Genomic DNA, 72,089 nt, shown 5'->3' on the forward strand with positions numbered 1-72,089 from the left:
AAAAAAAAGAAAAAGAAAAGAATTTGGTAGGCCATAGCGACCAAGTAGGGACTGGATTTAAAGTTTTCCTTTTGACTTGTATCTCCTACAAATAAGCGTTACTACAGGCATGAGAGAACAAGATTTCGTATCATTTTATGAGCAGAACTGTGGTTTTCCAGGTAGTACAAATATGTTTAAACTACTCTTTTCAAACTTTTTGATGATCTCATTATTAAAAAGTGAATACACATCTTTATCATATGCATATTTATTTATGAGTCTTACAGGTATGATTTTATTGTAATATATTATTGACATTATAAAGCATGTGCAAAATGTGAGTCCAATATCTAAAGTTTTAAAAATCAGTTATATTGTCTAATGACATAAAACCCTTCAATAATTTTAGTGAGAGAAGTTTGATTAAATTTCTTTGGTAATTTGCAAATATTGATTGGAAGCTTTGTGGTACAATGGCTCCAGTGTCTGGTTCTAAGTTAACTTAATCTCTCTGCATGGTTTTATCTGTCATAACTGAAAACGATCGTCCACAAAGGGACACAGATCTAAGTGAGAATAATGCTTCCGCGTTGCTGCTTAATAAATTAGGTTATTTATTTTTTATCCCTACCTGTTATGCAAAGTTTTATGTAAAAATCTGTTTGGAAAACTTTTGTAATGATGTCAAGAAGCCTTCCTTACAAAGTAAGTGAAACATATTGCATTTTTGGGTTTTTAAGAAGTAAGTTTTCCACGGCAAATCCTCACTAGAAGGACCTTCACTGGATGATTTTGGATAGATTAGAATCTTTTGTTTCTTAAGTGTGCAGATGTGACTTTTTATAGATGATACAGTTGCTTAGATTTTGGCAATAAAATAATTCAAGATGGAAAGATTATCAAGCATTTGTAAATTCTCCATAGAATGAGTTTCCTTTAAAAAACCGGTACTATCTCATTTGTGGTAAAATGTTACTTTTAACTTAAAACAGCAGATTAGATGAGTGTTTTTATTTGCAAATATAGCTTCCAGGAATTAAAGAAATGCCAGAAAAGAATGATAGTATGTCAAAAGGACACAAAAGCCAACCTGAGTGAGTTGAATGAGCTGAACGTTTGAAAGCTGGAACAATTGGAGTGACAAAATAAGTACTGATAGTATCGCATTATAGCTCTTAGAATAAATAAATTCCTATGAGTGCATGCTAATATAAATAAATAATTGAATAAATAAATAAATAATTGAGAGAGAAGAGACAGATGTTCATTACAGAAGAATTCCAATTAATAATATGAACGGGATGAGGGAAATCTGAAATCATCATTATGGGTACAAGACAGTCATAATTGTTGCAAACAAGATCTACTAATCAATCCACCAAAATCAGCAGGCAAAAATGGGGGGAAAAGTGGCCAGCCTGGTGGCATAGAGGTTAAATTCACATGTCTACTTCAGTGGCTCGGGGTTCATAGGTTGGGATCCTGGGCATGGACCTGACACCGCTCATCAAACCACCCCATAGAGGCATCCCACACACAAAATAGAAGAAGATTGGCACAGATGCCAGCTCAGGGCCAATCTTCCTCACAGAAAAAAAGAATCGGAGGGAAAAAGGATATCTGCACAGTCTCAAAGTAAATAAATAAAGTAATATTTATCCATTACAAAGAGAAAAAATTTTTTAAAATAGTGGAAAAAGTTGGCAGATACCAGCTTAACCAGGTGGTCAAACCAAACCTCACCAGTAGTAAGACACATTGACATTAGGTACCCCTGATATACTGTGCGGAGAAGGACACAACCTCACTTCTGTTGTACTCTTGATAAAAATTCATAATATCATTGTAATCACACATAAAAAATCAGTCTAACCCAAATTGACTAACATTTATCAAAAACATCAAAGTCACAAAAAGCAAGGAAAGACTGAGGAACGGTCACAGATTGAAGGAGACTAAAGAGATATGAAAACTAAATGCAACGTGGGATCCTGGAGTGGAAGCTGGAACAGGGGAAGCATATTAGGGGAAAAATGGTGAAATTCAAATGACGTCTGTAGTTTACTTAATATTATTGTATTAATGTTTATTCAATTGTTTTGATAATTATACTATGGTTATGTAAAATGTTAACATCAGGGGAAGCTGAGTGAAGTGTATACGTGAACTTTACTGTGTTGTCAACTTTTATGTGAGTTTAAAATTATTTCCAAATAAATATTTTAAAAAATCCTCTAGGTAGAATGTAAGTAGATTCTTATCAACACAGAAAGGACATCGAATTTGGAGCATGGGTCTTTGTTAAAGAAAAAAGAAAACAACTCATCTTAAGTTTAACAATGCTTTATGAACTTTACCATGAGACACCAGTAAACTTTGTGCTGTACGAAAGATTTTTGCGGTCATCCTTACCTCATTTCCTAGTACTATAAAGATTGCCATATTTTAAAAGTTTCATTTTTATAAACTATCATTTTCCATCATAATCTCTAACACTTTGTACCCTTCTGGCTTCGTCTTTATTCCTGTAATGGCTTTCTAATGTAATTTCCTGTAATGATGCCTACTAATGCATTTCACATGTGTTACAATCTTTGCATTGTTAGCCCAAAACAGTTTTGCACTTCGATGCACTCTATTTATAGTTACAAGCACTCAGTTTCCATTGTAAAAGGTTTTTTATCATTAATGATATAATTTACTGTTGAGAACATATTTCCACTGTTAATCTTCCCATTAGTGATTACAAAATATAGTTCTTTGTGAAGTTTTTATTGAAATTTAATCAACTGAATACCTTAAGCAGAACCATATTGTAAACATGTGTACTTTTATTCAACTATAGAGCAAACCTCCTACAATTCACCGTTGTTGCTAACTCTTGTTTCTTCTAGTCTTTAGTTGTGTTTTCTGTGAATCTTCTGACAATATTTGCCAAAAATAATACATCATCATTTGTCACCATATTGTTTTCTGTGTATTATTTCAGCTACTATCACAGTGGCAGAAAGATCAAAAGTTTGCCCCCATACATAAGCTTTTTTGCCTTTTGCTATTATGTAAGAAATTGCAAGAGAAGCTTCATCCTTTTTTATCAAGTTGAGTATCATATGAGTTAGGAATTGGTGATTGAATTGCAGAGCTCGGTCTTGGTGAGCTGAATGGATCGTCAGTAGATCCCAACCACTCCAACTGCTTCACAAGCTGTGAGCATTGATCTCTGGCCATGTTACTTGCTCAGGGCAAGAGTCAACCCTACTAATAGTATTAATAACCTCAGAGATTTGGTCATCTTCTTTTCAGAATAATTATATTGTCATTATTGTTTCCTAATAATGAAGCTGTGGTAGAACTCACATGGGGAATAGATGTGTCAGCTCGATCATTTCCCCCTTATTCTCTCCTGCTTGTATTGTTAATATCATCTTCACTCACTTTTTTTGATACTTACCTGGCAGGGGAGATATGATGATCATCAAAATTCCATTCAGAACATTTGTCTTTGTAACTCATACCTGATTGGGGTCCTCCTGATGCTCAGAGAAAGTGTGAGCAGCAATGACATATCCCGCATTAAATATTAATAAATGCTAATTTCTTTCTTACTTTTTAAACATAAAGTATATATAAATGCTAACATTGTCTTTAGAAACTCCAGTGGATTATCTTGAATACCTCTTCTTTTGAGTATGCAGAAATATTCAAAAATGGGTTAGAGTATGAGTAATTCAGGAAGGGAGGTAGTCTATGATTTTACCTATATGGCAGTAGAAAAAGGACATTTAAATATGTCTAGAAGTAACTGAGAATTGGATGGAGATCCTGACTCATTGAATGGAACTTCAGCAATGTTTGTGAGCATTGCTAAACATAGCTAGTTCCTAGAGTGACTTACTCTGTGCCAGGCACTCTTCCAAGTGCATTATACATATTGATTCAGTTAATCCTCATATTTAATTCATTTAACTCTCTACACAACTAGGCCCGGTGGGGAGAGATGCCATAAATGAAGAAACCACAGGATAGGGTTTTGAGAAAAGGGCCCAAATCTGTGGCCTCGATCCAGAGCCCCTGCTGGAAACATTAGACTAGGCTTCCTCTGAAACATTCATGGAGAGAGAGAAAGAAATCAGAGTAAACTAAACTAAATTTGGACAGATTTTTCCTTATTTGAGGAAGTAAAAAAAACGACAACTGATGACAGTATCATGAAGACAAAAAAATGGTCAATGGTGACTACTTATGAAGAGAGGTCTATGATCGGAGAAAGGGAGAACTGAGAATTTAATTCATTTATTATCTTCTGTACATTTTGATATTTGTAACTGAGTGCCCGCATTCCCTTAAGTTTGAGAAAATAAACTTGAGAGAAACAAATAAAATTAGGCTGTAACAAAATATTTGCTATAAATCCCTTCTTATTTAACATAGTTTTGGAAGTGCTAGATAGTGAAATAAGCTGTTCAAAGCAACAAAAGCAGCAACATTTAGGCAAATATTCCTCATTTGCTGGTTGTATCATTGCTTATCTTGAACCAAAAGAAACAAGAGTTGAAAAATTCGAATTTATAATTCACTAGCATAACTAATTAAAGATACTTTTCTCTAAATAATTATCTTTTCTATTTGGCAATGATAATCAGTTACAGATTAGGAAGGAAAATTCTCATTCACAATAGCCAAAAAAATTGAGGGGGGCAATTATGGATACACTTAACAAGAAATAGTGGAAATTTTGGAAAAACAGAAGAAAACTTGACTCAGCCGGGGCCATAAAAGAAAGTTGAAAACGTGGAGAACCAGCCATGCAAAGGTGTTGACACTACTGAAATTAGTCTACACATTTAGCACAATTTACTTTGTATTTATCTTCTTGCTCCTTTTGTTTTCTGTTTTTCTATTGTTTCCTATTGTGTAGTTTTCAGGTTTATTAACAGAATTAGTATATATTCAATTGTGTTTTTTTAGTAAAGTTTTATCATTTTTATAGCAAGAACAATTGAAAGATGATTCAGACGGCTATTAGTTTCATTGAATTATATTTTTCAAGACACCTAAGATACACGGTTATACTCGATTGTATCATACATATTGATGCATGATGTCATGACCAAATTGTTGGAGAGATTTTTCTTTTGGAAAAAACAGTGATTTGACAGACTGGCTAAAACGTCCTTGATGTTTGATAAATCAGACAAATTAGAAAAGGACACCCACATGAATAAAACACAAAAAGCACACCTATTGCTCAGAAAATGCTGCCTATTTTATAAATATATGTTAGAAATACACTCACAATTACTCTTATAATTTGGAAATGCATCTAGTTGAATTGTTTGAGTAGAGCCCAAAATTAGGGGTTGGGGGGATAGAACACCTGAATGGGTACAAAAATGTATCTGAAAGGGATAAGAATTTCAGGCAAACTGGTAACCGTATAGCATGGTAACTGAGTACAAGCGGTGTTTAGACATGTATCAAAGGAGAACATGACCACAGAGCTCTCATATTATACTCGGGTTGATCCCAGGCACCATTTGTCTATTTGACCTGCCAGTGAATTCTCTGCCATGTAGACATCCTTTCAGGTTAAAGGGCTTAACAATCACTCCCGGTTGTTAAAGGGGTTAAATTCTACTGCCCTGGGGACCAGAGGCTAATCCTAAATTCCTTCACTCCTCTTTTCTTAAAGATCGCTGTTCTTCGAGGAGCAGAGGCTTTCTCAGGTGAGGCCAATATTTTAGGTGTGAGCAGGACGATTACGCTCCGAAACACATTCCTGCTCCTATAGTTCTCCTTCAACTGCTATGTAAAACCTTCAGGACGGCGGTGGGAAGAAACCTCAAGAATATCTTGATTTTGCAAAATGGTAGAATCTTCACATTGCAGAGGGAGCTTGAGGATATAATTTAGATCTCCTATTTTAAATTAAAAGTCTCTGGAGTGTTTATGTGACACACCTAAGGTGATTACTAACAGATTTCCCCTAATGACTGAGACACCACATTTTGCTTGACTCTACTAGCCTTTTCCCCTCTAAACAGCAAATACGTCCTTTTGGACTCCCTTGCCATGTTTATTATTCTCCTCCTTTCTTTTCTCCTTCATCACAGTGCCTCAGACTGTTTTCCTTAGGACAGCAATTCTTCCAGTGCGGTGCTCATTTCAGGGGCCTGTGAGGTCAAAACTACTTTCCCAAGAATACTAACCTATCTTTTTCCCTCCTTTCATGAGCGCACAGGGAGTTATCCAGAGGCTGCACAGTGTGAGATATCGAAATACAGTGATTGCAGAAGCAGATACGAGAATCAAGAAACCAGACATCAAAGAAATTTACAAAATGTAAAACAATGTCACTCTTTTCACGATTACAGTCATGTGTCACTTAACAACAAGGATGCGTTCTGAGAAACGCATCGATAGGCAATTTCATCCTCGTGTGAACATTGTAGAGTGTACCTACACAAACCTAGATAGCATCGTCTACTACACACCCAGGCTATGTGGTACAGCATATTGCTCCTAGGCTACAAACCTGTACAGCACGTTACTCTACTGAGTACTGTAGGCAATTATATCACAATGGTAAGTATTTGTGTATCAAAATATATCTAAACACAGAAAAGGTATAGTAAAAATATGGCATAAAAGACAAAAAATGATACACCTCTATAGGGCACTTACCATGAATGGAGCTGGCAGGACTGGAAGTTGCCCTGGGTGAGTCAGTGAGTGAGCAGTGAGAGAAAATGAAGGCCTAGGACATTACCGTACACTACTGTAGACTCTGTAAACACTGTACGCTTAGGCTACACTAAATTTATAAAAAAATGTTTTTGTTTTTTCAATAATAAATTAAACTTAGCTTACTATAACTTTTCTACCTTATAAGATTTTAATGTTTAAACTTTTTTTTTCTGGAGGAAGATTAGCCCTGAGCTAACATCTGCCACCAATCCTCTGCTGGCCCCAATCTTTTAAACTTTTTGAATCTTGTAATGACACAGCTTAAAGCATGAACACATTGTACAGCTGTATAAAAATATTTTATTTATTTATATCCTTATTCCATAAGCTTTTTTCTATTAAAAAAGTTTTCTCTTTTTACTTTTTAAAATTTTTTGTTAAAAACTAAAAGACAAACACACATTAGCCTAAGCCTACACAGGGTCAGGATCATCTATGTTACTGTCGTCCACTTCTACAGCTTGACCCACGGGAAGGTTTTTAGGGGAAATAACGCACATGGAACTGTCATCTCCTGTGATAACAATTCCTTCTTCTGGAATGCCTCCTGAGAGATCTGCCTGAGGCTCTTCTTGAGGAAGTGTCACTCTTTTCAGAAATATGTCTGTGGTGGTTTACTTGGTTTGTTTCTTTTGTTCATCATAGATTTGCTTGTAAGCATATAACACACCATGAACATTCCTCTCTATTAATGAGAGCATTTTGGTGCTGGAACGCATGTTTTCAAATGTTTTAAGGAGCCTGCTGAGGTCTGCTAAAACTTTCACTGTGAAGTTTCTTGGGGGTTCTTCCTTTTCTTTTCCCACAATTTCTGTTTCTCTCGCCTCATCTTCAGTTATGCATTCCTGTTCCAGTTCCAGCAACTCTTCATTAGTCGTTTCCTCTGGAACCACCTCTAGGAGCTCCTCAATGTCATCCTCAACCACACCCAGGGTAAATTGTTTCCCAGCTCAACCACAGCCTTGTTGATTTTTGCAACCTTCTCATCTTTGGCAAATCCTTTGAAGTCATGGATAACCTCTTGAAAGTCTTCTTCCAGATGACATTCATACACATCTTAGTGACATCACTCTAAGCCCGAGAAAGGTTCTTGATGCAGTCATAGATATTGTAGCTCTTCCAGAATTACATCAATGTGTTCTCAGTGTCTTCCTCAGTTGCAGCAATAGACTAGGCAAAGGTTCTTCTGAGGTAGTAGGTCTTAAAAGCTTCTATAACGCCTTTATCCATTGGTTGGATAAAAGAGGTGGCATTTGGAGGAAGAAATAATGCTTTGATATTGGGATGTGGGTCACCAGTAAAAGGTGGGAATATTATCTGGTAATCAGTATTATCAATATTATCAGTAAAATATCTGGGAATATTATCAACAATAAGCAAAATCTTGAAAGGTATGTTATTCTCCAAATAATACTTCTCCATTTCACTGACATAGCTGGTCAGAAGGCCATCTTGGAAGGGGAACTGGGTCATCCGTGACTTCTTATTGCTCCTGTAGAAACTGGCTGTGTGTCCTTAGTGATATGCTTGATGGCCCCAGGGTTCTCACTGTGCCAGATCACAAAGGGTTTCAATTTGTCACCTGAAGCATTGCCTCCAAGCAAGACTGTTATCCTGTCTTTAAAAGCTCTGAAACTTGGCATTGACTTGGCCTCCTTATGGATGAAAGTCCTTTCAGACATCCTTTCCAGAATAGTGAGGTTTCATTCATGTTGAATATTCGCTCTGGCAAATAATTCTCCTCCTCAATCAGTTTATCTAGTTTCCTAAAATTCTTAAGCTGTCTTCACCTCAGCACTCACAGACTCCCTGCTCACTTCCACACTGTATAATAAATAATGATTCTTGAATCATTTAAACCACTCAGAATGAGTAGTAAATTCAACATTGTAGTCAGGTCTAAGCTTTTCTTTCAACATCGCAAACTTTTTGCTTTGGCCATGACCATCACTGTGCTGAAAAGGATACACTTCTGTATCTGGTCTTCAATCCAGGTCATTAGAAGTTTCTTCATGCCCGATATAGGCCCTTCTCAAATTTTTGTTAGTCTCATTGCCTTCAGTGAAGCAGATCCTTTAAGAACTTCTGTCACTCTGTTCTTGTCCTTCAAAATCATAGCTATGATGGGATAGGACATGCCTGACTGGTGAGCAATAACTGTCACTAATTTTCCACCTCTGTAGTCCTTAATCACTTTCTTTTTTTGAGGATGTTAGTTCTGAGCTAACATCTGCCACCAATCCTCCTCTTTTTGTCGAGGAAGATTGGCCCTGAGCTAACATCTGTGCCCATTTTCCTCTACTTTATATGTGGGATGCCTGCCACAGCATGGCTTGATAAGCAGTGTATAGGTCTGTGCCTGGAATCCGAACTGGAGAACCCTGGACCGTCAAAGTAGAGTGCACAAACTTCACTGCTACGCCACTGGGCCAGCCCCCTTAATCACTTTTAATTTTGTTTTCAAGTCAATCACTTGATGCGGCCTCTTACTGGCAATGTTACCAGTATATTTTGCATGTTTAGGGGCCATGATGAATAAAACAACATGAGATTACATCAAGCATAAGATAAAATGGTGCAATCAAGAGATGTGGGAAACATGAGATGTATGAGCATGCTACCAGCATGACACAGCACACCACTTTACAGTAAACTATTTTTTTTCAAGTAGAAAGAGTACACTCTAAAATAATGATGAAAAGTATAGTATAGTAAATACCTAAACCATGATCTAGTCCTTTATTATTATCATCAAATATGATGTACTATACACAATTGTATATGATACACTTTCATTCAACTGGCAGCCCAGTAAGTTTGTTTACATGAGCATCCCCAAACGTGAGTTGTCATATCTTGATTCAACAGTTAGTTGCACATTAAAAGTTGGCTTATTTCCTGCCTAGCTTTTGTAAAATTTAAATTCTTGTTCTTATTTTTTATATAATCCTTTAATTTTTTTCTCTCCTCACTTAAAACTATCTAATGTATGATGTAATTGACTTATCTGTCTTGCTCATTGTGTGTCTTGCCTGGTAGAATGCAAATTGGATGAGGACAGAGTGATTTATTCATGCTTTTATGCTCAGTACCTAGAAGATGATGTGACATAGTAATTGCCCATTAGAAATTTGTTAATTAAGAGTTGAAAGAATGGTAGGTTTTAAAAATATGGATAATGCAAATGAAAATTATGCCTACATTACAAGTATTAAAATATGAACACTATTGAAGAATACAGGAAAGAAAAACAAGATGTTTGGCAGTTTTCTTTCTTTTTATATTCTTATTCTGTCTGAATTTTCTAATGTTATTTATTCAGTAAATTGAAATCAGAGGAAAGCAATAATAGAAACATAAGAGGGAAGACACGCAACATGGTTTGTCCTAGTTGCTGTATGACCTTTGAATGACCAATGACAAAAAGCCAATGTGATAATTAATCCATAATGATTTCTCAGGTTCTAGCCATATAGTAATATCTTAATCTTCTCCAACTTCAAATGCCGATATATTTCAACTGACATTTCGGATTTTTTTTTTCATTCACAAGTAAATATCTAATGACAAGAACTTCCCCACTTATGCCCAGGACAGATGGAATTGTTGCTGAATTCCCTTATGGGCTATGTGAAAGGACAAAATGTGCTATGTCAGGAATTTCAGTAAATGAATTCAGAGGACACATAGACAAATTAGCAAAATAGAACTCCCCTAAGATGATGAATGATGACTCACATGGACTTTGATATACAATAGAAATCTATTCAACAATAGGGAAAGGATAAATTGTGATGAACAAAAACACATGTGACATCTCAAAGGGTAAATACTATCATACAACTCCATCTACTCCTTTCCATGTGAGGATACAGACTCACAGTCTTCTTATCTTATAGGTGTTTTTTTCCCCAGAGAAGACAGAATCCTATTATTTAATGTGAAATTTTCAAATTTCTAAATTTTAACACAATTTAAACGTAAAGTCATGTGTGGGTCAACAATTTGTGGAGGGAAGAAAACATATCCTTAGACTGGAATGTGACCATGGGTGTCACTTTTGCCATCTGTTCCCATTTATCTGTGTTTACTCACAAGCCCATGAGCACATTCAATGTCCGTTTGGATGAACACAGGTTCAAAACACAGAACACACCATTCTACACGGTCATGTTAAGTTATTGAGTAATATGTTCATAGGTTTAAATGAAAATTTCAAAGGAGATTTTTTATTCTTTGCTTTTAATTGCTTTTCACTTGGAAGAAGCTCCTAAAATGTTAATTTTCACTGCCTCCAATATCTTTGTCAAGCAGTTAAAGATACATATGCTGTTGAAAGAAATCCTTTCTTTTTAAATGAAGGAAAGTACTTTTCTAGTTTGTTTTTTCTAATGTCTAACTTTTATGTCAGATTTTTAAAATGAGTATATACTCACAATTTTGAATCAATTTAATCCCATCTTTCTTTGTCTTCATGGGATATTAAGAAAAAAGTAACTATATACCTTATGCATGCATTTAAGTTTTACTTAAAAACACATACTGCCATCACTCAGTCTATCTGATTTTTTCTCTTAATAACAGAGCCAACTCCCCAGCATCTTAATCATTTTCACTGCTTCTTCCTGGATAGTCTCCAAATTATCTGCATCCTTGAACTTGTAGAGCTTGTGAAGGAGCATAATCTATAGAGATAATTAAAGCAAGAATTAAGTATTGCTAAGTTCTCTTTTGACAGTGATTGTGAAAGTCCATATTTCATAAAAATGATGTAAAAAGCAGTAATTTTTCACTATCCCACACTTGCCCTCCACCTCTAGAGTTATGATCTATATAAAATAATTTGATAATTTGGAATAGCAAGAGGTCAGGATGTAGAGTGCATGAGATGGAAATGGTGAGGAAAGAGAAATGATTAAAGGGTAGGTGGGGGGAAATCTTTGTCTCTAAGCATCAGAGAATCTCCATGAGACAGAGGGAATCACTTCCAGCCACGTGTTGATGCTTTTATTCTTGCTTCAACAGCTTTTATGTGTGATTATTCAGACATTCATTACGCACCTTTGGTGATGGAAAACTTATTGCTTCCCAAAGCACTCCATTCTCTTTTTAATTAATTGGAACTATCAGAAAGTTGTTCCTTAATTCATGCCCCAATCTTTCTTCTTGCAACCTGCACCCAGGGAGTAAGGAGCCGAGATAGGATTTGAACCCAGGCCTTTCTTTACTTTAGAAACTAGTTTTTACTGTTCCTTTTTTTTTTTTTTTTAACCACTGAAGATTGCTGTATGGTATGAAAACAGCACAAGTTCTTAGACATCATTTTTACATTCCACAATAGACATGCCGGAAATTAAATAGTTCATATAATTTCAGGTAGAGTTTGTATACTTTATATAAATATTAAGAAATTTCAGGATTTCTGGCCTAATCTTGCAGCCATGTAGTATCAGTCTTTCCACAAAAGGTCAGAGAACTACTTGGGAGGTCATAGGATAGTAATCTGGAGACAACTGACATATTGAATATATCTAATTAAAAAGAGGAGCTTTTTTTTTTTTTTACTGTCCTTATCTTAATCAATTGGATGCTTAATGAAAACAAAATAAATCAAAATTTTGTTAGTTTTTTGAGGGGTTAAATTGTTTATTAATTTTGTGACTTCCTGTCAAAATCATTCAGTAAGTCAGAAGGCATAAAATATGTGTATGTTTGAAAGCATAATATTTAGTTTGCTTAAATTTGTTTCTACATTATATACTATAAGAACAAAGTATTTTATCAATATAGATATTTTGTGGATTACTAATATTTCTCTTGATCAATGAAAACCTGTCCAAAATGCATGTATATTGACCCTTCCCTAATTTAGAATCTAATTGTTTAATTAAACTGCAGCTTACTACATGCAATAATTAACAAAATTAATTAATTACACTGTATGTAACATTTTGTATAAAAACTTGAACTACATGACTGTATAAAATATGTTTTTTGTATTTAAATATTGATTAAAAATTTAATTTCAGATACTATTCAAATGAGTGTGTTCAGTTATTTTAAAAAATATTTATCAATTAATTTATTTCTAAATGAGTCAGTGTAAATAATCTGGCTTAAATGTAACTCACTTTTCTACTTTATCAGTGTATGAACTGGGTTTATGCTAAAGGATTTCAGGGGAAGAGAAGAAAGAAACCATCTATATAATTTTTAGGAAAGAAAAATACATTTTAAAGAATTAACTCAAATAGTCCAAAAAGTGGTATTGGTCTTTGAGTCTTTTATTGTACTATGGGTTTCACGCTTGGGGACTAGGGTACAGGCAACTGTGAAAATATGGTAGGGATATTTCCACCTTATTTGTCATACGCAGCACTTCAAATAACATGAGAATTAGCTGTTTAAATAATAATTAGACTACATTTCTTCAGGTAATTGTTGTAGATCCATACCTTTTCATGGAGCTATCTTTATTGTCGTCTTTACCATTTTTAGCACTATATATTTTTCTAGTATTTTTAAGTAAATGGACATATTATTGTTTGTTATTCATACAATGAAAAGCAGATAATAATTTTAAGTCAATCACTAGAGTAACAAAATGTGACCCATAGCTTCCTAATATTGGAAAGAAAAATGAAAAATGACCCTGTATGGAATGTTTGACTTGCCTCTCTTTGTTTATGTACGACATAAAAGTTATCCCTCTATTGCTTGAACTTGATAGGTTTACAGTTACAGGAATAAATTACTAGAAGTGCCTGGAAGCCAGGAAGCAGCCCTGGAAGCTAATTTGGTTGTTTCTTTCATAGCCCAGAGCTCTATGGCAGTCAATGATACAATCACAGACATTAGACCAACAAGCAAGGCAGCTCCTGTTTGGAGGCAGAGAAAAATAAGCTGCCACAAATGCCTCACAACTTTATTATTGCAATTGATCACATTTATGAAGACCTCATAAAGTTGCAACCAGTTATAACACAAAAAGGCAGTTATCACAATGCAAAGTGGTCTATCATCACCTCTTGATGACAACTTTATTACTGCTGTGGACCAATATTGTACAGGGGAATCTAGTAGCCATAAGTTATTCTGAAGAGAAGCAGCACAGCAGGCTGGAGTGTTACTGTATAAAATTTATTTTTTATGAGACACAATAATTATATCAAACAGTTACCAAAATGTCTGGGAATCACAGGATCTATTAAGATACCACAACAGAGACATCTCCTTTATGTTCACGGGGAACGGCAATAAGCATTATTATCTGGGTAGAGAGATGGGCTCTCACAACTCATCCGTGGATTGCCTACAAGTTACTGTTGCAGGTGACTGGCAAAGATGAAGTTTAATAATGTGCAGTCTCAAGGAGCTCAACGGAGCATGAAACTTAAGGGCCTCAGGCATGGAAGGGATTTGGCATTCACCGGGATCTAATTATGAGAGTCAGGAGGAACGGGGTTTACTATTACCTGTGGACTACTAACTCTTTATTCTGTAACATTTATAGCTCTTTATTAAAGAGGATAAGGAGCAAAAGAAACAACAATATAGTTAATTTCCTTAGGAACTTTCTTATTAAAAAATCTGATAAATCAGTCTTCAGATTAATTGGATAATCAGAATGTCACAATGAGAGTTTCAAATATGTTGTTTCCTCTTCAGATCTATGGCCAGGACTCATTTTAGGAATAACCAAATTCTTGAGATTGTACTGTATTTAATTCAAGTCACTTCAGTACTCTTCTCCTAACCTGGGGGCCATTTGTATATTTTATGACTAATTCAAAAATATTTATTAAATGCTTGCTTATGTGTCAAGCACTGTTCTGGGCAGAATGAGCATCAAATTAGAATTCGTTTCAGAAAAATGTGGTCACAGATTGATTTGGATTATGTGTTTCTTATAAAACATTGCCTCACTCTTACCCATTTGAATCTTCTGAATAGATAACAGTCAAAATGTAAAGAAAGCAATGTAGTGGCCTTTGTATAACTAACATGGAAGCTGTCCATGTAATCCTGAAAATTTTAATCATGAACTGCTTGTCCATAAAGATGAGTAGCTTATAATAAGTGAGAAACTATCTGGTGTCAAGATGACAGTGTAAGAGGACTCTGAATTCACCTTCTTCCACAGACACAACAAACTTACAACTACACTTGGAAAAATTACTCCTCAGAGAGATGTGAAATCTGGGTAAAAAGAACCCCCACAACAAGGGACAGTTCTGACTCGGGTGGAGAAGGCTGAAATTGCTTTCTGGAGAGGAAAAAGCCACATTCTAGCTGCAGGGCTTCATGGCTTGGAATAACCTTAAGGTGTGAAGCATTCCCTGGAGGAGCAGGGGATCTGAGTAGGAGAGCTTTGGCACAACAAGCAGCTTTTGTACTCAGTGAAACTGAGACAAGGGTCAAAATATCTGTCTTTGCTGGCTATTAAGGACAGAAGGGACTATCCCTAGAAAAGCTATCAAACATAAGAGGAAGAAAAGCCTGCTCTTAAGTGGCCACATACAAATTCATCACCAGAAAGAAAGGTGCATAGTCCTTTGGTGAAAAGATACTCACTTGATATGCTCTGGGTACGTTTTGGTGAGAGGTGAGACCTCCCCAGGCTGGGGCCACCTCCCCAGGGACTGAGACATTGGTGGAAGCCATTACTGTGACCTATTACAGGCATGCTAACACAGACACTGGGAGATGCCATTGGAGTACATTCCCTGACCTGTTAGCACCAGGGTCTGCCCAACCCACTAGAACACTCATTTAATCCAGCTCAGCCAGGGTAGGCAGCCCACCCTAGGGAATGGCCCCACCCAGCAGCAAGCACTCAGGCAACTTGTAGGCCTGGATAGGCTGCATGTGTGGGACCTCTGCAGCAGAGTGAGTAGATCCACTTCGTGGGTTGGAACATGGGTATGGGGCAGGACTGTGTTGATGGGACTACACCAAACTAAAAAGCTTCTACACAGCAAATGAAACCATCAACAAAATGAAAAGACAACTTAACAATTAGGAGAAGATATTTGCAAACCACATATCTGATAAGGGCTTAATATCCAAAATATATAAAGAACTCATACATCTCAACAAAAAAACCCTAAGAACCCAATTAAAAAATGGGCAAATCTCAGACAAGACATTTTTCTAAAGAAGATATACAGATGGCCAATAAGCACATGAAAAGATATTAAGCATCACTAATTAAGGAAATGAAAATCAGAACTACAATGAGATATCATCTCACACCCCTCAGAATGCCTATGATTAACAAGACAAGAAATAACATGTGTTGGAGAGGATGTGGGGAAAAGGGAGCTCTCATATACCACTGGTGGGAGTGCAAACTGGTGCAGCCACTATGGAAAACAGTATGGAGATTCCTCAAAAAATTAACAATAGAACCACCATATGATCCAGCTATTCTACTGCTGGGTATTTATCCAAAGAAGATGAAAATAATAATATTAGCATAAAGATACATGCACCCCTATGTTCATTGAAGCATTATTCACAATAGCCAAGACTTGGAGGCAACCTAGGTACCCATCAAAGGATGAATGGATAAAGATGTGCTATATATACATGATGGAATATTATTCAGTCATAAAAAAGAATGAAACCTTGTCAGTTGAGACAATATGGTCAGACCTTTAGAGTATTACGCCAAGAAAAATAAGTCAGAGGGGGAAAGTCAAATACTGTATGATTCCACTCATAAATAGAAGATAAAAACGACAAACAAACACATGGAGACTGAGACTGGATTGGTGGCTACCAGAGGGAGGAGGGGCAGGGAGGAGGGTGAAAGGGGTAATTAGGCACATGTTCATGGTGATGGATGATAATCAGTCTTTGAGTGGTGAACATAATGTAACCTACACAGAAATCGAATTATAATGACATACACCTGAAATTTCTTTAATATTATAAACCAATGTTACCTTAATTAAAAAAAAAACGTAAGTAGCTTATACTAAGCTTAAACCAAGGCAATTACTTAGGGACCTCCTCCCTCCATTTTATTTGGAATTTCTCTCATTCTTTATTGTTATCCTACTAATAATTTGCCATGTCCATATCTTGATTGGTACTCCTACATATTTGGTTCCTACTGCATTTACTTCCTACTGTGCTTGGTAGTCTGTCATTCTGATTCACTCTTGATCTTTGGCTTCCTGCAGTGTATCTGGTATGCTCATCCTGCTGCCCAGAGTGTTACAATATCCTAAGTGAGGGCTCTGGTCTGAGGAACTGAACTCTGCCCTGTAATTGTGAGAGCAACATGCATTAATGAAGCTTTGTGGTTGTTAGCTTTAGTTTTAAATGGAAAGGTAAAATATAAACACACACTCATAGTATAATATTGAAAAATACAAATACATAGATTAATGATTACAAGTCCCTATTTACGCATACTCAAATTCTATGTCCTTTCCCAGAGTTTTCTCCTGTAGTTTCCATGCTTTACTTCACTTTTTAAGAGCATTTGCTCTTAATCTTTATTTTGATTTGCTGAATCTTCTCATCTCTCTGGAGATTTTTTTCTTGTTTTATGTTATACAAAAAGTTGTTGAGATGGATAGTTTCCATTTTCCTCTCTGTATTCATTCTACACCCTTCTCCACTCTTTTCTATGCTCCATGAGGCTAATCTTTATGATCTGAATCAAAATATTTGTTTACTTTTTGTTTTCCTCTGAGATTTGTGCAAAGAAAGCCATCAGCAACAATACAGAGAGTGGAAGGAGAGTAAGGACGGGGTAATTTTTCTGCTGGCTCCCTCCCTTACAGGTGTCCAAGAGGTGACTGTATACATTTTCCAATGGAATCACTCCTGTAGGACACTTCTGCAGCTGCTTTCTCAGGGGACTGGTAAATGCTTTCTTCTCCCACTCTCTTAGGCTGATGAGTGAAAAGACCTTTTGTGGTGCTAGCTGCCAAGGTGCTTCATTATCCTGGGTTGGTTGCTTTCTATCTGCTCATATTATTGTAATTAAAAAAAAAAGATTTCATCAATTGCTCTGCAATTACCCTATGGCTGGAACACTAACTGATAAATTTGTTTATGTCTCCCCGTTACAACTTGATATTTTATCTGTCAGATTGTGTGGATTTAGCTTCACATATCACTCATCCTCAGTTTCTTCATCTGTGAATCGAAGAAAATAAATGTACTAACTTCAGGTTCTGAAAATTAAATGAGATAAGCCACATAGGGTACTTACCACACTGCCTAAAGCATGGCAAGGAATCATAACATGACTGGTTTTAGAGGAAAATTTCCTGTTGCTGCTTATTCCTTGACGTAGTTCCGAACATCGAGAGTTTTTTGCTGTTTTGCTTTTTCTTACTGCTTTGATGATCTATTCCCCTTAAACTCTAAATTTAAGGCTAACCTGCCATTTTACAGTAGGCAATCAATCTCGCAACATCTGAGTGAAATTATCAATGTAATGGCATAAGAATTGTATCTAACCTTAAATCTTAGCACTGATTTTATATGTACATATATATGTATCTAATATGTGCATTCTCCGTTATTTTAGAGTCTTTGTGCTGTAAAAAATAAAAGGAGTGTATTGAAACATTAATTTTTAGAGCTTTAAAATTTTATTAATGCTGTAACAAAGATACTTTCCTCCTTGCTTTAAACCATTTCTCAATTAGAAAGCTATTGAATTTGCATATGTATTTTGCAATTTTCCAACTTATCTCAATTATTTAACATTGCATATAATTTTTGAGTGAATCCCTTAGAGCTGCTCTTTCTCTTTCAGAGAAACCAAACATTTCTGCATTCTTTAGAGTATGACAAACTCTTTCCTAACATTTTCTTTTGGATTCTACAGTGTGTTGTTTTGCGAGAAATACATTGAATACTCAAAATAATGATATTTCCTTCCATTTTTTTAGTCTTTATTTTCCCACAGACATAACCATTTATAAAAAAGGCCAGGGATGGACAACTTCTTTGATCCAGTTTCTGATCAGATTAATGACTTGAGGTTACAATGGTTTGCTGTGCCCCTGCATCTAGTCCATTCCTGGTTGCCCCTGGCAAGTATTCATCCCATTCTGCTTTGTTGAGGTGCCATCTTGTTTACCTTTCTCTGCTCCACTCTGTCAGAGTCTAGACAAGCAAGGCACGTGGAATTGGCTGTTTCTCAGGCTGTATTATGGACAAGGAAATTTTCCTGATCTTTAAATTTTGTTTGCAATCCAAAATCATAAAAACATATCAATCTCTTTCCTCATGGACTCTCACCACCAATCTCATGCATGAAGAACCTCGGTCTTCGAGAAATTAAACACTGGGACCCAAATTAAACAGCTAGTTAGCGATAAAGCTGAGAATAAAACCCATTATAATGCACGGGAAAGAGCATTGCTTTGGAAATATGAAACTTGTGCTTACATTCTTGCTTGACTATTTTTTGATCTGGAGCATGAATGATCTGGTAGTCCTCTCCATAGCTCAGCTTTAGGAATTCAAAATAAGAAGAATAAAAAATATACGGACTACAAAAGATTGTGGTGTGGATCAGTTGAAACAATGCACATGGAAATCTACACAAATGTCAACCTGGTGATTCCCAGCACTTCTTTCCTACCTCATCATACTGCTTTCTCTTTTTATATACAAACTTCAGGTACTACTGCCAGTCTTAAGAGAATGAGTACTTAGTATTAATACTATTTCAATCAGTACTATTCAATATCTTCCTCATATTAATATCTCTCCTATGGAATAATCAGACATAGTGATTGATTGTTTGAGACATTTATATATTGTTATTTTGGAAAAAAAATCTGTTTCAGTAAAATAACTTCCAGATTATTGAAAACATCTCCTTTCCTTCACTTTCTCATTAAAGATTTTCTGTTTACAGATTTAATTCAATGACTTAATCTTATTGTAGTCTGAATATTTAATCTCAAAACTCATATTTGAAAGAACACACATTTTTTTTTTTTTAGATTTTATTTTTTCGTTTTTCTCCCCAAAGCCCCCCGGTATATAGTTGTATATGCTTTGTTGTGGGTCCTTCTAGTTGTGGCATGTGGGATGCTGACTCAGCATGGTCTGATGAGCAGTGCCATGTCCGCGCCCAGGATTCGAACCAAGAAACACTGGGCCGCCTGCAGTGGAGAGCGCGAACTGAACCACTCGGCCACGGGGCCAGCCCCAAAGAATACACATTTTTATTATTGATTTTACAAACAAGAAGTGATTATTTATGGGAAAAGTGTAAATTGCTAGTGTTTGGAAAGAATATGGCACAGGCATCCAAACTTTGTTGTATTTTTATTTGAGCTTGATATAAAATGAAGTGAGTGTTGTCAACTGCATCTTTCTTTAAACTGCCTCAGGGAAATGTGTTAATTGATAAATACGCGTTAAAATATAAGATAAAAGTTACTAAGCAGAATTATATTCTTTAGAGTATCACAAGTCTTACTAGTGGAAATAATTAGATGGAAATTTAACTTTACAGTGTTTTTTGAGAGACTGCCATTTTTAATCAATGTGACATATCTGGAGCCCATAGTTTCTTATTTTTGTTTATTCATTTGACACATTGATTACCTCTGAAAAACAAGCACACAGCTGGGCTCTTTTTCCCATTCTTCATCTTTTCTGTAGGAATGAAGGTGACAACTTATTAGGAAAAAAAGAAGGTCTGAATAATAAGGCAAATTTATAGCTCTATTCGAGGTGAGAAGGAGGAATATAGAGTGAGGTCTCTTGTTGAAATAATTCCTGTCTTTTGCCTACTTTTAGCACTGAGGGAGAGTATTTTTATTTTATTTATTTAGCTTCTGAGGTCAGGAATCACTCCAGGTTTTGAGTAAACAATATATAATTGAAATGTGCAAGCCTTTCCCCGACACAAAAGCCTCGGGGTGTGTACAGTCAGGATGCAAGACACTGGTTAATTCCAGCGCTCCAGAGCTCGGGTCCACTCACTCTCTGGAGCCCAGGTATCAGTTGAAGGTCTTCTGCGTGTCCAAGTTGGAAGGCGACAGGTATGGTCCCTGCGTTTTTTTCAAAACTTTCATGACTCAAGCTTCTTGATATTTTAAAGTAGGAAGAGATTTACATGGAAATAAATGTTTACAAATTCCCAGACATGAGTAGAGGGGTAAGATCTAGACTGCGCTGCCAAAACCCTATCAACAAACTGGCTTACTAAGGGATCTAGAAGGGGGACAGCAGAGAGCGACTAGGACTACTGACTTCTAAAACACACTGTCATAGCCATTGTTGTTGTTGCTCTCACTGCCACCGCCAATGCTGCTAAAAATCATCCTTCTATGCCCACAAAGTTAGTAACCAGAACGCTGCTGAAGAAACACCCAGTCTTGCAGAACCCGGCTTTCAACAGCAGTAGCCAAAGCAGCCACAGGATGGTTTCTCTTCCATTTCTGATTTCATGTGAGTTCATCTCATTTGTAGAAACAAATTCCCATTCAGAGCTGCAGGTCTAAGGGAGTCTGGGAAACATTCATTTTAGCTTTCAAGACTGCAATACAGGAAGATACTGCTCTAAAAGGATGTTGAGAGTGACTCTGAGCACCAATTCTTCTTATTCAGCAAGTCCTGTACGTGCAACCTGGTGTCTTAGTTTCAAGGATTCCTCAATAACTTCAAAGTACTCCCAGTGAATTCAAGTATGACATCAACACCACTGCCAAAAAGTCAGTATCATTTATAAATTTTCTGGTCACAATTTTTTAATTGAGGTATAATTGACATATATTATATTAGTTTCAGATATACAACACAATAATTTGATTTTTCCATATATTATGGAACGAGCACCACAATATGACTAGTTAACATTGTCACCATAGAGAGTTACAGAATTTTTTTTCTTGTGATGAGAACTTTTAAGATCTACTCTCTTAGCAACTTTCAAATATACAATACAGTATTTTTAACTATAGTCACCACGCTGTACATTACATCCTATGACTTATTTATTTTATAACTGGAAGTTTGTACATTTTGTCTCCCTTCACCTATTTCACCACTTTGTTTTTTTTCTTTCTTCCTCTTCTTCTTCTTCTTCTTCTTTTTTTTTTTTTGGTGAGGAAGATTGGCCCTGAGCTAACATCTGTTGCCAATCTTCCTCTTTATGCTTGAGGAAGATTGTCACTGAGCTGATATCCCTATCAGTCTTCTTCTATTTTGTAGAAGGTGATTTTGTGGGATGCCACCAGAGCATGGTTTGATGAGTGGTGTGTAGACCAATGCCCTGGATCCAGGCCCACAACCCCCAGGCCACCAAAGCAAAACACTCAAACTTAACCACTACACCACTGGGCCAGCCCTTCACCATTTTATTTTGATGGCCATCTCATAGTCCCTTGTGGAAGATCCCTCTGCTGAAGACACTGAGATTGAAGCTTTTATATTGTGTTATTGGAACCCACCTAGAGAAAGTTAACTTTTGTATAACTTCTGTGAAATAATTTCCCCTATGTGCTGCTTCATGAAGAGTCTTTCTATGTTTTTTCAAGGGATAATGGAGCAATTATGGTTATTCTTTCAGGACTTCAAAGTAAAGGTGATTTCTTTGTTAAGGATCGATAGTGGCAATAGCAAGAGGTGAGTCTACCACAACGTGTCATGGAAGGTGCAAACTCTTCTCTGGGTACCTCTCCACACAAGTCATGGAATTTCAGCTATTTCACAGAGTCATTTATTATTCTTTTGTAGATTATATTCCTGATACTTGTCCAGAATAGAGAGCTGCCAAAAAAAATTTATCCAGCACAGAATAGTTATAATCAAGAAAATGTGAAGAACATTCAGAAGCATGGGTTTTCCCAAGGATGCTGACAAATGGAAGAGAACAGTAATATATGATTAAATATTAAGAGAATGATATAAACATTGACACATCTTCCCAGTAGTAGTTCCAAGGGCAAGGGTATTATTCCGGGAGTCAGGAGAAACTGAGAAACTGATTTCAGTCTTAGCTCTGCCGCTACATCTCAGTACATGGCACCTCTCTCCCTCCAGTTGTGCAGGCCACAAACCTCAGAGTTATCCTTGACTTCTTTCTCTCTTCACAACCCGCATCCAACCCACCAAGAAATCCTTTCGGCTATACTTTCAAAATAGATCCAGAATCTGAACACTCTTGAACATTTCAACCTTAGTCTGAGTTCCTAAGATTTCTTGTTGATATTAACGCAAGAGCTTGCTAACTGGTTGCCTTGCTTCCATCCTTGCCTCTCCTACCCAACATAATAGTCAGTGACCTTTTTAAAACTTAAGTGGGTACATTTCACTCCTTTGCTCACTGTTTACCATATTAGTTTTCTAGGGCTGCTGTAACAGAATTCCACTAACTGGGTGGCTTAAACAACATATGTTTGTGTCCTGTGGTTCTGGCAGCTAGACATCCAAAATCAAAATGTCAGCAGAGTTGGTTCCTTCTGCAGGCTCTGAGAGAGGATCTGTTCCATGCTTTTCTCCTAGCTTCTGGTGGTTTTCTGGCAATATTTGACGTTCATTTGCTTGAGAAACATCACCCCAACCTCTGCCTTCATCTTCACATGGAGTTCTCCTTGTATGTGTTTCTGTCTCTCAGTTTCCCCTTTTTATAAGGGCATTGGTCATATTGGATTAGTGCCCACCCTAATGATCTTATCCTAACTTAACTAATTACATCTTCAATGACCTTTTTTCCAAATAAGGTCACATTCTGAGGTATTAAAGGTTAGTACTTCAAGATAGGAATTTTGAGGAGACACAATTCAACTTATAACACCTACCAAGGTTCGTCCTCTCACACAGAGTAAAAGCCAACATCCTTAAAATGGCTTGCGTGTGACACTTTGACCCGAATCCCCATAGCCTCTCTAACCTTACTCTCCAATTTAGTCACTTTGCTCTAGCCACCCTCTCACCTTAGGATGGTTGCACTGGCTGTCCCTGTGCTTGCAACAGTCTTCACTCAGATGGCATGTATCAAATATCCTTGCTGCCCTCATATTTTTGCATAAATGTCACTTTGGCAATGAACCTGCCTTGATGACCTGAAATAAAATGGAAGCTGCCCCTCTCTCTCCATGCATTTCTAAGACCCATTATCCTATTCTATTTTTCCAAGTATTACTGAATTCTAATATACTTTACCTATGATAATTTATTAAAAATTGTTTATTGCTTTTCCCTTCCACAAAAACATAATGTTTTGTCCATTAATCTACATTAAATATTGATTACAATGCCTGACACATGAAAAGGGCTTAATATAAACAAACTGAATGTTGTATCAATGACCCTCTGTGAAATAAGCAGTAAATATCATGTCAGAATCTGATCAAGACCAGAGTACTGTAGGAATCCTTATTGTCCACAGAGCCCGTATGTGGACAACAGTGATCCCCTGGTATCAAATCTGAATTTGGCATCCAGCTATCATACAGGATTCTTTCCCATTATAGAAGTAGAACGAGTCTTTGCAGCAGTATATGGGAGTGGATCTCATTAAGTAAGGGCATCTTTAAATGAAGGAGAAGAAATGTACGTGCTAAGCTATAAAAGGTAGAATTTAATAGAAAATTCATGGAGTGAAGGATTGGTTCACAATGCTTTTCTCTTTTATGGAAATGAGACTCAATTCACATGAGTCCCCAATCATTAACAATTGATACAGAGTCACCTGAAAAATTTGAGCAAATGGAAAAAGGGAAGAAGAATTGTGGAGCTGAGTCACACGTGGACAGAGAAATCTTGACTCCTGCTGCTGCAGTCTCTGGAAATGTCCAGTTTCCTTCCCTTCCCCTGTTTTATTGAACTGTCCGATGAAATACCCAAATATCTTCCAGTAAATTGACCTCCCCTTTCTTCTCTGGTTTAAAGTAATCAGAGAAAATTTTTCACTTTGTTAAAATTTAAATTTAATTTGATATTGAATATTTCAAACAAACAGGAAATAATATAATGAAAGCCCACCTTGCTTCTTACACTCCACTGTTTCATCTTGGATTCACCATTATTCTTATAAATAAATAAATATATATATATATATATAATTTGTAAATACAATTTATATGTAGTTTACATAGGTAATGATTTTGAAGTTGATTATTTTTCCATAAGCATTTTGATGATCTTATTCCACTATATTCTGGTCTCTATTGTTGTTAGAAGACTGTGGTAAGTTTAGCATTCGTTTTTAGATAAAATTTCCTGATCTTTTTGTCATGGCTAGAATTTTTCATTCTCATTGGGATTCTAGATATTCATTCTGTAATATCTCACATATATTAGAGCCATTTATGTTGCTCAGAAAATTGAGCATACAGAATTTGAAAATTTATGTTTGTAATCAACTCTGGAAAATTCTCAGCAAGTGTGTCTTTCAATGTTACCTATCCCATTCCTTCTCATTCTAATGCTGATTGTATACTCCGTGTCTCATAACTTGTCCTCACTTTCTATAGTACATTTCCATTTGTTTTTATTTTCCAGTGACTATATTTTTCTTTTCTAAAAGTGTTATCTGTTTCTTTTTCAAATCTTTCCATTGTTTTATTTTTTCTCAGTATCTAGTTCTTTGTTTAAGGGTATCAATTACCTTTTAAAGTTCTTTGATAAGTTTTCTCATTGATATCTTATGCTGCTTATGATTGCTGCTTTGTTATCTGAAGATCTCAGAGCTCTGAAGTCTCTTATGCCTGACTCTCAATCATAGCAAACTATTGTGCATATCCTTTGTGATTTTGTACTGTGAACTCATGTTCTGGTGAGTGAAAGGAGATGAATACCCCCCGGACTGAGTTCCTGAAGCCCCTCTCTTTATGGGTTATATGTTTGCTTCCTAAAAAGCATTCTGGTAGTATCACCTCCCTATAACTGATCATTGTGTTAATTTCTCATCTTCAGGATTCTGGATCTACGTGGGTGTTGTAAAATCATTCCTAAACCTGGTGGATCCACAAGCTGTGGAATTCTATATTTTAGGGCAAACTTTCTTTTTCTAGCGAGAGTTCAAACAGAGACAGACAAGCACCCTTGTCATCACTTTGTGATGGAGAATAAATTTCTATTTCCCCGCTTCTCTCTGGGAACAATCCAGCTTTGTTCAGACATCTCAGTTCCAACTGTCTACCCCATACTTGTCATTAAGACCAAAGCCCTTAGGTTACTAAGACAAATAATTCCCTCCACTCAATTTTCCAGGGCAGTCAAAGAAATTAATTTCTATACTTAACACGTGTGACTTGCAGTCACTTCTTCAGTTATTGTTGTCTTTGTTTTGCCCATAATTTCTCTTTCTTTCTTAAGATTTTACCTTTCTTTCTAACATTTAAGCATTTTTATTATGGATTTCTCCAACACGTTCCATATGACCTTAGTTTTCCATCATGCTACTTTTCATCCTGAGAATATACAGGACATAACATCTATGTTCTGCTTCTAGTGTGAATATCTTGAAACTTGCCCCTTCAAAGTTTACCCAGGCAAATAATATTTTAGGGAAAGAAAACTGTCTAATGAATTGGCTATTTTTTGATACAGGAAAATGCATTTTAGTTTTTTCCATAGACCTAATTCAGCTCAGTCAACATCTGAAAACAGCCTGTCCTCCTTTAGAAAGCTGAAACACAAGCTGGAGTGGGCATAATTTATGGCAAAACCCAACAAACATCCCTCTGTGCAGGTGAGACTCTAGTTACAACTTGGCTAACAACAGATGGCATTATTTTAACACAGAGAAATGCTGAGTGAGACACTGATTCTCTCTCAAGAATAACGGCAGCCTGAGATTCTTGGTTTAAATGAGACCCCGGTGATTGGAATTCATAAACCTGGACAGGAGAGAGACTCATCTCCTGCCAAGTGCATAAAACACCTTTAATTACAGTCACATTGCTAAAGGTTAAATAAGCCCCATGTAAGTAAAAATAAAAGCACCAAGACAAATATTTTGTTTTTTAAAACCTATTTAATTACCACCATGTTTTTTCTCAATAGTGTGAAAAGCTGGGGGTAAAAGATACAGAAATAAATAATCAACAATGCAATGAAGTTGGGAAAAAATAAAAACAGATTTTAAACACATTTATTTTTTTTCAGTTAGCACGATTGGTTTTATCTTTAGAATGTGCTCCAAATCTGGCTCTGTTTGAATTCTCATTACTTCCTCTGATTTGATCCAAGGCATGGCCATTTCTCACCAGGAAAATTTCAATAGCCTCTCACTGATCTCCTTGCAAGCATCATTTTCTAGAGTCTGTTTTAAACATACAACCCTTTTCTGGTTTTATTTTTAATTTTCAAACATGCACAAAATAGAGAGAAGAATATAATAAATTGCCATGTATCCATCACCAGCCTTCAACAGTCATCAACAGTGTGCCAATCTTATTTTATCTATCCCATCCTTCTCCATTTCCCAGTAATTCTTTTAAACTTGAAGCCAGACTAAGTTACTTTTCTGCTTACAACTTTCCAAATGTTTCCAAACTCAGAGAAAGGAGGAGAAGCCCTAATCCTTTCAATGACCCACATTCCTCATACAATCTTCCATCACTGGCACCTCCACCGTCTCACAACTCTCTTCTTCACTCTGCTCCAGCCACTGGCCCCCTTGTTGCTAGAACATCTTGGCCTGCTTCCATCTTAGATGTTGGCACTTGTTGCACACTCTTGCTGAAACCTTCTCTCCTCTTCCACCTCTCTCCCTCATACCAACAGATCCTTCCCTCAGCTCTTTCAAGTCGTTGTTCAAAAGTTACTCTTAAGTGAGAAATTTTCTGGGCATTCTCTTTAAATTTGTAATCCACCTCAAACCATCTGTCACCACTTCTTATCCCCCTTTCCTGCTTTATTTTTCCTCTTAACACTATTTTGTTTACCAATGTAGCCTCTATGCAGATATATATACCTAGTGCCTGGTATGTAAGTCGTACTCCATAAATATTTTTCAACATTAACATTAAATATACATTGCCAAATATTGCGTTAAGTTGAAATGCTAATCCTGCTTTAACCGTTTATATAACATGCTATTTTGATATATTTTTAAAACTCTTCAAACATGCAGCTGTGTTGGAACCTGAGATAAGTGAAGTCTTCCCTGTCTGTTCCTGTCAACCCTGCTATTGACAGCACTACAGGTGCCCTGAGAAACAGACTTGTTAGGAGTGTGGTATTTTATGCCAATTAATACTGCCAAAATCTATGTTAGGAGGGGAGCATGATATGATGGCAAATATTTAACATCCAGCCCTCTGAGGGAGAATGAAAGACCTGATTACTACCAATACTAATCTCAGTTTCAAAAGTATTTGCACATGCTACAGCCATGGCTGCTTTCCAGCTACCAACATGAAGTCCTAGAACACGGATTTGGAAAGAGACATACGGTAGCATACCATTTGAGAACATCTCCGCCACATGGAGAACGTCTTCACAGGAGAGATTCAAGAAACCTCACGAATCTAGATGAGGCATCAGTAAATGATGGGCTATGGGCCAAACCAGGGTTATTTATTTTAGAAAATAAAGTTTTATTGAACACTGCCACACTCTTTCATTCATGTATTGTCACTGTGATAGCTGTCTTGTTACAAAGACAGAATTGTGTAGTTGTGACAGAGATTGTGTAGCCCAAAAAGCCTAAAATATTTACTATCTGGCTCTTTACTGAAAATGTTTGCCAACCACTGGCCTAGATTATAGTAAAATATAGTAAAGTAATTATGTATTGGGGCGTTTGCTTATTACCTTTGTTTTTAATACAATTTGTTTAATTGTAAGTTTATGTAATTTAATTTTTAACAATGACTGTGTTTAGCTCATAAAATTCCTGAAAATTTAATAATTAGCTCTTTCAAGTCAGTATTTGCCAGATTCAACACACAATTGGGGAGAGGATTTCTTAAACCCATTTTCTTTAACTACTCATATCTGCTGACCCAATAATATTTTTACTAAGCTCAGTACAAGTTAAAAAATAAATTTGCTTGAAATATACATGTTTATGAATGTATTAATTTGATTAAATCATAATATGTTTCTATTAAAATATTTCTAGGTATCATTTGGTCAGTTAGTCATTGCATATTTTTGGACACTTACTGGCAATAAATAAAACAGGCAGAAGCTAAGGGATGACATTTGAACCGATACTGACTGATGAGAGAAAGGAGACGCATGCAAATGTGGGAATTGTGTAGGTCACTACAAAATAATGGCAAGTGCAAAGGGCCAGAGTTAAGAACCAATTAAACATGTTCGAATGACAGAAAGCAAGCCATAGTGACTCAAGTATGATAAGTGAGAAGGAGATGGAGAAAAGAGATGAAGTCTGAAGAGTAACAGGGGGTCCTGCATGTAATGAGTTTCAAAATTTTTCTTAATCTACTGCAAAACAGCCTAAAGGTTTTCAGTTGGACCGTAACCTAATCTAAGTCGCATTTTCCTGGCTGTGTGGAAAAGGTGTAGTGCAGGGCAAGAGTGATGTCAAGGAGATTCCTTAAGAAGGCTGTTGACCAGATGAGAGTGATTTGGAGACAGGCTGTTAAAGTAGAAGAGGAAAGAAATGCCCAGATTCAGCATACATTCAGATATATTTTAAAAGTCAATTAAAAAGTCTTTTTTCAAATTTGGCCTATGAATTTGCTAAGCGGTCACATTATTGTAGGTATTAAACGGTACGTTATCAGTATTCACTTCTCCTCCAAAGGGTCCACATGAGCATAGAGCAAACTCTAACCTGCATGGCTGAAATTTGGTCCTGGCATCGTTTTCCATTCAGGTAACTCAAATCTCAACTGATCTTGCTCATGTACTTGGCAAATTCTTCCTCCACAGTATCGCTTCTCAAGCCAATTCTAGGCAGAACACAATAACATGAATTGTTTGTGCAGAATACAAAGATGTAACTGAGAGTACATTCCGGAGAAAAATCCCCAGCTGGCCTTTTGGGCTACAGGATAAGAATTGAGGAGAAGGAAACACACATTTTATTTTCTTATATTGATATAACTGTAATGCTAATTTTTAGAGACAAATCTAATTTGTTGAAGGAAAATCAGAGGATGAATATGTCGCCTACATCTTATTCCCTTCCCCTGTAAAGAGGTCAGCTCGCTATTATTCTTGTCTTGCGGCCTAGTCTCAGGGAAGTATAGAGGCGAGAGAACTGCCTTGGTTACAGACTCTCCAGTGATTACTTTAATACTATGGTGCAAGCGCAGATGTTCATTTATAAAAATTTGCTAGCTCTGCCTTTCATCTTTCAACAGCAAGAACTGAATTGCTTTATGTGGACAGTGAACACTTCGCTCAGAGAGTTACAAGTGGAGTGAATGTTAGTGGTTATCTCCAGGGCCTCATCCACTCCTGTATCTTTTCTTGTAGGCCATTGCTAATCAATGATCTACACTGTCCAATATCAAGACACAGTATTGATCGAGAATCTATCTCAGCATGGTTAAGTGCTGGGGAGACGTAGGTGTCTTCTTGTTGCTTAAACTTGTTGTGCTGCCATTTCTTTATATCCCACTTCACATGTTTGTCATGTCTATTAAATAAAATAAAGGTCATAGAGTACTAAATAAATAATAAATATTTTTATATTTGATTTTAGTAAAAGATACAGCAAAGTCAGAGAGTTCATAGTTCCTATATAGACAATGTGGACAAGCTAGATATCTTCTCAAAAATAAGGAATATAAATCATTCTGAGATAAAAGGAATGAAAGAGCTCAAACAAATGTTTGAAGAGTGGGAAGTTTAGTTTTCCCTGTAATAATGTCTCTTGACTATAATTCTCATCTCAGCTTCACTCTACAAGTATCTTTCTTTTCAGTTTTTTTTCAACATAACCCCACTATGGAAATTCCCCCTGGCTTTACTCAGCTGTGGGTTCTTCCAGCCCTGTTCTGTCTAATAAGGCAGCTGCTAAACCACATGTGGCAGCTGAGCACTTGAAATGTAGCTACTGCAACATTTCATGAAGCTCGGACAATTTTTTAAACAGAGTTATTGAAGTATAATTGATATACAAAGAGCTGTACATATTTAACATGCACAATTTGATGGGTTGGAAATATGGAAATTGAAGGTCTGAGTTTTCAATTTTATTTAGTTTTGATTATTTTAAACTTAACTTTAAAAACTGAAATTCAATTCAGTAACTGGAAAACTTTAAGCTTAGAGCAACGTGGGTACGTGAATCTACTTTTTTAACTGTAAGTTAATGAAATCTAAATGTAGATTCTTTTTAGGCTTTCTTCACTCTTTTTCATTCTATTTCTTTGTCTCCTCTAACTCCATAATTTCAAATGATTTGTACACTGACTCTTTCTTTTGATCTAAAATAGTCTAACTCATAGAAACAGAGAGTAGAAAGGTGGCTGCCAGGGCCTGAGGGGAGGAAGAAATCAGAAGTTGCTATTCAACAGGTAGAAAATTTCAATTATGCATGATGAATAAGTTCTGAGATTTGTGGTCCAACATTATGCCTATAGTTACCAATACTGTGTTTAAAAATTTGTAAAGAGGGTAGAGCTCATGTTAACTGCTTTTAACTTAATAGAAAAAATCTAAATGTGGATCAAGTATTTCAATAAAAATTTAGTGTTTAAATGGAGGTGTTTTTGAAATGTAAAACACCCACCAGATTTGGAAGACTTACTACAAAAATTAGCATAAAATAATTTGTTAGTAGTTCTTTATATATTTGCTTATTTATGGAAATGATCATAGTTTGGATACTTTGTGATACATCAAATTTATTAGTAAAACGAATTCCATCTATTTCTCCTTTACTTTTTTTAATGTAGATATTAGAACATTTAACATTTCATTGCGGCTTACGTTATATTTCTATTGGACAGCACTGCTCAGCTCTGCCTAAGGGGATAAATAAGGGATTTTACAGTGCATGTGCTTTAAAGGGGTGGATTTTTAAGCTCTTTGGAATTAAACTAAGAAAGTTAAGCTTCTAGTTCAAGCTGGGATCAGTATATTTTCTATATGTGTCTAATTAAATCAAATGATCTTCAAATTTGAAGAAAGGTGGCAATTATCCAATTCATCCTTTTATAAAGAAATCTACAGCAATATGAGCAATATTCACTCTACCTTTTCTGGAACACACCCACCAAGCCGAAAATGACAATCTCAAAAGGCATCCCGTCCCATCTTATATCACTGCTAATTTTTGGAAATGTCTTATTTATAATAAAATATTTAACTTTTAATTATTGTTCCTTCAACTTGAGCAAAACTAAGAATTTTGATTTAATTTCTTTTTCACATAACATCTCTTTAAGATAGCTGTTATCCTTCCCTTCTCTAAGTCATGCAATGATGTTGCAGTATCCCTCACAAGCAACAAGCCATTCTGTCCTTGAGCGTGGTACCTTCTCCCGGGACAAAGCTTACATGGACATTTTCATCTTTTGCCCTTATAAACTTCTTTTGCAAAGCTCTTGTTATCTGTAAAATCCCACTTGTGTGCATCTTTTTTTCTTCTTGGTAAATAGACTCCATTTTATAGCTCTTTTCCTAATGATTCAGTCTTGTAATCATTGCTGTATTTTGCCTCTGATCCATACTGGTGATTTTCTCTTGTCTTGTTGGCTTTAGCATGATCTCTACGATTCTTTTCTCTGTTTTTCATTGATACTCCCCAAAGTGTTCTTAAGCATGCTTCCATCATCTTGGTAAAGCATTTTTTTCTCTTTCTTCCCTTTGATATATGTTTCTTCTTTCTCTTTCTCTCTTTCTTCTTCCTTACTTCTTTCTTTCTTTCTTTCATTTTCTGTCTTTCTGACTTTCTTGGTATTCTTGGTTCTTTAAAATTTTACCAATATTCCTTAGTCATTATGGAAAATAATAAAATACAACCAAGAAAAAGGAATAAAGAAAAAATATCAATAATCTTACAGTATGGATATAATCATTTTTAATCTTTTAGGTTATAGCTAGTAAAAATTTTTTCTGTAGATACCATTTGCATGTACATTTTAATAAATTTTAAAAGAGATTTTACCATCCATATAACTTATTTGATTTACTAATCAGAAGTAGCAAGCAATTGTAAAAACTGGTAAATGTACACTACAGTATTATTTGCTGGTTGTAGAACACAATTATTTAATCTAACATTCCAAATTTAGATGACATTTTTTCTTGTTTGTAAGTAACACTATGATAAACATTAATTTTAACATATTTTGTGCATGTTTAAAATATTTACCTTAAGATGAATCCTCAAACATAAAATTGACAAGTAAGAAATTTGGGAATTCTTGAATCTTTTGATAACTTACTGTCAAAATGCTCTCCAGAAAGGTTATAACAATTTCTATTCCAACCTGTTAGGTATTAAGGTACTAAGAGCTCCCCACATCATTCTTTTACATCTTTACAAGTCTAATAGGCCAATAATAATGTTGGCCTGATGTTGTTGGTTATTAATGATATCAAACATTTTTGGTCAAATCTTTGTTGGCCAAGAGAATGCCTCTTTTTGGACCTGATTGTTTTATGACTGTACATTTTAATTAGATGTTCATCTTCTTAGTAGATTTTGTTGACTAAATATTGGATTGCAGGGGCCAGCCCAGTGGCGCAGCGTTTAAGTGTGCACATTTCCGCTTCAGCAGTCCAGGGTTTGCCAGTTGCGATCCCGGGTGTGGGCATGGCACCACTTTGCAAGCCATGCTGTGGTAGGCATCCCACATATAAAGTAGAGGAAGATGGGCACGGATATTAGCTCAGGGACAGTCTTTCTCAGCAAAAAGAGGAGGATTGGCAACAGATGTTAGCTCAGGGCTAATCTTCCTCAAGAAAAAAACCATAAAATATAAAACAAATAAAATAAAATAAAATTAGCTGTTAAAAAAAAAATCTGATTGCAAATAATTTTATCAGTGGTAGCTTGAGTTTATATGCCATTTGTTACTTTAATATTTTGTTATTGTTAAGGTTTCACAAATTTACTTCATCAAATCTTTCTTCTTTTTTTAATAAGTTCCAATGTTTAAGAAGGTTTAATGAGATAATTGGCAAAGAATCAGTATAGAGAGAGTAAAATTTAATATCTTGGATAAGCAAAAAATCCTTTAATTTCCACATAAAGGCCATATTTGATTACACAAGCAATCCTTTTCTTGTTCTTTCATTTTAAACTAGAATAATGATGTTAAGTGAACATTATAAAAATCTTTCGTAGTATTTGTACCTGCTCATATGCCTTTATTAAAACCAGAGTTGCAGTCTAAGTTAATGTTTAACCAATTTTTACAAATTATTTTTGTTCATTTCTGTTCTTATAAAATTCATAATACAGCCTTGGATAAACTATTATATAAGGTCAACTGTTCATAATTTGATGAAATCTACATTAACTGGTCACAATCATCTTCTACAGGCATTAATACTTAGAGATTGTTTGAGGTAATAAATATATTTCTGTTCTAATTACAGGAACCAAATGTCTTTGATTATACATAAATTGAGTTCTTGAAGATTACACCCAATAGATAAAATACTAACAAAATATAGAACTTTTAATTTCTTCTCTGGATCATATCCTTGTTTGCAATGCAGAAGAAATGAATGTCCTTATAAAAATATGTTTGAACACACACAGCTAAATGGCTTTCCCTTAATGTTTTATAATCTAAAAAGCCAATTGTAAAAGTTAAAATATTTTAAAAAGGCAGGTCAATATTCTTGAAAATTTTATTTTAAAACTTGCAATTACTTTTGGACATAATGCAATTAACTTCTACTAGTCATTTACTAGATTCTCATAAAGATAGCCAATAACTTCTTGTTACTTGTCCTTTCTGTTATTTAATACTACTATTATTATTACTTTTATTAAGGTCTTCTTGTTTCTTGTTTTTATTATTAGAAGAACTGTTGATTGGCAGTGGAAAATACATGCTGAGATGTAGGGTAAGGACTATAAAAGCATGGTTTATGGGATCTACGGTAGAAGACCTGTAGTAAGGAAAAGTCAGTAATAATGCTGAATGTTATAGAAAGGTAACAAAAAAGTAAGCACTAGAAAGACCCCCTGGATCTAAGACCTGGGTCACTGGTCTTCCTGAGTCTAGAATCAGTCAGAACTTTCACACTGCTGTGAGAATAATCTTTTAAAAATACAAATTAGGTTACATTACACCTCCCCCTCCAATTAAACTCTTTCATGTAAGACGATGTCCAAACTCCTTGGCTTTATATTTAAGGATGTCCTTCACCTGCTCATCCTCCAACCTTATTTATCAACACTCCCAAGTTCTGTGTTTTTCCTCCACTTCTATCAGCACTATGTACAACTCTCTAACTGTAATATGCATCTGTTAATCCCATTTCCTCCCCACTTGTAGTCTGACTTAAAAATTCATTTTTCATGCCATGCTTGAGAGCTTTCTCAACTGTAAAGCATTCCCTGATATCCTCAGGCCCTAACAGAGTTAATCACACTTTTTTTCCTTTCCTGCTACCTTCTATCTCATTCCTCCAATTACGCTGTATTTATCATTCTTTGGTTTTATTTGTCTCTCATAATAGACTGCAAGCTCATTGAGAGCAGGAACTGTGACTTATCAATCTTTGTATGTACAACACTTAGCACAGTGCCTGACTTACTGCAAGCATACAATAAATATTTGCTGAATGAAGAAAAAATAAATGAGTGACTAAATAAATAAATAAGAAAGTAACTGCTCTTAAAGACCTTGGGGAGATGAAAATGACTTTTGAAGTAATGCAAGTTATATGAAGAGCACACACAATTTGGTCTTCAATGTTCCTTTGCCACAAAATTTGATTTAATGTCAAATGAGGAAAGCAGCTATGGTGGCTTATTTCATTGACTAAGCATTTTGTGGGCCAAAAGAAAGCAGATGTGACCATTTAGGAGGGTATTTATCTTACAAAGGGCATTAAGGCTGTAGAAAAAAGGCTATGAAATCACTCTTTTCAAAGAACACAGAAGAGAATTGCCAAGGAGCTTGGTAAGTGGCAATTTCGTAGCTGGCTGTGTTCCTCCAGTTTGTCATTGTCACTGGAGAGGTTGCCAGACCACAGCTCTATCCCAGGATGAAATTAAGTATAACTTGGTTAACTGAAAATATTCAATATTCACAAATGCATAGGAAACTTATTACAGCCATATCGCAAGTTAAAGTACCAGGTCAATTTTATACAAATCATAAATTAAAAAATATTGTTACTGGTTTTTCTAGTAAAATAGAATTTATATCACCTTACACATTAAGAAGACTCTCTAAAGATAGGAAAGTATGCCTTTTTTATTTAGTCTAGAACTATGAACAAAAAATTTAGAGAAGCAAGAAGAGTAGTATAGACAAAACTTTAAAAACGTTGTTGATACTACAAAACCAAAAGTTAATTATGTGAAGTACTATTAATGTGGAAATAGAGAGACATGGATGAAGAGTAAAGCACATTTGAGTCTGTTCTCCTTTCTATCATTCCTAACTACTATCCTAACTAGTATTCCTAACTAGAATCCATGAAGAACTAAAATGTACTAAGGGCTGAATCCCTTGGTTTATTGAATTGTCCTCTTTTTCTCTTGGTTAAAGCTTCTAGGGGGGGAGGTAAAGTCCCAGTCAATTGCATTTTCCTCGTCTATGAGTAAGTTTAGGTAAAAGGACGTTGCATTTTCTTGGGACTCCTTGCTGCCTCTTTGCCAGGAAAGATGAGGAATAACAATTCTCCCTACCCCTATGATAAATTGCCATGTAGGAAGACAATTTGCTGAAATATTAATGTGAATGTATTTTTTCTTACAGTTCTCTTCCCTTCCTATGAAAAGATAGACGGCCCCTTTTGACATCCTTGCCTATGGGAGTGGGCAAGTTTGACAGGGCTCAAGGATCAAGCTTATGGAGGTAAAGAAATAGACAGAAATAGAAATGAAACTATTCTATTTTTAACAGAAATAGAAAGTATTAAGTTGGGTATTTCAGAGACAAGGTGGGAATTAAGGGCTTCAAATTTTGTCATCAGAGAGATCTACATGCCAGGTCCAGGACTCTGGTGAGTAGGCATGACCTTGGAAGTGCAAGGAAATTTGTGTGATACAGTGGGAGCATAATTGTGTGCTCAAGTGCATCATGGAAGCAGCACAGCTCCTTAAACAAGGAAGATATCTTCAACATTACCATCTTAGACAAGGAAGATACCAGTAGCAACTGTGGTGGGTGAGGGACATAGATGTAACTTCAGGAAGGATCGAGTGTCCTCTAACATTACTGAGTGTAGACAACCAATTGCTCTGATGGGATGAAGTGTCAATGTCGGATTTATTTAATCTGGATCAAATAAAGTAATGCAACATTTATTTGTCACCACCATGTTTGTGGAATAAGATGCATCCCTTCTAAAGAAATTAAAAAAGACTATATATGTTTTAGATGAGGGGATACTGGATATTGGGAATACATATGCTTGAGATATCGGGGAGTGCCAGGAAGTTTGAAATGTGTGGGGGCAGGAGAGAGTTGAATTCTTACGTGGGTGCTGATGAAGATGGTAGGATTCCACGGAAGTTTTGGCTGTTGACATTCTCCTTCTTCTACACATATCTTTCTATTTCCTATTCCAAAACTTTGTTTGCATCTGTTCTCTGTTTTGGTTCCTCCTGGATTTCTGGATTCAAGGCATTTCCTTCCAACGTAGTACCCTGTGTCAGATCAAATGACTTTTCAAATAATCTAAAGATAAGTTAGGATGATGCCCAGGAACTGCACCCATGCATCCTGCTGTAGAGCTCTTCTGAGGAGGCACATTGCCTTTTTCCCTAACATAGGCCTTTGGAATTTGGCTGGGCAGAATTTCTACTTTGTCCAAGGACTGATGGTGAACATATAAATACGCATAAACAGATTTAAGTAGATAAAAACGAATCACAAATATGCACATATGATTGTGCTTCTGAGTTGTCACACATTGAGAAAGCATGACATATACAAATTTATAAATTATATTCATGTTGACATTTCTATTATTAGATTTGTTCATTTAATTTCCTCGCTATTTGTTCACTTAATTCTTTTTAATAATTCTCGACACATTGAAGTAGCATAAGAAAAAGCACATTAGGGCAAAAATGTCACATCACAAGAGCTATAGATTTTGATAAGACCAAATTATTTATCCAGGTCACTTTTATGTGGCTGTGCCCACTTAAAGTACCAAAACCTCAGAACAAATGTGGTCAGACAGGATTCGTTTTGATTGGGTATCGATATTTTCTAAATGCGTAAAGAGTGACTTTCTATTTTAGGAAATGACAAACTTATATAAAGAAGAAGATTAAGTTCATCTTTGGTAAAGATAGATACTATGTTTTCAACCTATATTTTTCCATAACTTACTATATTCTAAGTGCCAAGCTCAGTGCTGGGGCTTCAGTGGTTAAAGTCACAGATCCTTCTGGTAGGCAGTTGGAAGTTTAACAAGACTGATAAATGTAACTATAACCATAAATTTAATCATAATTGCAAATATATAGTAATTATAACTGTGACTATAATCATGACTATAAATATAACTATAATTATAGCATTTGCTATTTAAAAATTATTTACTACTACCAATAAAGGATATACAGGAGAGTCTGCTATCTGTTATCCCTCACCAGGAATTAGAGATAACCCTTAATAAGTGGATAAGGGAACATTCCAGTTAGGGAATATTCTGTTTTGAAAAGGAGTTCTTCTCTTAAAGATGGAGAGTCCTGTTATACATCCTTAATCACTTTGCCCCATGTGTCTGTGCTGGGACACTGGCTCCTTGCTTTGGAACACTCATCACCAAGCATGGATGACTTTTAGGCCTTGATTGTTTAAGTCCATGAGTAACTCCATGAGCTACCTATGTAACGATCTCAGATCAGAATATTTTATATCTAGGGTTATTGTGGTAATAAGAATGCTCTTTCAGTGGGATCAGTGTTAACTGCTTCCTATGTAATGGGAATATGTGATAAACCCCTTTGCAGGAGAATCATCTCCTGCTTAAAATTAGAAATGGAAACTAATTAATTTCTTGAATAGCAGAAAGATACCTGCTGTGTAGCACTGATTAAAGTCACCTAGTAGTATCATCTTGGATTTTTTTTGTGTATGTGTCAGGAAGGTTGTCCCTGAGGTAACATCTGTGTCAGTTTTCCTCTATTTTATGTGGGATGCTGCCACAGCATGGCTTGATGATCCTTGCTAGGTCCCTGCCCGGGATCCAAGGCTGCAAACCCCAGGCGGCAGAAGTGGGACATGCAAACTTAACCACTATGCCACCGGGCTGGCCCCAGGATGTTATTTTTAATAATGCCTTCATTCCTAACATTATCGAAGGTCACTTGTACCACTTGCCTTCATTTTAGTCCTCATAAATACAATTTGACGTGCTTATGGCCTCTGATAAAGACCACACGCTTCAGGTAAGTTATGAAACATTAGTTCATGTAGGTTGAAAGTCAAAGCTTGATTACCACAATATAGATAATGGAAGATATATTTTCTTCCAAGACAAAAACACCGAATAAATAGGGAGATAGATATATGTAACAATTGAAAGTCCAGACTTGACAGTGATTAAAGTTAGAAAGAGAAAAAAACTCATAATGATAGTAACAATTTACAGTTTACAAGATGTTTTTACATAACATCCTCTTTCATGTAAAGAGCAGAGAGTATATGAAAAGTGACAAGAGAAAACGCTCTAGGAACAGAAGAAAGAGATCCCATTGGATTGCGGTGGTTGGTCGGGGAAGGATAAGGAAGGTTTAAATACATTTGGAGGGAAGAACATATCATGTAAAAGAGTTATGTGAACAAAACCTGAGGCAGGAAATCAAAACTATGTATGGCAGCCATGAATAGTAGAGTTTACATAGGGTTTTATGGGGTGTATAAACAATAGAATTCTGCCATCAAAAGAGATAATGAGTAAAATGTAAGCCAGAAATACTTACCTCAGATTATTGATAGCCATGAATGCCTGACTAAAGAATTTGTTTGTTACTCTCTTGGTTAATGGTTTTCAAACATTTATTTTGTTTTTCTTGCTATTTTTGTTTATTTTTTGTTGTTGTTCCAAAAGCCTCTTTCAAAAGAAAGTTACATAGGACCACAAACTATGAGAAAGAGAGGGAAGGAAGAGTGCCTAGTTAAAGTGGCTTTAGGGGACAGGGTCCTGCCTTCTTAGACTCTCCCGAAGTCACACCAATGGACCTCTTGCTTCCACAGAATACAGTTTGAAACTCACTACTCTAGGTAATTGGATGCCATTGAGAGCTTTTGCATGAAGGCATTTGTGAAGGAAATTTACTGTAATCAATGAAATTAAAACATAAATTTTTCTAGGGCCAGTAAAGAAGAGAGAAATTCCCAGTAGTCTTGGAAGCTTCTTTTCCCATGGGCTAATTGGGCCAGCCACCAGAGAATACCACTTCTCTGAAAGCTGCTCTTTAGAGCCACAGCAAGGGCACAAGCTCATTGTCTGCCAACTTGATACTTAATTTTACTAAGGATGAGAGTATAACACAAGAGAAATAAATACAGAGAATGTTTAAAAATCTACATGCTTTGGTTTATAAGATGCACTGTAATTCTCTTTAGACTGTGATTTATTACAACGGCCTTTTCCTTCCTGGCTCTCAGTTTTCCTCTATGCAGTGCATTCCATTTTACCACCCCCACAAAATGGCACCCATCTGGACATCTGCCTTCCTCAAAGCACAGATTGCTCCAAGAAACCGTGAGAGCTCCAGAGAATCAGGAAGTACACTAGTCTACTGCATTCTGCCCACCTTCTCAGTTTCCATTTCCATCTTCTGTGAGATGTTAGTACTGAAAATTAATTTCACAGCTGCAGGAAACTGCAGCCTTTAATGCTAGCTATTAATGGCTTCACCTACAGGTCCCTCACAGACTAACCATCATCTCAATATGATACAATGTTCCTAAAGTTCATTCAGCACAGAAAATACATAAAATAGAAATTGGGGCATCTTATTAAACAGAGGCAGTAGAAGGCAAGGTAACATTACTCCAAGAAAAGGCAAGAGTCCAGAGAGATAAGAACCTTGATTAGGGTTGTTGTGGCAGACATAAGGAGAAAAGGATGGGCAGAGTTATAGATCCAAGGAAGAACTGACAATTTAGTGACTGATGAGACAGGGATGGTGAGGGTGAAAGATGCAAAAGATGGCTTGGAGAATGCCAACCTTGATGCCTGGAAGAAAGTGATGTCACTTTTACAAATGAAAAATTCAGGAGGGCCAGGAAATTGGTGTGATAAGTAAGTCTAGTTTTCTGGGTATTTTTTTGGTGAGGAAGATTGACCCTGGCCTAACATCTGTTGCCAATCTTCCTCTTTTTGCTTGAGGTAGATTGTCCCCGAACTAATATCTGTGCCAATCTTCCTCTATTTTTTGTATGTGGGATATTGCCACAGCCTGGCTTGATGAATGGTGTGTAGGTCCATGCCTGGCATCCGAACCTACAAACCTGGGGCTGCCAAAGCAGAGAGTGTGAACTTAACCACTATGCCACCAGGCCAACACCGAGTTTAGTTTTAAATATGTTGATTGCTCCAAGGTGTTGATGAAAGTCCAATCAGAAATGTCCTTCAAAAAAATGGGAAACATGGGATCAGATTTCTTAAGATAAGGTAGGGCTGGAGATTTAGTTCCCTGAGAATTTCATTTCAAAAAGACATTGAATGACCTCTATCTTGACCCTCTAAATAAAGACTCTATGATTCATAGTTTCAATCCACTTATATTGCCTACTTCATAATTTTCATATCTACTTTCCTTGCTAAAACATTCAAATCATAGCTTTGAACATAGAAAGAATGAGTTTTAATTTAGTCCTTGGAAAGAACAAGGTGCGTTGACCATTGAAGTCTATCTAAAAAGAGCCATAAGAACTGAGAAATTGCATGCTTTGAAGATACTAGAGAAAATTGATTTTTTACTTGCTAAGGTGAAGTGCACATTTTTGCTGAAAACACCCATCACCTTAGCAGCAGAGTGTTACCAAATGTTTTACTCAGACTCCCAGGGTGTTAGTATCCATCAACCCCAGACAGTAAATTTTCAGGAATTTCCTAGATCCTTGCCAATTCACTTCCCAACTTTAATCGGGTGTTTCTACTCCTCTCCATTTGTGCATTCAGGACTCTTGACTCTTTAATACTAGATCTTAGAAATGATAGAGAACAAGTATCTCTGACTTAGAAGCTTCTCTGTTGGCATCCAGCTCCCTTCATGTGCTGGTACTTGTGAGTTTTAGGTGGATTCTTTTCCTGTACTTTGAGGGAAATCTGAACACAGTAACCGGCCATTTGTCTCTTGTTTGCCTGTTGGATTACTGATTTCTGTAATCAGCCTCTGACATATTGGATTCTTATAATAGTGGCTACTTGATGCTACCTTCTTCACAATTTTGAGAAAATGGGATTAAATAAAATTAGTGATTCTATTTTGGTTCTTTAGTAGCCATAGGTACATTCTGAGCCCTTTACAGAGACTTGAACTCTGGAGCAGTACTACTCAAACACCTGTGATGAGGGGTCAGTTTTTATTTACTTTCCAACCTATCACAGATGATACTTGTACAAAATACTCTCTACAGTGAGTCTAGTCCACTAATCGAATGCTTGAATGACACAGCAAGGTCAGGTTGCTGTATACGCTTCGAAAACATTCTCAATTTTTACTGTTATCTCATTGTCAACAACTTCTTAAGTTACTTCAATAAACCATTGTGGACTAACAAACATTTTTCGGACTATACTAGTCCATAGACCGACATTTGAGTCATACTGCATTTAGAATATATGCAAATATATTGAAGTTCCATCAATCTCGAGAGTGATGTATTTAAAGGGTAAAAATAATAAATTACATCTAAGATCACTCAAAGCTAGAAAGATTGATCATAGGATTGAATGTCATTTTTTAGCCATTCCATTTCTCTCCGCAACCCTAATTCTTGGTATCTTTGAATAAAATGAAATAATAAACAATAATTATACCTCACACTGTTTACTAAAGCTTGCTCTGCATCAGGGACTAAGATAAGCAGTTTAGAGACATTATTGCATTTAATTCTCACATCAGCCTTATGAAGTAAGTAATTTATGGTTGAGGACTTGAGGTGCAGTGAGGTTAATTATCTTTTCAAAGTCACACAACTTCACTACTACATGGTAAAACCAGCCAAAGTATCCTCATGGCCAAAAATAAAAATTAATTAGATTACTACCTTGTCTATTCTCCAGTGCTGAGAATATACTCTGGGTATTGTGTTGGATTCATAGTTCCCAGTTCTCCTGTAACTAATTATTATAGACACAAATTCCAAGTTGTAGGTCATCACACCTTGGCCGCCTACATACTGACAAGGGTGGTATGCTGTGAGTGACTCCACAACCCAACCAAACGCACAGGACTGCAGAAGAGACATGGGTCACTTGTGCACATATCATGAATAATCCTGAAGCAGGAAAGAAAACAAAATAAAATTCATCTCACTTAGACCCATATCATTTCTCTTCGGTTAACAGAAGCAGCTTATGAAATACTTTATGGTAATCTTGAAATTTTACCATGTATCCTCATCTCCCCAAAATGTGCTAAACACAATTTCTCCTTTTAATAGTTGATAAAGGGAGAGATTCTTAATTTGGTGAACTTCCCATCACAGGAAACATTCAATGCCATGTGAATGAGACTTTGTTTTTGTTCTGTTTCACACATCTCTAATTAAGGAATGAAACTCACCGGTAGTCTGGACCCCTATAGTAAATAACAAAGTTTCAGCAGTGAAATGAAAATGACAAAAGCATTTCACTTCCCAAATTCCATCAGGAAACACTGGGAGGATATTCACAACTAACAAAAAGTGTGCATATTTGCCAACATTGATATTATCCTGCCTGTGTTTTCACAGACTCACGAAATCACAACATTTTAAACTTGGTGACATGAGTTGCCCAGGCTCCTGGAAACCTTCCATACAAACAAAGCATTTAGAAGCAGCCATGTGTTGAGGTAATTCTCCAAGTTACTTTTGTGTTTGTTTAGGGTTTCACAGGGAAATTCCAAACTTAAGATTTATCCAGCCAACTATGCGCATTTTAAATATTTTATAGGTAGATGGCCTCCTGTATATGTAACAGTTGTTGAAAGCTCACAAGAAATGTGTGTGGTAGGTGCTGTGCAGACACATGCAACCTATCTGTGCAAGGAGAAAGCATATCATGAGGACATGCAGTCAGTAGTTGGCAATCACGGAAAAAAGATTTTGTCTTTTGTCACTTCCTTCCGCTTTGTGGGTGAATCAGAGAGTGATACTGTGTATGTGGTGGCCACTACTGTTATCAAAATCCAGTTGCCAGGACTTGGGGTAGGAGTGGAGGCAGATATGCTAATATGTGCAACTGCAAGTGCATTTATTATTAGGATAGTTAATATGGACTCCTCCCTTTCTTCTGTCTTAGTGCCAAGCCTCTCCTCATCCTTCTCTTCTGTGCCAATATTTTCTTTTTTAGTATGCTTGGTGTCCTTTCTGGTATGTGGCATCACAGTTACATTTAGATTTCCAACTACCTCTCAAAAAGTGCAAACAATCTTCTTAAAAAAGTCCTTAACATAATATGTGTGCACAAACACATGTACATATAACACAATCTGATACACAGCTTGGAAAGACTTGTGATCCTATTTTGGTTATTTAAAAGTATATTCACAGATTCTTTGATACTCTTCTCTTCAAAAAATGGAGCATAGGGGCTGGCCTGGGGGTGTGGTTGAGTTCCCCTGCTTCACTTCAGCGGCCTGGGGTTTGCAGGTTTGGATCCCAGGCTCAGACTTATTCACTGCTCATCAAGCCCTGCTGTGGCAGCATCCCACATAAAAAACAGAGGAAGACTGGCATAGATCTTAGTTCAGGGACAATCTTCCTCACCAAAAAAAGAAAAAAAGATAAAAAGGTAGAGCATAATATGCCTCCTCTGAAGTGTGGGCTATATTTAGTGACTCGGTCTTTTTTTGCATGTGTGAGAGGAAGATTGGCCCTAAACTAACATCTGTTGTCAATCTTCCTCTCTTTGGTTTAGGAAGATTGTTGCTGAGCTAACATCTGTCCTAATCTTCCTCTATTTTATGTGGGATGCCACCACAGCATGGCTTGACAAGTGGTGCCAGGTCTGTGCCAGGATCTGAACTTGCAAAACCCGGGTTGCCGAAGCAGAGAGTGCAAACTTAACCACTATGCCACTGGGCCGGCCCTGTGACTCACTCTTTATAAATAGAATGTGGCAGAAGAGAGAGTGTACGATGGTCAATATTAAGACATAAAAGACATCGTGTCTTTCTCTTCACTCTCTTTCTTGGATTATCTGCCAGCTGCTACGTCATGAGTACACTCAAGCAGCCCTACAGAGAGGTACACTAAACAAGAACCCTACAGCAAGTGCTGAGCAAGGAACTGAGTCCTCAAGCTAATAGCCATGGGGGTTACCATCTTGGAAGCAAGTCCTCTGGCACTTGTCAACTTTTGGATGACAGCAGCCCTGGGCAACCAGGAAAGATCCTGAATTTGAAACACCTAGCTAGGCCTCTCTTGGATTCTTGACTCTCAGAAGATGTGTGAGGAAATAAACATTTGCTGTTTTAAGCTGAGGTAATTAGTTCTGAGGTAATTTGTCTCACAGCAATAGATAATTAGTAGTATGCCCATGCTGCCTTATATAATTTGGGTGGACAGTGCCTGAGTCTATTTCATGCAGGTGGCTAAACCATTACAATGCATCTGACGAAAGAACAAGGAGAGGTGCTGAGTGACAGCAAGTGCCACCTGACACTAAAACTTGTCCAGACGCACGTCATAGTTTCTACTTGCAGTGGCAATTTATTTTTGTAAATCATTCTACATTTAGTAGAATTTGATGCACGAGTGTAAATACTAGGAAATGTGTCATTCTTTCATTTCGCTATTGTGTCTTGAACATCTACAATACGCCAGTATATATTCTAGATACTGTCAATCCAAAGATACAAAAACAAACATAATTGAGCCCCTGCCTAGAAAGATCATTTAGTTAAAGGATATATAAATCTAGTCACACTATTCCTGTTCTGAAACTGCAAAGTACATTTACTGTGGAACGTACAATAGCTTCTTAAGCGAAAAAAGTGAAAGATTTAATCAAACGCGGAATCTGTCTGTCTCTGGCTCTCTCTATGCATGTGTGTGTATACATACGTGTACCTAGAGTCATTTGTGTTCAGAAAACATCTACTCATTTCATCATTTCCTGCTCCCTATGGATGTGATATTAGAATGACTCCAATGTAGAAGCAAGAAAGATTAAAAAAATGAGCAACAGACTAGAGGTCATATATTCCAGCTATTTTCCAATTCTGTCCCTGACTAGTTATGTGTCCTTGGGTGAGTCACAAGTGCTTCTGGAAAACCTTTACGCAGTAATGCTGTGGTCCTTTTTTCTCTCTCTCTTTCTCTCAAATTGTTATTGCTGGGTAGGGAAGGGTACCATTCCTAGTAATTCCCACTAGTGTTCTGATTCCAGGGTTCACTCTTTGTTTAAAAATAAGGTGAAGTTCTTCATAAATCTGTGTGTTTTAAAGTACGTCTCTTGCTTGTCTCTTGTGTCCATACTCCCTCCGTCCTTTCTATTTATTTTACCGTGTGTAGCTCTCCCCTCTCTTTTGCTCTACTCTCAGTAAGAATCACCTGGGGTAGAAAAGTTAACTGATTTGAGCAGTTATGCCAACCTCAATGACCTTACTCAACACCACAAGGAAAATATTGACATTAATCATAAATTGGATTTCTGATCTTCAGTTTTTCACCTTTAAAATGGGGTTATGTCCCCCATGAGTCCATCAATCACTATCAAAATTAAATATTCATTGTGACTTGTCCTTATTCCTAATGTTGCTCTGTGATATTATGGAAAATTCTATCTGTGGTCTGTGCAATTATGTCCTGATCTGTGAAATGTGAGTAGTGCTACTAGTGTCCATTATTTTAATAGATGTTTTCCTGAAAACCGTTTTCAAATTTGCACGTCATGTTTACTCTTTACCTACACTTATACATATTCTTGCATAATTGCTATCATAATGAGAAAAATGTTTTGCATTATTTTTTCACATGGCTTCATATCATACTTTTCTCATAGTCCATGTAGTCTTAACCATGTTTTTATTAGGTAAATAAAATTTCTGTCTCCCATGAAATAGAATACCTCTCAATCTAGTGACCCAATTCTCAAGAATAAATAATCAACAGTTAAAATATAATGAGCCTAACAAGTTTCAAATAAGAAATCACAAAGTTTATAAGCAGAAAAACAAAAAATGACTGTCATATGCTTTCTCTATAAGAAAATCTAAGAGAGTCTCAAGAGAAAACCCTACTGCAGATAATTATATGCGTGGCGTTAAGAAAGGGAATAACAGAGGCCAGGCTGACGTTGTTCTACTCTACTCTAGCAGGCAGATAGAGACAGAGGGAGGAGTTGGTACACAATGGGCAGGGACCGACAAGTTTGTAAATTATGCCCGAATGTCTCACATGCCCGCCTCTGACAAGAGATGACAAATATTCATCTCTGAGTTACTTTTTGCTGTGGAGAAATCATTCATTTGTGTGACATTGCTCTCCCGCAAAGGGGGCCTTCCGTTGTTTCACCTTTGCAATTTAAAAATTTATAGTGAAATTAAATTCTATTACTGATTGTGGCTGTGTACCAACTTCAACTACCATTAATCACAAAAGCAGAGCATACAAAGGAATGTTTTCAATGCCGTGTCTTCTAGGGATTGAAAAGAACCAGGAAATGAAGGCACCACTAGAAAGAATAGGGACTAGACAATGGTAAGAACAGAAGAACCATGTATTTTGAGACCTTTTGTGTTAAAAGTTTTAATAAATTACCCTGGAATTCAGAGCATATGTATTGAATTTGTAGTATATTATTTTGGGTAATGAAGACAGAGCTTGATTATGCGAAGCTGTGTTACTTCTACAGCTGGCACTATTGTTGGCAAAGGTTATTTTTAAAAAACTTAATAAGGAAAATACTGCAATTGGATGTATTACTAAGAAGTAATATTTTCATCTAGAGTTTTCACTTTATCTCTTTGATCTTGCTTGATCACATTGAAAAGGAGAAATTCTTGGCTTGGAAGAGCCCAGAATTCTTAAAGACCTGGGGTCCATAAACTGCTATGTGTTACGTGTACTTTCTGTGGCACTTTTAAAACATGTCCACATATCCTTTTATGCTAGCCACATCAAGAAGCGGGATTTCTATCCCCTCCCTTTGAAAAGGGGTGAGCTTTGGTGATGGTTTTGAACAGTAGAGAAAGACGATGCAGTTTCTTTGTATTTGCATGAATATTTACTCTTGAAAGTTGTAGCTGCCATGAAACAATTGGGCTGTATTGTTATGCTGACATGTTGAGAGGAAGTCCAAATTATGCCACTTTAAGGGACTGCATTGAAGAGTCACAGGCAGAGAGTCTAGGTGAGCTTGAGGAGAAAGTGACTCCTGGCCGTCCCCTGCCATACCAGGATCCCATAGTTCTAACTCCAGCCATCCTTCAGCTGCAATTGGATGAGAGATCCAAGCTGAAACTGCCTCACCGAGCTCTCTCTGAATTCCTAAATCACAGAGTTCAATGGAGAGGATAAAGTGACTGCTGTTTTTATAAACCACTAAGTTTTGGGGTGATTTGTTATGAAGCAATAGGTAACCAGCATACTCTAGAATATCAGCAAAACAAAGATGCTTCCTATATTGCAGGAAGGGTGAGAGTTGTAGATATGAGCATATCATCTGACACAGAGCAGGTAGTCAGGAAATTCGAGCAATTATACTACCAAATTTTTAAACTATATGAAAGCATATTAAATAGAGGGAAACATTCGGGCAAAATTCTATCCTTCTAGTGTAACAGGCATGAAATTCTCCACAAATGAGTTGTTCAAATTGAATCTGATTTGTCTAAATCAAATTAAATCTGTTTCAAATCATAAATGCCTGGATTGGAAAAGTCTCAGTCAATCTGGGCTTTCTCCCTATTTTGGATAATCCCAGAATCATAAGACAGTACCTTGTTCTGCAAGGAGTTCTCCCTTTAGATCAGGAAAGGCCCGGGACATCATTTCCTTGCTCCTGGATGCTCTTATCTCTTCCTATGCCTCCTCGCCTCTGTCTAATGGAGCTACTCACGGAAGAATTTTTCAATGCCTGCTCACGATGGTCCTTTCATTCTCCAAGAGACCCCTTCCACAGGACGGTTGCATTGAAGTAGGACCCTTTCCAAAATCTATAATCTTGGTTCCCATCTCCACAGTGTCAGCTAATTTATTTTTCATACTCAAAGCACCAAATATTCACAAACATTCTTTGCTCCCACGATATCCTGTGAGGAGGATTAGCTGGGAGGGCTATCGCAAACTCTATGTTCAGGCCTTGGAATGCAGAACAATAAAGGAGCCCTTTTCTAGTAGAAACAACCCTAGTACTGTACTTTTCTGTATAATATAATTTCACTTAGTATTTAATAATAGCCATTTCATATTCTTGCATTGGTTTCATAATTACAATTTATTCCACTTGCATTATAAAAATAATTTTCATTTTTTGAAATTTATTGGTTTATATATATAAATATATATATATATATTTTTTTTTGCTGAGGAAGAATCACCTTGAACTGACATCTGTTGCCAATCTTCCTCTTTTTGCATGTGAGCTGCCGCCACAGAATGGCCAATGACAGAGTGGTGTCTGTCCATGTGTGGGAACTGAACTCAGGCTCCCAAAATAGAGCAGGCTAAACTTAACCACTAGGCCATGGGGTTTTTATATCTTAATATATATTTATAAAACCTCGAGTATGCTATAGAATTTGGGGGGAGTTATATTTTGTTGAAAAAGATAAAACTCAAATATCTTTGTGATTCTTTGTCTTTGATCAAATTACTCAGCATTTAATAACAGCTATTCTTTTTATTGATCTGTATGTTAACATGTATGTTTATATTCATAAGTATATTATATGTATGTACATAACACGTATGTTTGTGTATAAATACAAATTCACACGCTGTATGTTACTAACATACAATGAATGACCTCAAAAAATCATAACTGCTCCAGTGAATTTAAGACAACAGGAAATAATGCTATGCTTTATTAATCAGTTGTTCTGTTCCTAGGCCAAATTAATTTGGATTCCAATGTTGTGCCATGCAACAGTTTTACTATTAAGCAGCTATTAACAATGGCTTAAAAAATCTTCCAAAAGTTTAATTTATGAATTTGTCATTAAGGAATAATTCCATGTCATTAAAAACTCAAAGATAAAGTTCATCATTTCCCAAAAGCAATATAAAAATTTAAGACCTAGTTATGATTTGTTGATTGCTAGACAATTTATTCTACTTTCTGGGGTAGTGTCAGGGGAAAGATATGGAAACAATTGCTATTTACTGTTCTCATTCAAACTGATATATGTTTATTTAGTGTGTTTTCATGCAAAAAAGAAGAGACCATAAAATGAACCATTCTATTCTCAGAGTCCCTTTGGAAATCAGGCATTCATAGAAAATATCATTTCTAGTCTTAAAGAAAAAACGTCTTTCTTATTTTCCTCAAGTTCCACATTATGCACAAAGCACTTGCTTAGAGCTACGGAATTTATGGGAATGCTGCCTTAAAATTCCACCCTGACAGGAACTGCACGGAAAGCTTTTTACCTGCCGTTCCCCTCAATGCTGCACGTAGCCAGTCTCAGTTATATGCAATGTTTATATTGACCATGGCTAGGAAGTATTGGTTTCTAGTTAGAATGAAAGAGGAAAAAAGTAATTAGACTCAGTAACACAAAATTCTTTTGTTAACATCATATTTGAGTACAATTTTGGGTCGTGCCTTTCTTCTCACACTGTTAAGTTCTTTAGTCTCTGGAATCATAGGAGTTCTGGCATCCTTTGACTTTCTGATTTCTCAGTAATGTCTGTGATTTCTTCTTGTCTGTTTCTCTGGATGATGCCCAAATCTTTCACTTGTTTAAGTACTGAAACTAGGAGTGACTGTGGATTCTCTGTGGAATCATGAAATCATAGAGATGGTGTAGTATAGCTTCTTATTTTACCACTGGGCAGACGAATTGTAACTTGCTCGAAAGCAAATGACCAAATTGGTGGCCAAGCCAGATTTTACAATTCAAAGCTCTTTTCATCATAAAATACTAACTTTCTCATAATATCAGTAATGAATAAGAGAGTCATCACATATTTGGCAAAGGTAGGTAAGAAAAACCTTCTTACACATTTGATGCATTTGTCAGATCTTGTGTAGCAGTAAAGGAAATGAAGGATTAACAAGTGGGGAGATTGGTTGGAGTACAGAGATAATAACTGAGAGGTAGAAACAGCCGTAGGAGGAAAGCTATTCGACTTTCTCAGTTTGTGATCTCTTCAAAATGCTGTATTTGTGAGGTTTTGATATCACAGTTAATCTAGTTTGTAAAATAAATGAAAACGTTTCTTCTTTGCTCTATGCAGTAAAACGCATTAAGAACCAGAGATCTTAGCTGTTTCTTGATGTTACCTTAATACTTGCTCATAAGATATTTTGCATAGACTCACTACTCATCTCTTAAGGTTACTTTAAAACAAAGTTTATTTCTAGGGATATTTGTTCTATAACTTTTAAGATTATTTTTGAGTTAATTTTGGATAGATATTTCATCAAAATAGTAAATGTGTTAGCATAAATCCATTAGAGCTTTCTTTCATACTTTTCTTAATTTCTCTGAGTTTATTCATACTTTTTCCCTTAGTCTCATGGCCAGCTTCACTAGGAGATATTTTTGAAAACTCTATTTGTTTTGCCTTTTGTTATGAGGCCAATTCTTTGCTTTCTTTATGCTTCTATTTTTCTGTTTTAAAATTAATTTCTCCTTTTCTCTTTATTAACTTTTTCCTTTCCTCCTTACCCAAATTCATTTTGTTTGTGATTCGCTAGCGTCTTTATTTTAATATTTATTGAATTTATATTATTTGTAATAATAGAATGATTTAAAATTACGAATTTCCATTTTTCATAGATTTTTAAAAAATTGTCCATAATATTGTGTACACACACATTGTATCATAGATAAATATGTACTGATGCAGATACATGTTCTCAATATATGTTCAGTGATATGTAGTTTATAGAATTGAATTGCAGTTGTACAAATTTGTAAAACTTTTCATTTTAAAGTTTTCTATATTAAATCTAAATTGCTTTTATATTAAGAAATATAATGGTACTCTGAGTGGGATTTTTAATTCCCAGAGGGAATATACTGTATTTCTTTTTTCAACATCGTATCCTCAGTAGCTAGCATTCTGATTCCCACATAGCTGTTTCTCAAATATTTGGAGCATCAAATTAAATTCTCATACTTTTAATTACTTACTAAGCAAGACTATTGATGCTTCTGAGAATGATGACTCCATCAATATCTTCAGATATTATGAATAATGCTAATTTGATATATTCTTACTCATTTTCCTTATAGACTCATTAATATTAGCCCACGCTGGAGTCCAAAAATCCTGGCCACATGAACAACTCAGGGGGGACTCTGAGTACATTTCTTAACAGATCTCTAAAGAAGTCCTCTAGCAATCAAACTTCCCTTGATTGGTCAATTTTGAGATAATTACACTGACATGACACGGGAGTTGAGTTTGCTATAAGAGTTGACAGAAAACGTGGAAATCCTGAAAGCCTCTGAGACATTTGAGTAAGCACAGAGCCAAGGAGCTGCTGCCATTTCAGGCAGGAAAATTGCCACCATTCTAATATGTCCAAAATGGGGCTATTTCCTCTACCCACAGGAAGAATCATCACTGTTGGGAGCTGCTGCTTCTGAGGTTACTATATTGGATTTTTCAACCACAGTTTTATTGCCCTAACTCATCCTTGCCAGAGCCCCAGAGCTTGCCAAAGCCGAGCTACCACTGATTTTTCAACCTACAGGTTGGGCTCTGCCAGTTTCTAGGCCAAGTGTGACTTTGCAGTATTTCAGCAGCCCCTGCCTCTCATCTACTAGGATTTAATACAAACTGCTGTCCCTGTCACTGATCAGAAGTCACGTTCTGTCACTCACTGCATGGACCTCCTGGATTGTTGTTATTCATCTTTAACCACTGATCCTCTTTATTGCCCCTAATTGTCTCATCTCAGTTTCACGTATCATCGCTGTGTTATAGCACCTTTGAATCCTTTTGAACCTACTTGTTGTGATGATATAGTCTTCATACTATAGATTGTCCCTGTGGATGGTTAACATCTTTCATTTCATTCTTCACATTGGTTGAAAAGTCTAGTGCCATGTTCTGATCACTCTTATTTGTCATCTTCTTTTTCTGATATGTATAATGAGAGACTGGATATACAAATGAACAATGGCCAGAAAATACATGAAAATAGAAGTATGCCCCATACTTTGCAGCAATCAGCCCAGAAAGCCAACTTAATATGTTTCAACCAGTCCAGAAAGCCAAACAATAACTCCTGTAGAAATTGGCTCCAAATGACCAGGACTTGATTAACAACTGAGAGCTTCTCTAATTTTTGCACCACTTCCAACTTAGGACCAACTGCAGAAAAGAAAGCCAAGTATGTACTCCTAATCTACTGTATATGATGTCCCACTTCCAATTAGCCCACTACAGCATCCCCATGCCAGAAGTCCCTAATCAGTGCATACCTGTAGCCTTCCCTTTTCCAACTATAAAGCTTTCCCAGCCTTCTGACTGCCTTTGAGTCTCTGTCAAATCCAAGTGTTGGAGGCTGTTTCCTTTGCTATAGCAAGCTTTGAATAAATAGCCTTTGATTGTTCTTATTATAGTGGTCTTCATTTATTTCCACAGTGAAAACCATATTGTGACTTATTCTGAGATAAGAAAAAGGTTGACAGTCCTTCTCTGATAGGGCAGATATGATGCTGTTTGGAGAGCCTTGAAAACCCAGAAAGATTCCTTTCGTTAGGATCATCACTGTGGGCAGCAGGCATGAGGTGGTTATACAAGGACTGATTGGCATTTAAGTTTCATCACCCATCACTTATGCATCACAGTCATCTATGCATCACAAATTCTTTAAGCCTTAAATGCCTCATCTGAAAGAAAGAAGACAAATAAACCTATCTTATAAGCCAGTTGATGGAAAGAAGTGACGTGATGAACATAAATTAACTACCATGATGTTCTTAAGTATTTGTTTCTTTCTTTTCTCCACTTAAAGGTATCTAACATCCACCATCACAGAAAGATTGTGGTGGACTGCCGTTCCCCCAGAGACTGTTTTCCTGGTTGAGGATGAAGTATGTATATTTGTCTTTGCAATCCTTTATTCTTCAATGTATTAATTAATTAATTAAATTCATTTTTTTATTGAGTGTCTCTTGTATATCAGATTCTTTCTTAAACACTGGGGCTAGAGAAGAGAACAGGCATGGTTCCTATCATCTTACAATGGCAAATTTAGTGAAAAAAGTGATACACAAAGTAATATGAACACATAAAAAGGGGAATTCAAGAATTATAAGACTCTCTAGAAGGGATTTACAATTCAAAATGGCACACTGAGAATATATGTCTAAGCACGATGGAAGAAAACATTATAGCTAGAAAATGGAAAGCATGGCATTATCTTACAAAGAAGATTGAAAGTTGAATAATTAATGAACAATAGAAAATAGATGAGATGAAATTAGTAGACGTATCAAAGTAAAGAAAACAGAAGCCCAAGAGAGAACATGGTAGTAGCTGTTGAGTACCATGTACATGGTAATTTATATGTATTCAGTCATTTAACCCTCAGTGAGTTAGATACGATTATTTTCATCTCAGTCTTATAAATGATGAAACTGAATCCCAGAGAGATGACACAAGTTGTCTTAGCTCACATACTGAAAAATGGAAAAGATGAGCTATGACATTGGGTGGTTTGGCTCACAGCCTGTGCTCATAACCATTGCATTTTACTTGCTCCTGAGGTAAAATGTAAGCAAAACTCCAACCAGTTATCTTCTCCAGAGAAGCACGTATTTCAAAATAACAAATGTAAAGAGCAGGAATTTTCCCCAGGCTTCTGTTTTGACAATTGCGTAGGTGCTCATGCTAGTTAGTGAGAGAAAACTCTGGAAGAGACGTGTGGATTGTTTTTTCAGATTAGGAAGACAGTAGAGTGTTTTAGCCCGTATCCTTTAGTTTTTAACTCCACAAAATTAAAACAATAACAAAATTAAGTTTTAGTGTTTGTAAACATTGTATTATAGTAAATTTATAGTTTTACTGTAGTAAATATCAATATAACCAGGAGTTAATTATAAAAACTATTGTTGCAGTGTTATTTATAATGTTACAGATATGAAAAAATTTAGTGGAGACTATTTAAGGAAAGGCCAATAATCATTATATCCAGAGTTGTTGATGAGAGATGGAATACATGTCTCAAAGGATTAATCATTCTACTGACAACTTTAGTGAATAATCACAATGTTTCTGTTTCTTGGGTAAATTATGTTGGATTCCATTGCACTTCCTTTGTGTCCTACACAGTGCCAGGAATATAGTAATTATTAAAAAAAATGTGAATGATGAATGAATTCAATATAATGTATATATTTTTTAACTAAAATGAGTAGAGACTAGACATCAGATTTTCTGGTTTCTATTTTGATCTTTCTCTTTTTTTTTAGATTTCCTGAAACAAAAGATGAAATACAGCTCTGATTTAAAAGAAAAGGCATATTTACCATCACTGAAAGAACCATGCTTCTAAGTTTTTAGTGAATCTTCTGTGCTACTTATTTCATCTTCTCTCAAGTTATTGAAACTTGCTAGTAATAATTTTTAAAAAGATTGAATAACTTTCAAGGAGTTCAAAGATTCAAGGCTTTGATATCCATATGTATGTACAGATGTACACAAACACACATTCAAACTTGCATCCTTTTGGCATTTTCAAATATCATTTTGATATATTAAATGCTATTATGCAAGTATAGGAAATCTACCTCTTTTTTTCCCCCTAGAAAGATACTTCAGGGAGCCTGAATGAAATTTTTGTCTGAAAATACTTAAAATGAGCCAAATATAATTAAAATAGCTGGATGCCAGCAGGAAGTATGACAGAAAATTTCTTTTCTATGATTCTAATGCATTACTTTTTAGAATTTTTCATTATTGATTTCCTTTGCAGAAAAGATTGGAAACATACCTTTTAAGAAGAAAACATGCAGATTATTACAACAGCATTAATTTTGTTTCCTTAAACATTATGAACACAGTGTGGTCCAATTTAAACAAGATGAAGGAAAAATAGGTGGTATTAAGATTCGCACATTCTTGATAATTGCATACATAGTTTGAAATTTTTAAAATATCATCAGAGTAGTGATTAAATCATTTCCCTCTGTTTATTTCTAGTGCTTTTATCGTAAATAGATATTCTAAAATATTAATATGTTTCAGAAGACCTTTTTATTTACATGGCTTTCACAGAGATTATCACTTTTCCCTGACACAAGTCAAAAGCAAATCAAAGGCAGATTATTTTAATATCATTTCTCTTTCATTGAGGAAGTAATTCCAAATATTTAACTCACTATTTTATAAACACAGGCTGAAGTATTTATGCAACTAACTGAGGTCTATGTTCTTTGAAACGGTCCATGTATGATGAGTAAATGTATGTGTTTTAGGATAGACATCCACATAGGTATCTGGACCAAGCAAGGGAACAAGATTGATAGTGGAAAAACAATTATTGATCAACACTTTTTGGAAAACAAAACATGTTAAAACAAAAAAAAAGGTATGTCACTCACTGCTTAGTGTCAGTTTTTTTTTAAAGAAAATAATCTGTATTTTAGTCTTGGAGTCTTCTTGGGTCTTAACTCATAAATTTCTAGCTATCATGACATGTGTCTTATGTGGTCTTCTCATCTCCTCAACTCACATTTGGTACATGTTGATTCTTCCCCACCCAATGCCAAGCTCTCAAACATACACAGTCACAGAAGGACTCATTCCACTTATTCTTCAGTGCACCAGTCAACTGGGTCACAATGACCACTGTTAATAATTCAAAGAGAATTGACCTCATCCCTCCCCCCTGCACCAAAAACTTTGGCTACAATGACTGTGAACAAGAATCTTGTCTTTCATCTTCTCCCTGCAATAAGGAGATAGCATCCCTTCTTGGCAGAGTCTGTGGGCAGAGCCCTGTCTTCCATCTCTGCTGGGTAACAATGAGGTGGTGTCCCTCCTATTCCTCATCTCACAGTGGTCCTGGAGACTGCATGGTAAATCCCTAGTAACCATCCCCAGAATGCATGAACAAGAGCAGAGGTCCCCTCCCTTGCCATCTATTCACTATTTCAGAGACTGTGTGTGGATGGAACCCTGTCCTCTGGGTAGCATACAGCAAGATGGACTAGATTAGTACTACAAGTGTTTTGTATCACTAAATTGACAGTTGAACCACAGCCTACAAAAATTGGCCAGGAAATGAAGTTTAATCCTAAATAGGGTGACTACCTTCTAAAGTAGAAGATTTAAATAGGAACCAAAGTTTCAAAATATAATTGTCAAAGCATAATAAGATATAGGCCCACATTATTTGTCAAACTGAAAACCAGGAAAATCTCAAGTTGAATGAGAAAAGATAGTTAACAGACACCAACATCAAGATAACACACACGTTGAAACAACCAGACAAGGATTTTAAATCATCTATAATAAAAATCATCTAACAAGCACTTATGAATCTTTTGAAAACAAATAAAACATAGGAAATCTTGGAGAAGAAATAGACAATATAAAGAAGTAGCAAATCAAAATTTTAAATGTGAAAAAAATACAATAACAAAATAAAAATCTCACAGAACGGATTCCCTAGTAGAATGGAAATGACAGAGGAAAGAGTCAGTGAACTTGAAGATAGGTGACCAAAAAATTATCTTATTTGAACAACAGAGAGAAAATAGATTGAAAGTGAAGAGGCTTTAGGGACTTGGAGCAATAACAAAAGACCTAACATTAGTGTCACCAGAATTCCAGAAGTAAAAGAAATAAAAAGTGGGGCTGAAAATATATTTGAAGAAGTAATGGCTGAAAACTTCTCAAATGTAGCAAAAAACCATGAACACACAGTTCAAAAAGCTGAGCAAACCCAAACAGATAAATTCTAACTTTTTCCAGACAAAATATGTCCAGACACAGCATAATCAAATGGCTGGAAACTAAAGGCAAAGAAAAAAATCTTGAAAGAAGCTGGAGGAAATGGTTCATTACGTATCAGTAAATTTGAACAACAATTCAACGGCCTGCTGGCTTGTTATCAGGCACTATGAGGTCCAAAATGAAGTGACAACATGTTTTAAGTGCTGAAGGAAGAGAATTGTTAACCCAGAATATTACATTTAGTGAAGTATTCTTCAAAACTGAAGATGAAAATGAAGACATGCTCACATATAGGAAAACAAAAAATTTTATCAGCAGCAGAACTACTCTATAGGACTAACCAAATAAAGTTCTTCAGATAGAAAGGATGTGATAACAGAATGGACCTTGGAACATGAAGAATGAAGAATGAGCTATAGAAAGGGTAAATATGTGGGTAAATATAAGACTTCTTCTCTAGAGTTTTTAAAATCTTGCTTGAAAGTTAGGAACAATAATCTTAAAATTGTCTGATGTCATTCTCAATGTAGGTAGACAACTATATTTGAAAACAAACATAGTAAAGGGAGGTAGTTACGTGACCTAAATGTTAAGATAGCTACATTCGACTTAAAGAGGAAAATATTCAAACTTCTGGGTTCTTTCAGTCTGCAGCCATAATCTTTGTTTCCTATAGACTTTGGGTTTTTTTCCTTTTGTTTTTTAAATCAGTTTCTTTAACTCCATGTTGGTCATTATTTTTTAACTGTCTTTAATTGATTCTAAAGTTTATTTTTATGGGAGGATTTCTGTAAAGATGCCATTAACCTGAGCAATGCTTCTCTTTTCTTCATATGCATAATATTTCTATCGAAAAGTAAACAAACATTTCAGTGATTTAGAAATCTGAAAGAAGGAATTATTTTGATAAGATTTAAGGATAAATCAATTCTTTAAAATTTCAGTATTTTTTCCTGAAACTCTTTAAAAAAAAAGTGTTGCCAAGTAATGTGTATGTGCATCTCCCCTTAACAGTTTGCTTTCTTGATATTTGAATATTTTTCTTAGACAGGAATTACTAGTGAAGAAAAGGCAAATTCCTCTATGTGAGCTAAGGATGGGTCTTGTTAGGGGAATGGATCAGGATTGTTCTATTAGGAGGATACTTTCACAGTACATGTCCTCAAACTATAGAATTCAATAATAACTTAATAACCACAATAGCGGGAACAGGAGCCCGAAGAATTTGATTAGAATTAGAATGTCTGGAGGAACATAAAAACCATCTGTAAATTAGAGGTATCTCTGTGGACAGATAAATCAAATATGTTACTGCTAAAAATAAAGTAACTAGAGTTCATACCCCACAGAAACAAAATTGTTTTGATTTGAAATCAGAAAATAAACAAAAATGTAATGCTGGCCATAGTTTTGAGTAAATAGCCATTAAAGCTATCAATGACAAAACTGTGTAACTGTAATCATTTAAACATTTGGTAGCTGTACCTAATCAACTCCTGAATTTGGTTCAACTCGATTATGTGAGGATTCACCCAGGGAAGGCAATTACCAGTCACCAACTGTCTGATTCACTTTCCGGAAAATAGAAACATTTGTGTATTATGTAAATCCAAACATAGACCGGTTTCCTAGTAAATCCACAACGGACAAATAAAAACATGACTGAATCAATAAATATGTGAATAAAAATCCTGAAGACTTCAATTCAATGAAACAGAGCACTGAAACTCTAGAAAGCAGAGCCTTGCATACACGTTCTTTTACTCCTTGCCTTAAGTAAGCAGACCAGCAAAAGAAAAAGGAATATATTCAATTCTTACTAAAACAAAAAAATCAGAACAACACAAACAACAATAAAAAACCACCCTATGAGGTGAACCAATTTAGAAATGCACAGTTAGTAAAAACTTTTCTTCTTTTACTTCCACAGCATATTCAGTTTAGCTGCTTAAATGAGGAATTTAATTAAACTCAATTGGCTCCTACTCAATTAAAATATTCCACTAATTTAAAAGTAATACATATTAGTTGTAGAGAATACATTTGAGTTGGATATGTGTCTTTTCAGTCATATTTCCCCATTTGAAGTATATAATTCGATTATGTATGATGATCATTTCCTTAATGGTTGAACGTTTATATTTAATCTGTATGTATTTTTTGTAAATATGATTTTTAGTGATCACAAAATAAAGATTTGCAAAAATAAAATTAAAAAATCCTTCTTCGGCATTTATGATATTTAAAACTGACACTTTCATAAAATTTCTTTGACTATCCTTTATATAATTGTTTTTAAATTTTCACAAAGTGTACATACCCATGTCACCACTATCCAGATGAGGAAATAGAATGCTACCAGTATCACAAAAAACCACTGTGTTCCCTCCTCTTGTTATTACATCCTTCTTTGCTGAAAGTAACCAGTATTCGTATCTCTGCCACCATGGAATAATTTTGCCTCTTTTTGTATTTATTTAAACAGAAGTACTTGCTGTCTAGATCTTTTGGTTCAATATTATGTTTATGAGATTCAGCCATATTGTTGTTGCCTGTAGCAACAATTTTGCTCTTGCGGCTTGTGTAATATTATTAGCTTGCGTAGTATTACAACATACAAACACACCTGCTATTGGAGGAGGTCACTGAGAGGACATGATGGCTCATTGACCCATGAGCTGGATCCAGGCAACGGGAGGCTCCTCATCCCCTCCTCTGTCCTTGGAATGTACATTTCACTACCATTCCCACAACAGAAGCTATTTCAAGGACATATCCTTGAGAGAGTAAGGTGTTGAGACCATCTGGACTGAATAAGTGACTGAATACAATTAAGGCCTCTGTATAAACTTTTAAGATTCTCACTGGCAGATATGAAGATCTACTCCACTTGTGGCTGCTCAAAACAAGCCTCCTAAGTTTTCTTGCTTATTAATCCCACCATCTACCACTCTGGAGTGTTCGGCTTCTTCCTTGCATCTCTCCTTGCCCTCTGTGTACCAGGGCCGATTTTGAATTTCAACCAGAGAATTTCTAAGGTTTTGAACCAACACATAAACATATAATGTATTTTTCCATTTTATTATTAGCCTACATTTTTTTTTCTTTTATTTTGAGGAAGATTAGCCCTGAGCTAACTACTGCCAGTCCTCCTCTTTTTTGCTGAGGAAGCCTGGCCCTGAGCTAACATCCATGCCCATCTTCCTTTACATGTGGGACACCTACCACAGCATGGTGTGCCAAGTGGTGCCATGTCCTTACCTGGGATTTGAACCAGTGAACCCCAGGCCACTGAGAAGTGGAACATGCTAACCTAACCATTGTACCACCAGGCTGGTGCCTTAGTCTACATTTTTGGTTGTTTAGAAATAGAATTGCTCAGCCATAAGCCCAGAGCAAACTAGGCTTTAATAGAAATTGCCAACACACTTTGCCAAGTGGTTAAATCAATTTATATTGCCACTAGCAGTGCATGTTTCATTTGCTTTATTTCCATGCCAGTACTTGACATTATCATTTTTTTAAAAAAATTTATATCTTTGGGTGTATAGTGCTGTATCATGGTAGTTTTAATTTAAATTTCCTTGGGATTCAGTGTTGCTGAGCAATTTTTAATGTATACATTGACCATTTGTGTATGCTGTTTTGCAAAATGATTATTCAAGTTGATGCTGGCCCTGATATCTGCTCCCCTACATTAAACCCAGCATATATGGGGTTAAAAGCAAAAGTACCCTTCCCCTTTCCCAGCTTCCCTGGTTACATTCATATGTAAATATTGCTTTCTTTAACCTTCATATCTCTGAGCTTCCCAAGGCAAATCATTAAAATCCCAGGTGGCCTCACACTGGGCTCACACTAAAGTTTTGGCTAATTATGAGTTCTTGGTTTATTACAGGGAAACTAATATCCAGAGAATATCAAGAAGCTGAAGCTTCGCAGATCCCAACTCCTCTGCTTCCCGGCACTAGAAGCAACCATCTATCAACCAAGGACATTCGCCTGCAGATTTCCTTCTCTCACCATTCCCTTCCCTACAAGCAGCCTCATAAGGCTAAACACAGGCAGGTGGGAGGGCACCAAGCAGCAAGGCCACAGGCTCCTCCTCTCTACAAGCAGCTGCATTCTTAGCAACCCTTAAAACCCCTTGCTTCCCATCTTTCTAGGAGACAAATGTGAGGGCCTACTCTCCTATCCCGGCTGACATCACCCGAAATAAACCCCTTTCCTTGCCGTAAAGCTGGTGTTCCAGTTTTTATTTTGGCCCCTCTTGTGTGGCATGGAAAAGCACTTGTGCTTGCGTCGGGTGACAAATCTTTTACGTATTTTTCTGTTAAATTGTCTTTTAATTTTTTTTTATTGAATTCTTGGAGTTTTTAATATAATATGCCTATGGACCTCTTGCCAGATACACCTATTGTTCATATCTCCTCTCAATCTGTATGCCTTTTCCTTCTTTCAATATTATTTTCCTTTTAATGAAGTCTAAATTACCATTTTTTAGAACCTTTTATTTTGAAAGAAGTCTTCAGTGAAGAGAGCCAGAAGAAACAACTGAAACCAAGTGATAAAGACTAATATTAGTAATAAAACAAATTAACATCAGGTACCCCCTAATATGACTCACTGAATAGGAGACATGCTTGTGTGGCATTCTTAAGAAAAATGTGTAACATGATTTCATTATGAGAAAGCATCAAGCAAATTCAAATTGAGGGACATTATACTACATAATTTACTAGTAATCTTTAAGTTTCAAAAACTGTTTAGATGGTTTCTACTGGATTTACTCACATTGTAATTACCACTTTTCCATTTGTATTTAGTAACTATGTTGGAGGAAATACTATAAGAAGATGCAAACGTTTTGATTTCACTTATCATTTTAGCATCTGTTACTGAATCTTGCCTGCAAAAATGATTACTGTGGTTTTCTAAGGGGATTTTCTATTTCCCTCATTTCTTCTACATTTATTAATCATTATGATTAGTGCTTCTTGAGACCCTGTTTAAAAAATTATTTGCCCTTCTCAAGCTCCTGAATATATTATTTTTTATTATCTTCAATAAACTTGATTGTCTGATCTTTCATATTTAGACCTATCATTGAATTGTTTAATTAATTTTTATGTATGGTGTTAGGTATGGGTCAGAATCTTTTTCCACATGGAAATCTAACTGACCTCACATTATTTATTAGGAAGCCCATCATTTCCCCCTTGCATTGCAGTGCCAGCTTTGTCATACATTAAGTGTAAATATACGTGCAGGCTTATTACTGGTCTCTGTCATTTTCCATTTATATGTTAGTATTGAGGTATTTCACATCTTTCATTACATTTACACCTTACTATGTAATGAGTTTTGATGCTTTTGAAATGATGTAACTTTTATAATTTCATATTCTGATTATTTGTTGCTGGTATACAAAAAAACAATTTTTTTAATATACTGACCTTAAATCTAGCAATCTTCCCAACTCAATTTTAATTGGATTTCTGTAGATTCTACTACACTTTTTTGTTTTATTTTCTCTATATGATTTTTGTATGTTTTATTTTTTCTTTCAACATTGCTTTGTTAGAAAATCCAATAAAACATAACTAGAAGTAGTGATACAAAATTTGCCTCATTCCAATTTTTGAAGGAAAGCTTTCACTCTTAGACTGAGTATGTTATTTGCTGCAAAGATCTGGTTGTTGGAATTATATAACTTTTTCAACTTAAGTAATATTTCCTCTTTTCTGGTTTGCTAAGTGATTTTTTTTCATAAATGAGCATTAAGTTATATAAAATCTGCTTAGTCTTCATTCACTGAATTGCTTACATTTATTTTTCCTTTTTTGAGAATTTGGAAAATTACATTAGTAATTTTTTAAGTGTTAAATCGGTCTTATATTCTTGGATTATCTCTAAATTTGTTATGTTTGTTTTGCTGTGTTATGATTTTGTTTATTTGCTAACTTTTGTTGTATATTTTGCACCTATATTGAGTGAGATTTTTTGTATTTTTTTCTTTTAGTGTCCTTGCAAACTTTTGATAACATGATTTTACATGTGTCATAGAGTGAGTTGGAAACTATTTCCTCTTTTTCATTCTCTCAGAAATATGTGTAAGATTGGTACTGTTTTGTGCTTAAATGTTTGAAAAGATTTACCAGTTAAGCATATTTGATCTAAAGATTTCTTTGTAGAAAGATTTTTAGTTATAAATTCAATTCTTTAAATTAAATGCAAGACTATTAAGATTTTCCATTTCATTTTGAATCAATAGGGATAAGTTTAATTATAATGTCCTTAAAATCTATAATGTCATGTGTATATCATTCTTAATATCAGTAAGCTGTACCTTCTTTATTCTTAATTAGCCTTTAGAAGGGTCAAATTATTAGTCTTTCTGTAAACAAGCATTGGCATTATGTATTTGATTTCTATTGTAGTAACTCATTGATTTTTGTTCATTTCATTAGAAAAGTCAGGTGTCATCCTTATTGTTGTACAATTGAAGGTCGTGTCTTTTTTTTCTGATAGCTGCATCGAGATTTTCCTTATCTATGGTTTTCAGTAGTTTTCTATGATGTGCCTTGTTGTGACTTTTTAGAACTTATCCTTCTTGGAATTTATTATGCTTGATGTCTTTCATCAACTTCAAGAAAATCTTAGCCTCTTTCTGTTCAAGTACGGCTCTGTCCAATTCTCTCTCCTTTCTCTTTCCATGATCCTATTTCCATATACATACACATATAATTTTATATGTTAAAGTGACATATATGTATATATATGACATATATATATAACACTTACGCTCTTTTGTTTCACCTTGTTTTCATCTGTATTTTTCCTCATGCTTCAGTTTGGCTATAGCCTATGGTATTATTTTTCTGTTCACTAAAAATTTTCTCAGCAATCTCCAATCTGCTGATAAACAGATATATTGAGTTTTCAAATTCAGTATTGAATTTTTCCTTTCTAGAATTTCAATTAGATTCTATTTTCAACATTAATTCTCATGCTTTAGTAAAATGCTCAATCTCGTCATCTATTTTCTTGAATTTGTTGACCATTTCATTTTGAAACAATGCAATTTATTATGTTTATAACTGACCACCATTACTCTGGTTGTCCACTGACATGCTAATCATGTATTGCCATCATGATGTGTTTAAATCTTATTGTAGGGCATTTCCTAGAGGCAGACACACTTTGTACTTAACATTTTGAATAATTATTTATAAAGTTTGAAAGAGAACTGAAGTGTAAAATATAAAAATAATTTAATGGATTACTAAGTACCTGAAGGTTGGTGTTTACCCACCTATTTTCTAATTTATGAAATCATGATTTGTTGAAGTGGAGGTGGAGCTAGTTTAAAAATATTATAATAGTAATAGCAGTAAATTGCTTTCACGGGCTTTTTATCTTACTCAAGTATTAAAGCATGTTAATTTCAGATTTTGTAGTCCTCCAAGTCAATTGGAACTGAGTGTAATATTGAGTTGAAATAAATATGACTCAAAATTAAAATGAGACAAACAACATTGAGCTTAAAACCGGACAGAGAAATAAAGCTATGGGTGATTTTAATGGTACCAGTCATAGGTCTATTATTTATTAAAAAAATAAATCTGCTTCTCCTCCCTACTTCTACAGATGGTGGTGTTGAGCAATTTGACTATACTTCACTTAAAAGAAGATAAAACTTTTCATTACACGATTAAAAACATACAGAACAGTGCTAGGAGGTATGAAAGTGACTTTAAATTTATGCTAAAATAACTGACATCAGATCCATATTTAAAAACAGGTTTGAATCTAAGTTGTATTGTGAGGAGAGTTTCATAGACAGACTTATCTTCACAGTTTTTCGCCGCTAGGTAATTCCTCCACTTTTGTCTTAAATTCCCCTTAGAGGTGTGTGATCTATTCTTGTGAAACAACATGACGGAAACTAAAAATTGCTGTCCAAGGTTTGGCGACACACATAGGAAGGTTAACCTGAAGAACAAGGTCTTAGTCTTGGCCTGGCTATATTAATAGTATTTACATATTTATCAGAGCTTGGCTTTGATAAATTCTATATAACTATTAACTATTATTCTAACAAAATAATACTTATATAACCTCTATCCCTATTGCTTATACATATTTTGTCTCAATGTTCAGGCAGCTATGATCATCATCTCTCAAATAAGTTCTGTTTTCCTGTGCTATTCTTGCTATTTATCTATGTGATTTCTCTGCATTTGCAGTTTACCAAATAGGATTAGTAAATTAGCTTGGAATGACATACTCCAACATCTAGGACTCTTTTAGTCATTAATATAGAGATTGGTTGACTTTCAGGAATTCATTTGATGCCCCTTGTTAATGATAGAAAGTAAGTAAGATGAGTTGTATATATTTCTTCATTTCACAAAAAGTGAGAGTATACTAAGTTGATGTAATTCTTTCAAATGTCACTTATTTGATGTCCCCTAAATGTTTTTATATATTTTAGTCATTATGTGGCTTTTTCCTAATGATATTTGATAGGAAAAAATTCAGAGAAAATAGAATTTAAATGCAATTTCTCATCTTTTTGAAAGATAATTTTAGCACATTATCAGGAAACCATAAAGATTTGTGGTCTTGTTTATTCTTTTGAGAGGAATAAAATTAAGATGGGCTGGAGGAAAAGTTATTTTGTCTTTTTTCAAATTCTTCTATTATTTAAAAAAACATGAATCTTTCTCATTACCACATACTTCAAAATATCAATTTTTTTTTTAAGGAAGATTAGCCCTGAGCTAACATTTGCCACCAATCCTCCTTGTTTTGTTGAGGAAAACTGGCCCTGAGCCAACATCCATGTCCATCTTCCTCTACTTATATGTGGGACACCTGCCACAGCATGGCTTGACAAGTGATGTGTAGGTCTGCACCGGGGATCTGAACCAGTGAACCCCTGGCTGCCAAAGTGGGAGGTGCGAACTTAACCACTGCACCACCAGGCAGGACCCCAAAATATCAATTTTAAGAGTCAATTCTCTACTTAGACATACACTTTTTTGTATATATATTTTTCATAGAGTATTCAAAGTATTTTACATATTTTATCTATATACTTAATCTGTCTTTCTAGCTGAAATGGATATTCATCTTTTCTCAATCTATTGAAGCAGCGCACAATTTCTTTCAATTTTTATATTGTACAATGCCAATTTAAAATGCAAATATAAAAGTATTTAATGAATATGCAGAATCACCAACATCACCATTTGTGCTTAGTAGCTTGCGCATATGTATGCATTTTTTTCTTACCAAACTATAAATATTCCACAAAACTAATTCAGTAGATTTTACTTTATTTTTTGATATACATGTTTTACCAACATTCTATACTTTTGGCCTACCGATAAGTAAGAAAGGACCAAAGGGACAAAGAACTATAGTTTCACTAACTTTTCCTTTCCTTCTGTGCCATCATTTTCAGCATAAGTAGTTGCCTAATCTAGGGCAGTAACATGAGAAAGAAAGGATATAAAAGAGTCTTGGTTACTGCTTTCTTAGAATGTCATTGTCTTCTCCTGGTTCTGGTTCAAACAGAATGTATGTCTTCCCAGCGGTGTCAGCCTCTCTGTTTGCTCATTGAGAGATGCAACAGGCTTAAGTTGTACGAGCTTGAGTCTTGCCGAACACCCACACATTATTGATCCACTGGAATTGTGTACTCATGGGGCATCACAAATGCTATGACAATGGGAGGAGGGGACAAGCTACAGTAAACATGTACATTGCACATATCACTTCTGCTCCCATGCATGCTTCATTGTCCCAGTGGACTTCACTTAACAAAACTTAAGTTCAAAATAAAACTATTAAGTGTTTCAAGACAACAACAACAGGGCATTACATTAATCTAGTGCCTTTCTGAACAGGAGGCCATGTGTAAATGCATAGGTCATATGCTTGTGGGTTGGCCCTGCCTACCTCATCAGCTCAGATCTCTCTTACATATAGATTATAGATAGTCCTAAAGCAATTTCCATTTTTTCTCTCTCCCTTACTTCCTCCATCCTTCCATTCCTCTTCCTTTCTGTAATTACGTACTAAATATAAGCTGTTCTCCTTTCTTAAGTATATTTCCTTCACCCATTTGCTCCTGACTCCTCTATTTCTCCCTCATATCTTATTGGGATCAGTTTGTATTTTCCTCAAGGAAACCTGCCTTTAACCCCAAATCTGGTACCTTACCACAGTACATCCTACTCTCCTCATCACACTGTGTTTCATACTGTACTGGACTTCTCTTTCTGTCTGGAAGCCCAGGAACGTGTTTAATTTTGAAGAAGAGACTCCATCTATTGGGTACACCATGACATTCTAGCACCTAACACAGTGTCTCACATACCGTAAGTTTTCAATAAAATTTGATGCATGAGTGACTATATTTTGTGTACTCACTGGTTGTGTTTCTGAGCATATTTGGTGTATTGAACTCTTAGAGGCCTGTTTTCAGGGTAAATTAATTCTTATTATACTATTTTTATTGTTGATCACATATGTCTGGGGTTTTACCTTATAAAGAAAGCTGTGTCTTTAATCTTTTAATACATTGTTCCTACTTTTAGAAGACACTAGAAACAGTATTTTCAAAAATTGCAATAACAATTTACTTCTACGTACTGTACTCTATAAAAATGCACATATTATCAAAGGAAAAAGTATGTGAAGCTTTTCAAGATGTACAATTGGAAAATTGGTAGTGTGCTTGGATAACAGCATAATAAAAATGTCCAGCTATCTTTTTTTTTGTAAAATAGAAGTTCTGTATCAGTAAAAAGTTTGATTTTTTTTGACAGACAATATTTGTTAGAGCAATTTTAGTTTCACATCAAAACTGAGCAGAGATCTCTGTACCTACTGCTCAAATTTTCATTTTTCTTCATTGAATCTGCCATTTTTTTCCCCAAAATCCCCCCAAATCAAAGATCCTATTTAATTATTTTAATAAAACCTAATCCGGAGGTGGGAGAATATACATTAGTAAAATTGAAAAGAACTTTTCAAAAATAATTATGATTTTGAACTCAATTTAAATATTTTAAATTTACTTCTATATTTAAAGAGAAAGTACTTACTTAAGAGGGTTTTCATTATTGATATTATATTTTATTCTCATCAACTGGAATTTGAAATTATACAGAATTTGATTTATTATTCAATTTAACTTTATATCGAGTTAGATTTCAGACTCTTTATTCCAAGCATGGAAACTCAAAAGGTAGTCTGCCTAAATCCTATTAACAATATATATTTTGGCATTTAAAACTGACATGATTCCAGCAGCTTGGAAATTTTAATATGTTTCGATATGAAATTGTATCTAAAACTTTCATGTACTTCAAACTATAGGTAAGTTAATAGTGCTTAATTAGCATCAATATAATTGCTTTAAAAGACAGGACATTCTTTTGATTTTATTTGATTTGATTAAAACAGATGGGTGGCAAATGGCCATTCAACATGTAATTTTTTTGTCAACATTTAATCATCAAGGCCATATTACACAAAAACTAGGCATGCTAGGCAAAAAACCCCAAAAAAACAAAAAAACAAAACACAGCCATTTCTCATCTTTCTGATCTTCTTATCTCTCTTTTATCTTTCCTCCACAAATTTTCCCCATTTTTGCTCTTTCAGAGAAAGAAAGTTGATTTCCTATAGTGTCTTGTGTTTACAAGCAGCATTCATAACTACTTTGTGGCTCACTAAGATTTCTAGTCATTTTGCTCCCAAATAAATGGAAAGGGCAAAACCTCTGACTTCTTCTGGTTCCCAATCTGAGAAAGCATTCTTTGTTTAAGGGCTCATGGGATTAGACCAGTCCTCTTAGATAATAGCTTTATTTTAAGGTCAACTGTTCCATTTAACATAACAATCATAAGAGAAATCACTCATCATATTCATAGGTTCTGGGGACCAGGCCATGGAACACAGATGGAGTTGAGGAGAGTATTTTTAGAATTCTGCCTACCATGCTTTGTACTTTTGCTTCCTTTCACAATCAAGATTTTTTATTTATTGTGGTAAAAAACACATAACATGAGATCTACCCACTTCACAATTTTTGTGTACACTATAGTCTTGTGAACTATAAGCACAACGTTGTATAGAAGATCTGTAGAACTTTTTCATTGTGTCACTGAAACCTTGACTAGCAGCTCCCCAGTTGCCTCTTCCCCCAGCCTCTGGCAACCACCATTCTACTTTCTGCTTTCATAAGTTTGACTACTTCAGATAGCTCAGATGAGGGGAATCATGCGTATTTGTCCTTCTGTGACTGGCTTATTTCACTGATCACAATGTTCTCAAGGTTCGTCTATGTTGTAACAGGCCCTTCTTTTTATGGCTAAATAATATTCCATTGTGTATATATATATACATATATATATATATATATATATATGTCACATTTTCTTTATCCATTCATTCATTGATGGACATTTAGGTTTTTTCCATCTCTTGGTTATAATGAATAATGTTATTATGAACATAGGAGTGCCAATATGTCTTTGAGCTCTTGATTTAAATTTTTTTGGACGAATACCCAGAAGTGAGATTGCTGTATCATAAGGTAGTTCTATTTTTAATTTTTTGAAGAAGTTCCATGTTGTTTTCCATAGTGACTGGACTATTTTACATTCCCAGCAATAGTGTAGAAGGGTTCCAAACAAGAGTTCCATATCCTCACCAGCACTTGTTATTTTCTTTTTTGTTTGTTTTTGCTTATCTCAGTAGGATCACAGAAGGTGGAAGCCTATCTCCTGATTCTGGTAACATGTATAGGTGGTTGGTTAGCATTTCCCTCTTTATAATAATGTTCTTTTTGGGATCTAAGAGTTGGACATGTTCAGTGTCCCAATCCTCTAAAGATTAATGTTTCCTAAAAAGGTCTAGAAATAAATGTAAATGTGAAGTTGTAAAGGGAAATCAGGCAATCTTTTCCCACTGAAGACTCCAATGTTTTCATTCATCACACCTTCTCACTGCCATTGAATCTTCTTGTTCTTATTGTCTACAAAGTCACTATTACGACCAGGAGGCTGGGAAAACCCTGTTACTGAAAACCCTTCATTATCTCCAGTAGATATGGCCCATGGCTGCCCAATCTAGAAATGAGAATAAGTCACTCATGACAAAAGGATAACATATGCAAATGCTGGTTGAATTTGTTATTCATTTCCCAGATTTCCTTTTGCTCTTTGGGTTATGCTAGACAGTGATCTGACCATCTCTTGAAAAATTTATCCTATTCATTAACATTAAAGTTATGCCATAGATACAAGCTCAATCAAAGTACCATAGGATTTTTTGGGAGGAAATTACACAGTAATACTTATGTTTATCTAGAAAGAAAAGAATGTAAAAATTTCAAGAAAGAAAATGAGAAAGAGAAAAATTCTAAATGTGGCCTTGTCAATTAGATACTAAAATTTAAAGGTTCAGAAGTTGAAATAAGAAAACATACTAATAAACAAGATAGAAAATACATAGAATTTGAAAATATATTTAAAATATACTTGACATATTTGAAAATATATAAATACATTTAGCATATACTTGAAATATTGGAATTGAAATGCATAAATCCATACTAGTAGAGGCTTCAAACTCTTTTCTCATTTATCAGTAGAATATTACATAAATAATTCTCAAGAGTACAGAACTAAGCAACACCATAACCAAATGGTTATACTCAATGTTTAGAGAACACTCAACACAATGAGAATAGAATACACATTACTTTCAAGTTCACATGGCTCATTCAATAAGATAGTTCATATCTTGTGTTATAAAAGAATTCTTAACAAATGTAAAACAATTGAAATCATACAAAGTATGTTCTCTGATCATAATGAAATTTAAAAAAAACTGGAAAATCTTCAGTTACTTGGAAATTAAACAATGCACTTCTAAACCTTCCATAGGCAAAGACAAAATTCCAAGGGAAATCAGATAATATTTTGAACTGAACAAAAA

The sequence above is a fragment of the Equus quagga genome, chromosome 5 (genome assembly GCF_021613505.1).
Source record: "Equus quagga isolate Etosha38 chromosome 5, UCLA_HA_Equagga_1.0, whole genome shotgun sequence".
NCBI classification, from domain to species: Eukaryota; Metazoa; Chordata; class Mammalia; order Perissodactyla; family Equidae; genus Equus; species Equus quagga.